The 68,896-nt window shown below is 43.0% G+C and overlaps 2 protein-coding genes and 1 long non-coding RNA gene across 3 annotated transcripts in view; all 3 read left to right on the top strand.

The window, feature by feature from the left end:
- Positions 1 to 9,783: 9,783 nt before the first annotated feature.
- On the top strand, positions 9,784 to 11,762 carry LOC123946812. Its single transcript, XR_006819663.1, has 2 exons — positions 9,784 to 9,816; positions 11,562 to 11,762. It is a non-coding gene; the product is annotated as an uncharacterized LOC123946812 (long non-coding RNA).
- A 501-nt stretch (positions 11,763 to 12,263) lies between these two features.
- LOC123946811 (phytanoyl-CoA dioxygenase, peroxisomal-like) lies at positions 12,264 to 28,074 on the top strand. The gene is made up of 6 exons (XM_046012579.1): positions 12,264 to 12,472; positions 16,139 to 16,220; positions 17,625 to 17,806; positions 20,343 to 20,492; positions 23,763 to 23,897; positions 27,811 to 28,074. The coding sequence occupies exons 1-6, from the start codon at positions 12,359 to 12,361 to the stop codon at positions 27,862 to 27,864; spliced, it is 717 nt and encodes a 238-aa protein (XP_045868535.1). The 5' UTR covers positions 12,264 to 12,358; the 3' UTR covers positions 27,865 to 28,074.
- Positions 28,075 to 49,831: 21,757 nt separating this feature from the next.
- LOC123947438 (phytanoyl-CoA dioxygenase, peroxisomal-like) overlaps positions 49,832 to 68,896 on the top strand; it is a 21,231-nt gene continuing 2,166 nt past the window's right edge. Inside the window, exons 1-8 of the mRNA XM_046013649.1 lie at positions 49,832 to 50,013; positions 53,378 to 53,436; positions 55,386 to 55,496; positions 56,125 to 56,293; positions 59,308 to 59,389; positions 60,769 to 60,950; positions 63,736 to 63,885; positions 67,151 to 67,285. Of these exons, the coding sequence (XP_045869605.1) occupies positions 49,876 to 50,013; positions 53,378 to 53,436; positions 55,386 to 55,496; positions 56,125 to 56,293; positions 59,308 to 59,389; positions 60,769 to 60,950; positions 63,736 to 63,885; positions 67,151 to 67,285 (1,026 nt within the window). The 5' untranslated portion in view covers positions 49,832 to 49,875. The remainder of the gene's footprint in view (positions 50,014 to 53,377; positions 53,437 to 55,385; positions 55,497 to 56,124; positions 56,294 to 59,307; positions 59,390 to 60,768; positions 60,951 to 63,735; positions 63,886 to 67,150; positions 67,286 to 68,896) is intronic.

The following is a 68,896-nucleotide window of genomic DNA, read 5'->3' as shown; positions in this document are numbered from 1 at the left end:
CTTGGGCAATTTGGCATCAGGACCGTTAACCCTGCTTCCCCCAGCAGAGTCTCCTGGTGCCTGTCTCCCTCTCCTCTGGCCACACACATGCCCAGGGAAGAAGTTCCAACTGCAGCATGCCTGCCCTTGCGAGAGTCTTACTGTCTTTCTCCCCAGCTAGGGCATGAACGCTCTGCTCACAGGAAGGGTGGCTGTCCACTCTTTTCATCTTCTTTGCAGACAGCCCTGCACAAGTGAGGTGCTCAAGGAGTGTGAGAAGGTTTGTGGGTTGATTTTTCTTCACTTCATGCTAGGTAATTTACCCCAGGCCTCTTGATATTTCTCAACCTGAACAATTCTGTAAGTGGTAATTTTATCCTTTCATCTTCTGCTGGATTGATACGTATGTATCTTTGAGGTTCGAGGTCATTCTGAAAGATCACAAATCTGGGCAGCGCACACCCTGTCAGTCTCTCAGACTAGTTTTAATTATGGCTGATACCGGAAACAGGCTTGGAGAAAATACACTTGCGTCTCTTTGTGTGGAAATGATTTATAGAAAGCTTGTCTTATAGCTACAACACTTAGCTAAATTATATTTGTGCTCCTAGAATTAGATTTATCCTGTTTCTCTTAAATTTTTTTCATGTGAGAAGACCAAGATCTTTATGGGACAGATTCTGAAATTGTATTTCAGGTCTAAAGGAATGGAAATGAGTGGAGTGTTTGCTTGGGTACGTGTGTATGTGTATGTGTGTGTGTGTGTGTGTGTTTCTTCCTTACCTCCAATGTTTTTGCTTCTTTCCTCCCTCTCTGTTTCATCACAAAATATGAGAGATCAGCGGTACTCAGCAGAAAGGGAGTGGGGATGGTCAGATGTCGTCACCTGGAGAGATTTTTTCCTTGGGTTTGAGGGCTCACCCAAATAATCCAGGATGATCTCATCTTGAGATCCTTAATCATACCCGCAAAGACACTTTTTCCAAAGAAGGTCACTTTCACCTTTTGGGGGGTTAGGACATAAACATACTTTTTTTTGTGGGTGAGCGTGACTGTTGAGGGGAGAAGTTCGGGAATTCTGTTTTGAGATGTCTGTTAGACGATGTGGAAGCAGGGTCTGGAATCCTCTGGAGAGTTCAGGCCAAAGATATAACTTTGGGGATCATCAGGTTACAAAAGGAAATTAAAGTCACAAGATGGAGATTACTGGGAAAGCGGTGTGTGTAGAAAAGAATTGTCAAAGGAGCCTGGGTGTGAGGGAGACCCAGTGAAGGAGGCTGAGAAGGAACAGGGAGGGAAGTTGTGTGTGTGTTTTGCTGAGTCCTGTGATGCTTGGGGTCTAATAAGCTCCAAAATGAGAATCGACCTTTGGGAGCACCACATGATAATCGCTGGTCCACTTTGACCGGCACTTTGGGCAGAATGGGAGATGGATGGGCTTCCAAAGAAAAGGAGAGGAGAGAAACTGGAGACAGGGAATGTACACAATTTTTTCAAACTTTGCTGCAGAAAGAATGCAGAAATGTATGAGTGAGAGATGGAGGAAATGTCATCTTGAAGGCAGGGAGCCTCGAAGAGATGGGAACCTGACAGCAAGCTTCTATGCTAATGGTGGAAGAGGGGATCCAACAGGGTGGAAAAGAAAAGGAGAATCGCTTGCACAAGGTTCTGGACTAGTCAAGACAGGAGATAGGTGTCACTGCCCAAGGGGAGGGCTGGCCTTCGCTGGGAGCGCTGAACTGCCCCCGTAGCTGAGACAGTCCAGGATGGGGAGAGCTGCAGGTAATGGCCAAGATGCTGGCTTCTGTTTGATGCATGAATGAATCTGACCAACTTTAAACCTTGGTCCTGAATTACTGGAATATGATCATCTCTTCTTCTCAGGGAAGAATGGCATATTTGAATCTGAGATTGATTGCAATTTCTCCTTCATATAATGAAAGAGTTTGGGGGCACCTGGCTGGCTCAGTTGGTGGAGCGTGAAACGCTTGGTCTCCAGGATGTGAGCTCTGGCCTGAGCTGGGTACAGAGATTACTTAAAAATAAAATCTTTAAAAAATGGTCGTAAGTGTGCACAACTCTTAAACAACTTAATTGAAGAGTCTTTGGTTATGTTAATCTTTTTAACTGCTCAAATATGGCTATTGTTAAAATACCATTTTCTTTAACTTCTTACACATCTGGGAGAAGTATTCCTCATATGGTTTTGAAAACCGTTGTGTTTCAATATTTGTCTTCAAGGACACTTTCAGTGCTTCGGGAAATGAAGCACATTGCTTGAATAGGATGGGAAAAGGTGATTATGAAGTGATCTTCAAAATTCCAACTTTAATAACAATAAATGCCAAATGCTGAAGGAGAAAGAAATGATCATTCTTGTGATAATGTTGGTTTCATTAATGTTCGATTTCAAAAGTTCTCAAATATTTTTATTTTAATGGCACAGTTATTAAAGATGTGAATTTAAGGAATTTCCACATAATCCAAATCACTGTTTTTAAAACTGGGAACATTCATCAAATTACCTATGGAGAAATTATTGTTCTAATTCCCCCGTGGGATCTTCAATGAGACATTTTAAACCCATCCTCCTTTCATTTAAAAGAGGCAGACAGGGGTGCCTGGGTGGCTCTGTGGGTTAGCCTCTGCCTTCTGCTCAGGTCATGATCTCAGGGTCCTGGGATCGAGCCCTGCATTGGGCTCTCTCCTCAGCGGGGAGACTGCTTCCCCTTCTTTCTCTGCCTGCCTCTCTGCCTACTTGTGATCTCTCTATGTCAAATAAATAAATAAAATCTTAAAAAAATAAAAATAAAGGGACAGACAATAATTGGAAGCATTCAAAGATTTCCTTCGTCTCTGAACAACCAACCATCCTGTTAAACCAGCTCACAGTAGAGTGACAGGGATATTCACACACTTGTAAATCGAGGTATTTGCGGGGGGTAAGACATTAAAACTACAGGTGTAGGTAGTCTCATCTCACTGTCTTTCCCATTGGTCAGGGAAGTCAATAACTTTCAGGGCCTGTGTGGGTCAGTGCCTTGACCTTTAAATAATCTGGATTGGCCTGAATTTAATATACATTTGCAGTGCCTACATTCCACCAGGCGAGGGCAGTAAGGACTCACAGATTAACCCATGCCCTGTCTAGGAGCCCTTTTTCTCAGAAGCAGAAAGATGGAGAATCCCTTTCCTTTACCTACCAAAGGCCAGATACTTCACCTTAATGAACTGTGATAAACATAAGCGCCTCTCCTGAAGACACCTGGCAATCCAGTCAACGAGTTCAGGATCAGGTTCCAGCCCTGGGATGATCAATTTGTGGGCGATGAGGTGGAGCACTAATGAGGGAAGGCCCAGGACATTTCTGTCAACCTAAACAAATCTGAGAGTCTGGGTGGGGAGGAATCATGGAAAAAGGAGAGAGAACCCAAAGATGAAGGTCAAAGGGCTAGCCTTGCTCTGGGTGTTGACGATTGTCCACCCTGCCTCAGAGGAAAAAGGCAGCAGCTAAGAAACTCTTTTCTGAGTCCTGGCCTGCTTTTCTCCTTGAGTATGGCAGTTTCACCACATTCCATAAAGACATGCCTTAAGAAACTCTAACATGTTTAGGGGCATCCAGGTGGCTCAATCCGTGAACTGGCTGACTCTTGATTTCAGCTCAGGTGGTGGTCTTAGGGTCTGGAGATTGAGCCTGGCCTCTGACTCAGCACTCGGCACGGAGTCTGCTGGTTCCTCTCCCTCTGCTCCTCCCCCTGCTTTCTCTCTCTCCCAAATGAACAAATAAATATATAAAATCTTAAAAAGAAAGAAATAACATGTTTATAAGGTGAGACATTCTGGAAGTTACTCTTTAAGACAAAGAAATAATGAGAAAAATGAGGGAGAGCAAAGAAACAGTGACATGCCGTGTCAGTCACCTGCAGACACTAGATGGGAAAGATATTCCAGAAAGAATTTCTAGTTCTTATAGCCATTATAGACAATAATACAGAAGGTCCTCAAAAAATTAAAAATAGAACTATCACATGATCCAGGAATCTCACTGGATTCCAGTTCCAAAGGAACTGAAATTAGATTTCAAAGAGATATCTGCACTCCTACGTTCATTGCAACATTTTCACAAGAGCCAAGGTATGGCAACAACCTCAGCATCTGTCATCAAGTGAAAGGATAAAGAAAATACGGTAGGCACACACAAATGGAATATGACTCAACTCTAATTAGGGAAGAGATCCTGCCCTTTGTGACTACAAATGACATTGTGACAACATGGATTTAGCTTGAGGGCACAATGCTAAGCAAAATAAGCCAATCACAGGATTAATACTACCCGCTACACTTATAGGAGGACTTTAAGAGCCAAACTCCTAGAAGCAGAGAAAATGGTGGTTACCAGGGGAGGTAAGGGAGGGGAGAATGGAGAGGGGATGGTTTTAGGCTACCTCGTTTCAGGTATGCTAGGTACATAGTTCTGGAGATCTACAATACAGTATAGTGTCCCTAGCTCTCAATGCTGCATTATCTACTGAAAATTTGCTAAGAGAGTAGATCTTATGGTTGTGTCCTTACCACATACACACAAAATAATGAGGGCAAGAGTGTGGGAGGGAGCTTTGAGAGGTGATGGATGTGTATGACCTTGATGATGGTGGCCGGAATCCTGGTTACTTGTCCCTGAAGTATTTAAACTGTTGGAAAAAGAAGAAAAAGAGATAGAGAAATAGAAAGAAAGAAGAGAAAAGAAAAAAGAAAGAGAGAAAAGAGAAAAAATGAGAGAAAGAAGGAAGAAGGGGTAGGGAAGGGAGGGAAGATGGAAGAAAGGAAAGGAAGAAGGGAGGGAGAGGAGAGAGAGAAAGGAAGGGAGGGAGAAAGGAAGGGAAGAAGGAAGGAGTGTCTGGCTGGCTTGGTTGGTGGAACCTTATTTCCTCAGGCTGGGGTCATGAATTCGACCAACATGTTGGGTGTAGAGATTATTCAAATAAACTTAGAAAAAAAGAAAGAAAGAAAAAGAACTTGTAGTTCCTTTTCCCCCCTTTTTTTAAGATTTTATTTATTGGACAGAGATCACAAGTAGGCAGAGAGGCAGGAAGAGAGAGAGTGGAGGAAGCAGGCTCCCTGCAGAGCAGAGAGCCTGATGCAGGGCTCTATCCCAGGACCTTGGGATCATGACCAAGGGGAAGGCAGAGGCTTTAACCCACTGAGCCACCCAGGCGCCCCTAGAACTTGTAGTTCTTAAGGAAATTTAAAATAATACTAGAGTATGCGGAGCAGACACGTTTCACAGTCATTTATTTCATGTACCCTTTTTCCTTTTTCAATGAAAGCCAATATGTTTCTGATATTTCACACTGGATTCCCAACAAATTAAACGCATTTTCTGAACAGCACATTACTTATAGAGCTGAACATCTGAATTGCTACTTCAGCAGCAGAGAGACAGACACGTGGGGTAAACTAGACTGAAGAGTTTGGAAATGTGGGTCATGTTTTGGCTCATTTCTCATTGGGCGACCTTAACTCTGTTTGTAAACCCTTCAAAACCAGTTTCCCTGCTTTGTGCAGCAGGATCTCTGTGATCGCGGAGGAGCTGGACGCGCGGACACGAAGTCCGCTCTGGACTGTGGGCCAGTGCGTGGACCGTGGAGGCTCCGTGCATCCCCGCACAAGGCGGAATCCCCGCAGTTCCGAGCGCTGGGCCAGGCCCCTTCGGCTCTCGTCCCGCCCGCTGCCCCTAGTGAAGACTGAGGTCAGGCTGACTCGTCTCCTCCCCGGAGCCATGAATCAGTCCCACGCAGGCACCCGACTGCGCATCCTGCTGGGACACCTCAGCCAGCGCTCCGCCGGCGTCGGCGTATCCTTTGGGCTTCGCGGATCTCGGTCTGCAAGCGCGATGGCTCCAGGGCTCATGGCACAGCCGCCCAGCGACTCTTCCCCTTCCTCCTCGCCCGCGTCCCGGTATTGGTGTCAGCTGTTCCGGCCGCCCGGTGAGGGGGAGGCAGGAGGTTCCTGGCGCGGGGAGCCCCAAGCTCCCAGCCAGGGGGCCGGCGTGCCGCTTGGCAGCCCCGTGACAATGCCGGCCTCAGGGGCTGATGTGGCGCCACCACAGCCTCCCGGGCCCTCCTAGGGCTCCTAGGGCTCCCGCCTTGCCCCGGGGAGAGTGGAAGTTCTTCCCGAGGGCCTGCTCTCAGCTAGTGAGGCGTTTTCTGCACTTGGCCGCGCGTGATCCGACCGCCCAGAGCCCGAGGCACGCGAAGCACAGTCACAGCCGCTCGGTTTGTAAACCTGAGCGCAGGGCAGCCTGGAGCGCCGCGGGCAGGCGGGCGGGAGGACCCTAAGGCAGCAGCGCGCTCTGGCGGGGGTTGGGAAGGAGGCGCGGGCCGGCACCCTCTGGCTCTTCCTTGAGGAGAGCTGTGCGTGCTGCTCCGCTGGGTGTCCGTGAACACCGCATGAGTGGATACGATCTCTCCCGGTTGGCCTTTCGGAGTTACTCTCGGAGGCGATGTGTGCGCCATCCGTGTCGGATCCCGGAAAATGTCACTAGGGTACGCGGACATCAGATGCTTTATGAATTGTTTCTCCTTCTCCGATTAAGTGTTCTATTTCAGGGAGTACTTTGGGGGTGAGGAGGACACTGCGTGGGATTTCCCCGTAAGTGATGGGAAAAGGCTCTATGTTGCTGAGTGCAGGATCCTGACGTCCTTCCTAAAAATGATTCTACGAATGTCTCTTGTTACTTTTATTTCACTTTTACCACCAGCCAGGATGTAGCAGAACCACTGGCAACCTGGAATCTGTCGCGGATCAAGGTGATTATATAATCTCATTTGACCAGTGGAAACGCAGAAACCCAGGCCAGGAGACATTAAAACTTTTGACCAAAGACATTTAATTAACGAAACCAGTGGTTGACAAAGTGTGTTCCTAGGACCAGCAACAATAACATCCCCTGGAAACTGGTTAGACATGCGGATTCCCAGGCTCATGTGGACTCCACATACCCGGGAGTGGGGCCCAGCAATCTGTTCTCACTTGATTCTGATACATGCCCACCCTTGAGAACCACCAACGCATGGGGACTGGGGGTATCTGGAACGAGAATGAAGATTTCCAGGTCCAGTCTGGGACTACTATGAAAATTCTGGGGTGCCTGGGTGGCTCAGTCCCAGAGACCTCTCTTGATTCTGGCTCAGCTATTGATCTCAGGGTTGTGACTTCAAGCCTGGCACTGGGCTCCATGCTGGGCAGTGAGCCTACTTAAAAAATAATGATAATTAAAAAAAAATTCAGATCCTGCTGGTGCTTCTCTATTAGTGTTGAGGTTAGAGCTTCTTTTTCATCTGTGTTTCCTAGAAGAGCACTATCCTATCAACCTTCTGCCATGGTGGAGATGTTCTACACCAGCACTATCCAGATCCATTGCTGCCAGCCCCATGTGGCCATTGAGCACTTGAGATATGGCTAGGGGCATTTTCCTTTTCATTCTCCTTTTTCTTTTTAAAGATTTCATTTATTTATTTGACAGACAGAGATCAGAAGTAGGCAGGGAGGCAGGCAGAGAGAGAGGGGAAAGCAGACTCTCCACGGAGCAGAGAACCCGATGCAAAGCTCTATCCCAGGGCCCCGGGATCATGACCCGAGCTGAAGGCAGAGGATTTAACCCACTGAGCCACCCAGGCGCTCCTTCATTCTCTTCAGTTTAAAAAGATAGACGAGGTCAGGGACTCTGGCATTGGACAACTCTGCAGAAACAGTCAGTGAATGCACGTGTGGTTGGGGCTTAAAAACAATCCTGGAAACCATGTAGCTGTCTCTTCCCAGCCTTACCTGGTTCTAAAGAGATGTGGGTTCTGGCATAAGGCAGGGGTTCTAAAGCATAAAACACAATGCATTTTCTTTTCTTTTCTTTTTTTTTATTTCTTTATTTTCAGCATAACAGTGTTCATTGTTTTTGTACCACACCCAGTGCTCCATGCAGTACGTGCTCTCCCTATTACCCACCACCTGGTTCCTCAACCTCCCACCCCCCTGCCCCTTCAAAACCATCTGGTTGTTTTTCAGAGTCCACAGTCTCTCATGGTTCATCTCCCCTTCCAGTTTCCCTCAACTCCCTCTCCTCTCCATCTCCCCATGTCCTCTGTGTTCTTTGTTATGCTCCACAAATAAGTGAGACCATATGATACTTGACTCTCTCTGCTTGACTTATTTCCCTCAGCATAATCTCTTCCAGCCCCGTCCATGTTGCTACAAAAGTTGGGTATTCATCCTTTCTGATGGAGGCATAATAGTTCATTGTGTACATGGACCACATCTTCCTTATCCATTCATCCGTTGAAGGGCATCTTGGTTCTTTCCACAGTTTGGCGACCATTCGCAAATCAATCAATGTGATAGAACAAATCAATAAGAGAAGAGAGAAGAACCACATGGTCCTCTCAATTGATGCAGAAAAAGCATTGACAAAATTCAGCATCCGTTCACAATGCATTTTCTAAGTGCAGAGATGTATCGAGAAGAAACCAAATATGACCTATAATTCCAACACTCATGGACCATTATCAGTCAATGTTTTGGTGTGTTTCTTTTCTGTGCATTTACATAATTACAGCCATCCTGTAGAGATAGCTTTGTGCACCCATTTTTTCATGTTTACTAATATTATATAGTAAGGACATGAAACATTTCCACATCATTAAACAAACTCTCCAAGGAAAGCAGTCACCGCCACCAGAACCCACAATGGTAAGAAGAATTATGGACTGAAATGTTGCCTTCTGGCCACCACATCTTGCTAGTAGCTGACAAATGTCCTTAACTCTTTGCCTAGGAAAACAGGATTATACTGTCCCCAGTTACATAAAGACATGATAAAGATAACATGTTTATGAGTAATGACATTCTTTTTTTTTTAAAGATTTTATTTATTTTTTGACAGACAGAGATGACAAGTAGGCAGAGAGGCAGGCAGAGAGAGAGAGGAGGAAGCAGGCTCTCTGCAGAGAGCCCGATGTGGGGCTCGATCCCAGAACCCTGGGATCATGACCTGAGCCAAAGGCAGAGGCTTTAACCCACTGAGCGACCCAGGCGCCCCTGAGTAATGCCATTCTTACACTCACTCCTAAGCTAAAGAAACAATGAAAAAAATTGAGAAGAAGCTAAGTAAATTTTCTGTCGTTCTCTGGATAGAAAACTAGAAAGAATTTCTAGCTCTTTAAGATAGTTAAAATTATACTAAACTATGTGGATACTTTCCCTCGAGCCTACTCACTGTTTATTAAATAGAATTTTTTTTTTTTTTGGAAGAGTAACAAGCCAAATGGTTTCTTGTATTTCAGAATGGATTCCCACTAAATTCAATTTCTCTTTGGAAGAGCACATTTCTTCTTACTGTTAGATTTGAACCTTACAATTTTTATTTGTTTGGCAGTTTAGTGGAAGGAATAGTATGTGGAAGAAACTGGTGAAAGCTATGAAGTAAAGAGTATGGGTCGAGTCTGGCCTGAGGCATTTTCTGCTGGATGATCTTGGACCCAGTTACTGAGCCCTGTGAGTCTCATTCTCCTGCTCTGGGCAGCAGGAAAGGTGAGGAAGGTCTTGGGACTTCCAGCCCCTGCTCTGGGCTCTGTGAAATGAGATGATGTAAGCAACTGTGCGTACCTGTCCGCAGCTGTGTGTGCAACCCAGTCTTCCCTGATGAGAGCTAATTCAGGGCCGACTGTTGTTTCTAGAAAAGGTTGACTCGTAAATTTCATTTTATTTACCTTAATTTACTACCTAGGTAGCCCACTCCCCTTCAGGGGCTGCTTCTCCTAACAGTTTCCATCCTCCACAATTCCAGTAAGTAGATCTATTGTCATTCTTAACCATACAATGTGTATAAAGTATTTCCTAGTGGTAATTAAGATATAAAATACATCTCATGCTGTCTGGTGAAAATTCATTACACAGGGGCACCTGGGTGGCTACTGGGTTAAGCATCCAACTCAATTTTTGGCTCAGGTCGTGAATCTCATGGGTTGTGGGATCAGTCATGGGTCAGACTCTGTGCTCAGCACGAAATCTGCTTCACCCTCTCCCTCTGCTCCTGCCTCTGCCCCTGCCCCCCCCTCTCTATTTCCACAAAGAATAAATAAATTCTTTAAAAAAATTCATTATACAAATCATGTGTTGCCAGGACAAGGTGTAATTAGAACAAGGAAAAAATTTGAAGACGACTGTAATTTTATATGTATTTTAAAGTTCAGAAAGAGGAATAATATCAGAGGTGTATAATCTGATTTTGTTCAAATTCAGACATGTTATGCCTCATTCAAGTTAGCCAATGGCTGTGGTCCTATTGCTATCTTAGCTAGTGTCTTTGGTTTATCTTAAATTACCTTTGTGAGGGAAGACATCAATCTCCATGGAGTATTCTCATAGAGCCACATTTCCAATTGAGAAGAATGGACTGGGTGATCTGAGTTTGTGCATATGCTATGTACTTACTTGGATTTTGTCCCTTTGATTTCTTCTGAGAGCATATGATTTAGACAATTTAAAGTATAAAATCTATTGAATTTGTCTCCTACCCGAACAACCATACATATTCATTATCAAACAAATTTGAAAGAGAAGAAAAGGAATTAAGAAAAATCATTCACAATTCCATTACATAAAAGTAATCACTCAAAATGTGTTTTTAAAATTTATTTCCATTTTTTTCAAGTACCCTTTTTAAGATCTTATTTATTTATTTGAGAGAGAGAGAGACCACGTGAGCGTGAGAGATCTGGAACAGGGGGGAGGGGCAGAGGGAAAAGCAGATACCCTGCTGAGTAGGGAGTCTGATGTGGGACTCGATCCCAAGACCCTGGGATCATGACCTGAGCCAAAGGCAGAGGATCTATCAGTTGAGCCACCCAGGTACCCTGTGTCTTGGTTTTACACAAATCTAAGTGTATTTTATTATAATAAGTACTGTACATGCTATTATATGTTCTTCATTTTCTTAAAAGATTCTTTTATTTAAGAGAGAAAGTGCACACATTGCAAGTTGGGGGAGAGGCTGAGGGAGAGAATCTCAAGCAGTCTCCCCACTGAGCCCACAGACCATTTGGGGGCTCGATCTCAGACCTATGAGGTCATGACCTGAGCTGAAATCACCAGCCCATGCTTAACTGACTGAGTCACCCAGGGGTCCCAAGCTCTTCATTTCTAAGGCCGGAGTCCTATCCCATTGAGTGGATACAATTAATGATTCTTCTACTTTTTGGTAACAGTACTAGTTAACATTTTAGATTTAAACGTTTTAAGAAATGTTCAGATTAGGGGCCTGGCTGGCTCAATGGGAAGAGCATGTGACCCTTGACCTCTGGTTTGTGAGTTCGAGCCCCACATTGGATATAGAGATTACTTAAAAAAAATGGGTAAACCCTCCCCCCAGACTTGTTTAAAAAAAAAAAAAGTTCAGACTATTTTCTTAGAGTAAATAAAAAGTAAAAATGCTGGGTGGAAGAGTAGGAGCGTTTCTCAGGCTCATGATACATGTTGTTGGGTTATGATTTTTCAGTTACACTTATTTGTAATTCCTTTTTCTCCTTTAGGTATACTCGGGATAATAATGTTCTAAGCCTAGAACAGAGAAAGTTTTATGAAGAAAATGGGTTTCTTGTCATTAAGAATTTGGTGTCTGATGCTGATATTGAACACTTTCGGTACAGTAACCCTTGGTTGTTTTACAAAAAAATGTTGTGTTTGCAGTGGGAATGGGAGTAAGATTAGCGTGTGTGTTCAGATATTTTTCAGTGACTGGTTCATCGGGAAGCAGTTAGGAACATGAGCTCTGGAGCCAGACTGGCTGGTTTTAATGTTAGCCAGACATCTTCTGTTGTGTGTCCTGGAGCAATGTACTTTCTACTCCTCTGTTTTCACACCTGTAAAATGGGGATGATAATCATATTTACACCCTAGTGTTGTTGTGAGGATTGGATACGGTGAAGTACACACAGATGCCTTTGAACCCCGGGGCTTGGCCCATGGTAAGCGTGAGAGAATTTATTTGCCATTGTTACTCAGGTACACCACATCACAGACGGTTCCTCACTGTTCTGCTAGGCTAAGGAATAGGTGAGTCCCCGCAGTGAGCTCCGGCCTCACAGTGAGGAGATGGGCTGCTGCGCTGGTCATTTTCTCCTCTCCACCCTCAGAACTACTCAGCCTGACCTGGAGGTCAGTCTGGAGCAGAGACACCACCCTCCTCAATCTCTGAAACTCTTTCCCCAGAACTGGCCAGACAGGTGCCTGGAGCCTGCAGTAATGACATCATCTGCCAATTTAATTCTCTAGGAACGAGTTTGAAAGGATCTGCAAAGGGGAGGTGAAACCAAAGGGAGTGAAGATAATGAGAGATGTAACCATTGCAAAGTCAGAATTTACTCCAACGGAAAAGATGGTTTCAAAGATCCAGGATGTCCAAGAAGATAAGGAACTCTTCAGATACTGCACTCTCCCTGAGGTTTGAGAACTTTCCTGTGTTTTCTTTTTCTTTAAGTGAATAACACACCTACATGCTTGCCTCTAGAATTGCTTACACTTTATCTGGCCCCTCTGTTATGTGGCTCGTGAGCTGTGGTTTTCAAATGGAGGTGGACATTTGGCAGTGCCTGGACCCGTGTTGGGTTGGCGCACAGTGGGGACCGTGTGCTTCTCTCGGGGTAGAGGTGGGCATGGTGGGTGGGTGAGCTGCTCATGGAGCCCAGGGATCCTATAGTGTGCAGAATCGTCCCCTTCCCCAAATGATGACTTATCCAGCTCCAAATGTCAGTAGTGGGCAGATGGAGAACCCTCCTCTGGAGTCTGGCCGTTATTCTTGGTTGCGAAGGGCAGGAATTCTGCCTTAGAGACAGATCCTCTCTCACTGTGGTTATGGGCAAATCAACAGGAGGGACATTGCAGATCCTATTGACTGGACATCCATTTATTGTTTCTTTTGTCTTATGAACTGGTCCGTAGGGGTTAAGGTTTGTGTTCAGATTTTAACTCATTTTTAAAAAAATCAATATTCTTGAAGAGTAGTTCAGATTTCTGAAGACATCCACATAGTCCAGAAGGGCATGAGATGAAAAGGAAAGTCTCCCACTCCAGCCCCACGCACCGCCGAGCTTTCTGGTGTATTCACCTAGAAGTCTTTCGTGGCTATGCAGGTGCATCTGTCTACTCCCACCTTTCATGTCACGTGGGAACATACTGGTTGTCCACTTTACAAGTGTAGTTTCTACACTTATAGTAGATCTGACACACCTTTCTATATCACGTATACATTAATCTATATCATACTTTTAAACTATTATGTAACATCGTGGTGCATAAATGTATCACAGTTTATGAACAATTTATTTAGAATGGTTTTAAAGGACACATTGCATACAGTACATGCTAGAAATTATATCCCCAAGTGCAATAGAGAATTTGCCCATGGGGGCACCTGGCTGGCTCCATTGGTAGAGGATACCCCTTTTTTCTTCTTTAAGGTTTATGTGTTTATTTTAGTGAGCAGGAGGATGGGAAGGGGGAGGGTCAGAGGGAGAGGGAAAGAGAAAATCTCAAGCAGACTCCCTGCTGAGCACAGAATCTGACATAGGGCTGGATCTCTGGACCCTGAAATCATGGCCTGAGCTGAAACCAAGACTCAGTTGCTTAGCTGACTGAGCCACCCATGTGGCTCTTGATTTCTGGGTTGTGAGTTTGAACCCCAGGCTGGTTGTGGAGGTTACTTATAACTTAAAAAAATTTTTTTTTCAATGGGACACCTGGATGACTTATTTGGTTAAGCACCTGCCTTAGGCTCAGATCATGATCCAGGGTCCTGGGATGGAGTCCTACATCAGGCTCCTTGCTCAGTAGGGAGCCCTCTTCTCCCTCTACCTACTGCTTCCTTTCTTGTTCTCCCTGACAAATAAATAAAATCTTTAAAAGAAACTCATTAAAAATAATTTTAAAAAATAAAGAAAATTTCCCTCATAAAAAAGACTGTGTACAGGTAAGCCATCTATGATGTCCAGCCCCTTGGGCTGGGGACAGGAGGGGATATGACTTCCCAACCTCAAGTCCTGCTCTGGAAATGGAAGTTGTGTGCCTCCATCAAGGAGGAAAATCTTGAAGTTAGAGGCAGCACAGGGCAGATTAAGCACGACCGGGACATCCAGGTTTCCCACCCCTCTAAAATCTGAACCATGCACCTGCTGGTTCATGCAATGATTTTTAGGAGGTAGGTCATGCTTTTAGTGTTAGGTATTTATTTTCATGTGTATTGGAAAAAATAACCAGCACATCCAACCTATGTCCTCAGGAATATTATTAATCAGGAAAGTAATTTTGGAAAAATTATTGACTAACTATATTGGGTAGCTCTGTAAAGTATGATAGAAAAGGTAGGGGCGCCTGGGTGGCTCAGTGGGTTAATGCCTCTGCCTTTGGCTCAGGTCATGATCCCAGGGTCCTGGGGTCGAGCCCCGCATTGGGCTATCTGCTCCGCAGGGAGCCTGCTTTGTCCTCTCTCTCTGCCTGTCTCTCCAAGGCATTATTGTGATTTCTATCTGTCAAATAAATAAAAGTATTAAAAAAAAAAGAAATGGTAAAATGGCTCTTGAGTGTCACTGAGGCTTCGGAAATACTGGTCAGATTCACCTGGCTGGCTTAGTTGCGGGACCATGAGACCTTTGATCTCAAGATCCTGAGTTCGAGCCCCATGGTGGGATTAGGGATTATTTAAAAAAGAAGGAAAGAAAATACTGGTCTAAGGAAATTGCAAATTTAGTTTACACATTATAAACTAACCAGTAGGAGGTCTGACTTCTAGGATTTTGGTTTCATTTCAAGCATTTCCTGCTCAAGTTGCCAATATTCCTTCTACACAGGATCAAACAATGAGAAAGCAGTAGAATATGCTTCATTTTTTTGGAGTCAGACAGAATTGGAGATTCAATACCATCTTTTTCATTGAATTGGCCCCGCAAACTTGGGCAGTTTATTAGCTTTGGGCTTTTTTGTGTGGGGTGTTCACTTTAAAGGATTATTCATGCATGGGGGCATTACTTTTCAGGGATCGCTGTGTGGTTTAGGGGGGCTGATGCATAAAGCCCCTTGCAGGTAGTCGACATCCACTGGGGACTCCTTTCTGCATGTACCCCTCCCGCGGTGCTTAGATGTAAAGAGGTAGGACCCCAGTTGCCCTTCTCTTTTCCTCTGGGCTATGCATGGCCATTGCACATGTTGAGGCCTCTCATGGTCCCTTCTTTTTTTCTTAAGTAGGCTCTATGCTCAGCGTGGGGCTTGAACTCACAACCCCAGCTCAAGAATAAGAGTTGCATGCTCTACCTACTGAGCCAGCCAGGCGCCCCTCATGGTCCCTCCTTATGAAGAGTCTTGGTGGGGGGAAGAGGAAGCTGCCTGCTTGCTGGGCAACTATGGACAGTTCCAGCTGAAAGAAGGTTTATCTCTGCCCTTCCCAGTTGATTTCTCAGAGAAACACGTGCCCCCCCTCTTTTTTTTTAGATTTTTTTCATTTATTTACTTATTTATTTATTTGAGAGACAGAGATCACAAGTAGGCAGAGAAGCAGGCAGAGAGAGGAAGAGAAGCAGGCTTCCCACTGAGCATAGTGTCTGATGCGGGGCTCAATCCAAGGACCCTGGGATCATGACCTGATCCACCCAGGCACCCGCACATGCCTCTATTGTAGAAAAAGTGGTTAGGGTTCCAACTGGCTTGGAAAAGCCTGTTTAATTCAGAGTGTTACACACTTGCTGTTACAACTTTTTCCTGCTTTCAAGCTTTGTTTGCAATGTTCTGAAATACTAAGTGGTTTTCAAATATATATATATATATATATATATATATATATATATATATATATTTGTTTGTTTGGAAGGGAGGGACAGAGGGAGAAAATCTCAAGTCGATTCCCCACTGAACAAAGGGCCCAGTGCAGGGCTTGATCCTGTGACTGTGCGATCATGACCTGAGCAGAAATCAAGAGTTGGAAGCTTCACTGACTGAGCGACCCAGGCGCTCCTAGCAGGTGTTGAATAAAGGCATCTTGGCTCTTGTACAGATAATTGTACTTTGTGCCACTTTTGTGCATTGGATTTCTCGTCAAACTTTTTTTCCTCTTTTCCCTTAGATTCTGAAATATGTGGAGTGCTTCACTGGACCTGATATTGTGGCCCTGCATACAATGCTGATAAACAAACCTCCAGATTCTGGTAAAGGGCTCTTATTTGTTATGGAGAAGCCTCCCCCCCCCAAAAAAAAAAGAGAGGAAAAGAGAGAGTTTAAGGTGTTCTAACTCTAGCTGTGTGTGTAACTGCTCAATTTGGATAACTAAATATATATGACCTTTTATTTATCTTAAAATAGCATACATCATAACAATAGTGAGGTAGAATAGCGATTTCAGATGTTAACTGTAAGGTTATTGTTGGATTTTCAGATGACTGACTGGCTTGCTGCTCAAAAGTTTGGTTTAATAAACATGACTGTTCATATACTATAGGCTCCTATTATTATAATTATCATCCCTAAGCTTTGTTAACTATTCTCATCAATGATGGTGTGAAATCTGTTTTCCTGATTGAAGATATTATTATTATCAAAATTAAAGCTTTCTTATAAATCACATAAATCACTTGACTTAAAATGTCTTGTGCTTGCTAAAATGTAGCTCCTAAGATCTCACTCCCAGAGAAACTGATTTGGAAGCTAAAACCCAGGAATCTGCACTAAAAACAATTTTTTTTTTTAGGTAGGCAACATGCCCAGCGTGGAGCCCAACACGGGACTTGAACTCATAACCCTGAGATCAAGACCTGAGTTGAAATCAAGAGATGCTTAACTGACTGAGCTACCCAGGCACCCCCAAGATTCTGCATTTTTAAAGCCAACAGCTTTTGGTCTACGATGAGAAATTCTACTCTAGTAGTAGTAATAAATTGGTCCTTCAGAATTCTTTATTGTTTTCCACTTTTTCTGGAGAAAAAGAGGCCAGGAGAGCTTTATGTGACTAGCCTATAGTGTAGCACCATGAAATCTCTCCTACCCTGGATGTCTTGCTTAGAGACGTCGGGGTTGGGCGTAGGGGAACAGTACCAAGTTCAGGGTGCAAAAGAGGGAACCACGTAAATGTGGTTCTGTGATCTCTGATTCTACACAGTGACTGTCCACCAAGTGCTCTTAGTTCTGGGAAGAACTTCTTGGTAGCCTTTTATTAATTTCTTCACTTGATAGTGTTTGTATCAGCCACTTAGAGGGCTAAGAGGGCACCTCAAATTTGGTTACTCTCTTCAGTTGACCAAACTTTTCTTTGAGTACTAGGCTCGTGCACAAACCAGAGTTACAAAGGAATAAGGCCCAATAGAGATCACAACATGTTATGAGTTGCTAGAGAATGGTGTGAATCCCTGGCTGTCAGAAATCCAGAAAAAAAGGGTAGGATCTAGAGTCACCCTGTTGATTTGATATTCCGATTTGGTGCTTATCTCTCCAGGCTGATTGTCTGTAGTGTGGTTTCACGTCTTTGAGTTTTGGAGAGATAGTCACTGATCTGGTTTTCAGGCAGAGGAGATGAATTATGAGGTTTAAGTGTGGTTTAACAGCAGGTTCTGTTTCAGGCAAGAAGACATCCCACCACTCCTTGCATCAGGATCTGTACTATGTCCCCATCAGGCCCAGCAATAACATAGTTGGTGTTTGGACAGCCATGGAGCACATCGACCGGAACAATGGCTGCCTGTGTGTGCTCCCAGGCAGTCACAAAGGTGACCTGAAGCCACATGCTTATCCCAAGTGGGAGGTATAAATCCCTTCCTTCCTTTCCTTTCTTTTTCCTTGCTTCCTTCTTTCCTTCTTTCCCTCCCTTCGTTCTTCCCTTTCTTTCCTCCTTTGTTTTTTAGGATTTTATTCATTTATTTATTTGAGTCAATCACAGAGAGAGACAGGGATCAAGGGAGACAACTCGTGATATTTGGTCGTGATACTTATGAGAGGTGGCATGGGCCAAGAGAGGCAGACGGGGAAGAACACAGACATGTAGACTCTGGTGAGGAATAGCTCAACATGCAGCTTGATTTTGTGGCCCTGAAATCATATCCTGATCCCAAAATCCAGAATCTGATACCCGACTCCCTGAGACACAGAGGTGCCCCTAGAAGATAAATTGCAACCAGAATATTTATTGTTTTGATTTTCAATCAAATTAAGTACAGAACTTTAACAATGAGATGGCGTTTCCTTTCTTAGCAAAACAGTGTTTTAGGTTTTCGAACCAGGATCAGGGAAAATTCAAAGACGTCAGGTAGAATAATTATTTTTCTTTCAACAAGTTTTGGAAAGCTGACCACTGTGGGGATCTCTGGTAGGCACTGTATAGGATCTAAAATCATCAAGCTTCATTGCAGAGGTCAGACATAAACACCCACAACACCAGATAGCTGTATCAGCTGCCAAGTAAATCTTACCCACTGGTTGCTAGATCTTAGGATAAAGACGACGGAGGAATCATCTCCTCCCTGCTAGAGAGACCAGCAAAGACTCTGGGAAAGGATGAGTAGCATTCCATTGCCTGCCTGTTGCATGGTTTATTGATTGAACTATTGAATGCTTTTGAACCCATGAATGGTGAGATCAAATCGGCTCTTCAAGAATGATCATCTTGAGATCTAGAGCAGGAGGTACTGGAGGTGAGGAGTCCAGAGGCAGAGAAACCAGAGAGGAGATGATGAGTGTTGTAGGCTCAGACAATAAAGTCTCAGGGTGCCTTCATGGCTCAGTAGGTTAAAGTCTCTGCCTTTGGCTCAGGTCATGGTCCTGGGGTCCTGGGACCGAGCCCTGCATCGGACTCTCTGCTTAGCGGAGCCTGCTTCTTCCTCACTCTCTGCCTGAATCTCTGCCTACTTGTGATCTCTGTCTGTCAAATAAATAAATAAAATCTTAAAAAAAAAAGCTAATAAAGTCTGAAAACCCCAGAAGAGCATGTGTTCTTCAGGTGGGAAGAATGCATGTGGGTTTTTTGTAGGAAGTAAAGAATATGGCTTTCAGTACTTCTGTCTCAATTAGTTAGAATTCTTACACTGAGGATTAGTGCCAATTGAAAATCTTTTGAGTCTGGATTCTGATACAAAATCTGAAATTGTGAGATTCATAAACTATTGAGGTTTATGGAAAAACTGAGTTGAGGTTTAGGGAAAGTTTGTTGCAGGCAGTGGAAGTGGGCTGTGGCTGACTTAAGCCAAGGAGTGTGTCTTGGAGGGTCAGAGGCACACGCTGAGTCTATGGAAAGGCTGGCTGACTCTGGTAAGAAGGAAAGTGGGAGTGTGTCAGTGGGAAGTCAGGATGGGGCACTTGGTAGGGGCAGTTGAACCTTGACCATGACCAATGCCTTTGATCGATCCTCTGTTCAGATACACAGTGATGACAGTGGGAGGTCAGATTGACTTAGCATAGGTTACATATCCACCTAGCCAGGAGAGAAATACACTGGATGAAAGTCCCAACACAGTCCAGCAGGAAAGAATCCTTCCCTCAGAAGAATTTGGGACAGTCTTATGAAGGGGACTGGGATATTTTGGTGCCCCTGTAACCATTACTTAAAGCAATAACTGACATTGGAAGTAGTTCTAAAAAAGCACAGTGTTGTAATTTACTATTCTTTCTTTACTCTCTTTACTACTCTTTCTTTTTTTTAAATATTTTATTTATTTATTTGACAGAGAGAGATCACAAGTAGGCAGAGAGGCAGGCAGAGAGAGAGAGGGAGAAACGGACTCCCCACTGAGCAGAGAGCCCGACGCGGGGCTCGATCCCAGGACCCTGAGATCATGACCTGAGCCGAAGGCAGAGGCTTAAACCACCGAGCCACCCAGGCGCCCCATTTACTACTCTTTCTTTATTCTTTCTTTACTCATGAGTGCTTTCTGAGCTGAGGAAACTTGAACATTTTCTCTCTTCTGGCTTGAGAAAATAGTTTGCTTCCCAGAGGTACTCCTGAATAATAGAAGAATGATTTAGGCAAAGTTCCGGGGGAGAAGAATATCATGTTGGGAAAGTGTGATTACAGATTCATGCTGGAAAGGGGATCTCCCATGTTAACTGCAAAATGCAAAGTTGGTCTAGATCTTCATTTATAATTTGGTAATGAAGTATAAGTAGAAATTTCATATTTTTCATTTGGTCCCCCAAATCCATGATTTTTACAACCAGGTGTCTGAGAAGTTTTTGTGTCTTTCTCTTGGCAGAATTTAGGAAACCTTTGCTTTTCCTAATGAGTCATTGATAAAATTCTTAATCATTGGGCTCCTCAAATATAGTCTTGGTTCTCTTATGTGTTCTAGGGAGGAGTTAACATAATGTTCTACGGGATTCAGGACTATGATGAAAACTGCCCCCGAGTGCATCTTGTGATGGAGAAGGGAGACACTGTTTTCTTTCATCCTTTGCTCATCCATGGATCTGGTCGGAACAGAACTCAAGGATACCGGAAGGTATGCATTCATATCACTGTAGTTTCCAACGATGAATACATTAGAAACAAAAATGTCAAGATATGTGAAACTTTATGAGATTTGTGACATTGAACGAAACTGGCATTTAGTCTGGTTTATTTAGCAGGAAATCTATTTGCTACCTCATGCTTTTTTGCTCATATCAGTTAGAAGCCAGGTGAGCTCAGGATCGTAATCCTGCTGATAATGAATTATGAACATTCATAGAATTGCTTCAGGGGAAGAACATACTTGGGAGCCCATAGCCTGTGTTTTTGGAGGCTGAAACAATGACTGGCATATACAAATCATAAAATTTGGAATGTGTATAACTCATAGTAAGCACATAAGAGGAAAGTTTATAAGAGCTTTGTTATTTGGAAAACCATTATCAACTCTATGCAAACGTTCTGAATTGACTGCCCAGACCTCATATTTCACAGGCAGCCATATATTTCATGCCTGAGAACCACAATTTGTTTTTAGCTTCTGAATGTTTTAAACACCTAATGATTTAAAACTGACAAAATTTCTCATAGTCCCAGGTTTCTAATGTCTCAAAAATTCAACAGATCTGACAGTACTGTGGACTTACATTTCCGCATATAACATGGCTCTCCATACTCAATATTGGGGGGTTTTGGGGGGCTGAGTGAAACCTTCTAGTTTTTCACACCAACTACCACTGTCTCCCTGAGGTCAAGGGTTAGTTTCCAGGTTTCATCTTCTATTCCTTCATATTTCTATCAGGTTGACAGGGCCATGATGAAGTTGAGGCAAGAAGACACTCTTCTGGATCAAAATGTAATGGGGGTGGGAGAAAGGTGCAAGAAAACAAAACAAAACAAAACCAACCCGTCAGCATTCAAGTTCAATGAAATTTTAGGGCAGTATTTAGAAAATCAAAATTAATTGAAAAAATACCCATGATGTAAGGTGGTATCTCTGAATCCTCCAGAATCTTACACCATTTAGAATGGCAAAAACCGACAAGGCAAGAAACAACAAATGTTGGAGAAGTTGTGGAGAAAGGGGAACACTCATACTCTGTTGGTGGGAATGCACATGGGTGCAACCACTTTGGAAAACAGTGTGGAGTTTCCTCAAAAAATTAACGATAGAGCTACCCTATGACTCAGCAATTGCACTACTGTATATTTACCCGAATGATACAGATGTAGTGAAAATAAGGGCCACATGCACCCCAATGTTCATAGCAGCAATGTCCACAACTCCCAAAATGTAGAAAGGGCCAAGATGGCTTCCAACAGACGAATGGATAAAGAAGATGGGGTCCATATACACAATGGAATATCACTCAGCCTTGAGAAAGGATGAATACCCACCATTTGCATCAACATGGACGGGACTGGAGGAGATTATGTTGAGTGAAATAAGTCAAACAGAGAAAGTCAATTATCATATCGTTTCACTTATTTATGGAACATAAGGAATAACATGGAGACATTAGGAGAAGGGAAAAATGAAGGGAGAGAAATCAGAGAGGGAGATGAATCATGAGAGACTAGGGACTCCAGGAAACAAACTGAGCGTTTTAGAAGGGCAGGGGGTGGGGTGGGGGATTGGGTGGGCCTGGTGATGGGTATTAAGGAGGGCACAGATTGCCTGGAGCACTGGGTGTTATATGCAAACAATGAATCATGGCACAATACATCAAAAACTAATGATGTACATGATGGTGACCAACATAACAATTAAAAAAAGCAAAGGAAAGAAAAAATATCCATGATGGGCACAATGCCAGGGTTGTAAATAAAAACTAGATCGGACTCTCCACCAGCATGGCCCTCAGAAGTGTGTAAGCAGGGGGTATAGCCACAGTGACATAAATAATATGAGTGTTCCTGAGTTTCACTAATTTGGGCCTTTTTTAAAAAAAGATTTTATTTATTTATGACACAGAGAGAGAGAGAGCAAGAGAGGGAACACAAGCAAGGGGGGAGCTGGAGAGGGAGAGGCAGGCTCCTCACTGAGCTGGGAGCCCGATATGGGGCTCAATCCCAGGACCCTGGGATCACGACCTGAGCTGAAGGCAGACACTTAACGAACTGAGCCACACAGATGCCCCTAATTTGTGCCTTTTACCATGTATCCTTAGCCTGAAAATTCAACATGGAATGAAAAATGGAAATTTATCTGTATGTGTGTGTATAAAAAGAGGAAGCTGAGACAATAATCTGAGAGTTTACATGAGTCAGAACGTTATAACACGTGCTACATGATCAGGATCATAAACTGAGATAAGATAACTACATATTGAAGGATTCCATGTTAAAAAGTTGAGTATGAAATGATTATTGTATGAAAATAAACTTATATAATGTAAAACACCCCAAGTATTTTGAATGATAATACCCCAACTTTGCAATTTTTCAATAGTGTTTCAACTAGTTAAATATTTGGGAAACTATGAACCCTAAAAGAAATACAAAAAACACTTGTATATGGGTGTGCCCTTTCCCTCTTTGTCCTCTGGTGTCATTCCTCCTTGGCATGGCGTGGGGGCTAATGTGGGAAATGGAGTTTCTGACTCCACTGCATGGAAATTCAATGTTCTGGGTAAAGCAGGCAGTCCAGTAGGCAGTCACCTCAAGAGAACTAACCTGAAACTTGGACAATGAGTTTTAAGTTTAGATTAGCTTGTAACTTTTTCAAGAATGGGGAGAACCAAGTAACCTCCATCTTACCTTCAGACAGAAACAAGATGGGGATCGTATGTGATGCTATTGGACTCAAAGTGTCCATTTTATTTCAAAGGGGGTAGTGTGTATATTATTGTCCTTTGCAAGGTATTTTTGTGGGTGGTTGTTTGTTTGTTTTCATGATCCGTAGCCATTGAAAGGACAACCCACCACAAACTCAACTGAGTAACTAACTTCCCTGACTAAGAAAATAGTGAAGAACCCTGGAACACATGCCTGTTTAGGACTTGAGGACATCCACACACTAGAAAAATCACATGTTAAAAAGTTACAAAGTCCTCTTACTCATGTCATTATGTTCCCCGCCCCTTTTACAAACAAGTATCGCAGGGAGCTAAAAACCTCTTGTATTTCTCAGTCAGATTTAAACTGTACCTGGGGAAAAAAAGATACTGAACCCTGAAGAGACTAATACAGGACAGCATGGAACATTCTAGAAATCAAACGCTGAGTGAAAGAGCTGAATTTCTAAAAGAAGTCTCCCTGTTCCCTTGCTGGTGTTAATGGAATGGGTTTTTTCCAGTATTAACCCTGTCACTCTGCACAGGCAATTTCCTGCCATTTCGCCAGTGCAGACTGCCACTACATTGATGTGAAAGGCACCAGTCAAGAAGTCATTGAGAGGGATATTTCAGAGATGGCAAAAAAATTATATGGAATTCCAGATGACACCAGGCTGCAGGTATGTTTTTCTGAGATGATAGGTTAAAACTTTTCTGTCTTCTTTTCTTCAGATGCTTAACAACTCTTATACCTGTTGTAATTTAGAAGGATAATGTGCTTTGTTTAGGGCGCCTTGCAGAAGCACTGCTGAGACTTACTAAGAATGACAGTGAATTTCAGCTTGCACGTGCTTCCCCAGCTGGGGCATCTGGGCACCCCGTGCTTTTTTATGTCTTTGGCCACCCTGTGGTATGCGGGCTGTTCCGTTCCAGGATGGACAGGTAGAAACAGAAAACAGATCTGGAGGAGAGCAAGTGAAGGACAAAGGCTACCTTCTGAATGCACAGAGGAAAGTTAGAGGCTTAGGCTGTCAACCATAGGCCTCCTTTATTCGTATAGGGCAGAGTATTTACATATCTACAAATGCAAGGAGACTCCCAGAAAGCCATTCCTAAGCATGTTTCATTTCGGTCAGTTGACATCTGGAGTTTCATGGAGCAGACTTCAGAAACCTCTGATGCTTATCAATGGGGATAGATGCATTCCCCTTTCTACTTAATACACATCAATTTTAAATTCTTTGGAACTAGAACATTCAAAGCTGATGAAGATGGTCACCAAACAAACTGTAGTCAAAGCAAAAATAAGCATTTGACTTTGTAAATGAGTCCATTTTAGCTGCTGAACCAAGAACCTGATCCTATGATTTAATTTGCATTAATCATAAATGCATTCATTTCCTATAGGGGAAAACCCAAGGAGACCAAGTATCATGATAACTTCAGAGCCTTCCAGTACTCTGAAGAGTACCATACACCAGCACTAAGCTACTGTGCCATGAGGAGTCATCTTCTGAAACTCCATCCCAGCTTAAGAATCTGACTTCTCCCTTGCCCCTTCTCCCTTTAGCATCTATGACTCTATCCCATATCTGCAAAGGCTCTCATTTCACACTGTAGTTGGTAGACCATCTTGTCCTTCTCCCTTGGTCCAGTGCTTAAAATGCATCATATTTTGTCAAGTGGGGCTTCCGTGCAACACTCTGAATTTTAAAGCAGGATAGAAATGAATATATTATGTTTGTGGTTTGTCAGGTTGTGGTAAGTGATTGCCTTCTGTATTTATTTCATTTATTTGAGAGAGAGAGAGCGAGAGGGTGAGCAGGAAGGATGGCAGGCAAAGGGAGAGGGAGAAGCAGACTCCCTGCTGAGTGGGGAATGTAATGAGGGGCTGGATCCCAGAACCTTGAGATCATGACCTGAGCCAAATAACGATGCTTAATGGACTGAGCCACCCTAGTGCCCCACCTGTATTTATTTGAAAATGTTAGTCTTGCAGATATAGTTCCTCAGCTTTACTTAGAATAATGATATTAATTTCTGCTACGTAGTTCTTTGTGAGTAATGAGAGCTCTTTCATATCTCTAGTCTCACTTTCTTCACCAAATCCCAACGCATCAGTCATTCTCACTTTTTTTTAATGTTCAACCATAATAGAAATTTATTGTTTGCTCAAAGTCCTAAAAAAGTATTTTTTAAACATATATCACTTTATTTTTTTTCTTTTCAGCATAACAGTGTTCATTGTTTTTGCACCACACCCAGTGCTCCATGCAACATGTGCCCTCACTAATACCCACCACCTTGTTCCCCCAACCTCCCACCCCCCATCCCCTTCTAGACACTCAGGTTATTTTTCAGAGTCCATAGTCTCTCATGGTTCACCTCCCCTTCCAACTTCCCTCAACTCCCTTCTCCTCTCCATCTCCCCATGTCCTCCATGTTCTTTGTTATGCTCCACAAATAAGTGAAACCATATGATACTTGACTCTCTCGGTTTGACTTATTTCACTCAGCATAATCTCTTGCAGTCCCGTCCATGTTCCTACAAAGGTTGGGTATTCATATTTTCTTTTTTTTTTTCCATGCTTTTTATCTTTGGGTTTTATTAGACAAATTGAATACTATTAATTATTAATTTATTTTTTATTTTTTATTTTTTATTTTTATTTGTTTATTTACAGCATAACAGTGTTCATTGTTTTGGCATCACACCCAGTGCTCCATGCAGTACGTGCCCTCCCTATTACCCACCACCTGGTTCATCAACCTCCCACCGCCCCGCCCCTTTAAAACCCTCTGGTTGTTTTTCAGAGTCCATAGTCTCTCATGGTTCATCTCCCCTTCCAGTTTCCCTCAACTCCCTCTCCTCTCCATCTCCCCATGTCCTCCATGTTATTTGTTATGTTCCACAAATAAGTGAGACCATATGATACTTGACTCTCTCTGCTTGACTTATTTCGCTCAGCATAATTTCTTCCAGTCCCGTCCATGTTCCTACAAAGGTTGGGTATTCATATTTTCTGATAGAGGCATAATACACCATCAGGTATATGGACCACCTCTTCCTTATGCATTCATCTGTCGAAGGGCATCTTAATTCTTTCCACAGTTTGGCGACCGTGGCCATTGCTGCTATAAATATTGGGGTACAGATGGCCTTTCTTTTCACTCCATCTGTATCCTTGGGGTAAATACCCAGTAGTGCAATTGTAGGGTCATAGGGAAACTCTATTTTGAATTTCTTGAGGAATCGCCACACTGTTCTCCAAAGCGGCTGCACCAACTTGCATTCCCACCAACAGTGTAAGGGGGTTCCCCTTTCTCCACATCCTCTCCAACACATGTTGTTTCCTGTCTTGCTAATTTTGGCCATTCTAACTGGTGTGAGGTGGTATCTCAATGTGGTTTTAATTTGAGTCTCCCTGATGGCTAGTGATGATGAACATTTTTTCATGTGTCTGATAGCCATTTGTATGTCTTCATTGGAAAAGTGTCTATTCATATATTCTCCCCATTTTTTGATATGATTATCTGTTTGTGTGTGTTGAGTTTGAGGAGTTCTTTATAGATCCAGGATATCAACCTTTTGTCTGTACTTTCACTTGCAAATATCTTCAACCATTCCGTGGGATTTTGTTGACTGTTTCCTTTGCTGTGCAGAAGCTTTTGATCTTGAAGAAGTCCCAAAAGTTTATTTTCACTTTTGTTTCCTTTGCTTTTGGAGACAAACTTGGAAGTAGTTGCTGTGGCTGATATCGAAGAGGTTACTGCCTATGTTCTCCTCTAGGATTCTGATGGATTCCACTCTCACTTTTTTATAAAAGATCTCTTTATTTATTTGGGAGAGAGAGAGAGAGAGTGCACCCAAGTGGGGGAAGAAAGGAGGGAAAGGGAGGGAATCTCCAGCAGACTCCTCATAGAGCGAGGAGCCTGAGACAGGGCTCGAACCCAGCACCCTGAGATCATGACCCGAGTCGGACACTTAACTTACTGAGCCACCCAGGAATCCCTCACTCCACCCTCTTAGGGAGAATGTGAAAAGTCCAAGAGGCTGGCCTGAGTGATGTAAGTGACAGAGCTACATTTTGGAGTCAGGTCCAATTCCAAAACCATTTCTTCCACCTTCTCTAGCTATTGGCTAAAAATGAACAAGAAAAAAAAAGTCTGAATTGTTTTATTAAGAACAAAGGGGGAAAAAAAAACAAATCAAGCCATGACTGATGCCATCATTTGCACTTAGGAGTAGATCACTCTAAATGGGGCAGTGTCTAAAGGAATGCAGGACAAGGGGCAGTGCGGACTGTTGTGACCAAACACTGTGCTCAGCCAGTTGAAGACACCTGTGGGCAACAGCAGCACCAAATAACACAGGCTGACCTTCTGGGGACTTGCTCTCTTAGGTTGGTCAACACTATTCTAGATGTGGGCAAGTACATTATTTGGAGTCTTAGAATATGGTTGATTTACCCGCTGAGAGGACTACTGTGCAGAGTTTTTTCCATTTAACTGTTGGTAGATGCTAGAAATCTACTTTGCCTCGTGCTGAACAGATCCCTGTGTTCAACTGACTGTGCTTGGTTTTATTTCCAGGATGTGCTTAGATTTAGAGTGCGGCTGGTGAAAGGAAAGAGGATCAACCTATGACGTAGCCGTCCGCTGAGCTCTTTGAGAGAAAACCAGAACAAATCAAGGTGCCTGGGGAAAATGTTTTCTTAACAAGCTATCCTAATCTTTTCTATCGCTTGTTCTCCAAATCATGACTTGCTGGTATGTGGTTAGTTCTGCGTGCAGAGCTGTTGCTTCCATGGAGGAAGATATGTAACAGTGGCTGATTACTGTTTTAAGGAAAACTGAGGGTTGCAGCTAATAAATGTGTTTCATGTCTAATTTAAGTGTGTTCCATCAGTTTCTTTCATTCGGTTAGCTCTTTGCGCAAGCAGAAACGTATCCTTTGAAACTCAGGGTATGTAGACTCTTGCATCCCTCTTCTGGAAAACCCACCACTCCCTGACTTCATGGCATGAGAGACTTCTCAGATCTAGAACACCATCTAACACAGGCATGTGTAACGAAGGACATTGTGGAGTGGAAATAAGGGGGATGCTTGTGCTCTGACACAGGATTCCTTGCATGACTTCTCCAACCCAGGCAGCCTCCTTAAAAAAAAAAAAAAAAAGACCGGATCATTCCAAGTTGTTTTTCTCTGTTCCTGAAGAAGGAAGTCTAAGGTGGCTTCATCTGGTATTTTTTATTGGGTAAGGCAGCTGAAAACCCTCAGTATTTATGTACAAATCATAAACTCTTCCAAACTATAGGGACAATTTTAGATAGTTTAGGTTTCTAATGGGCATGAACTGGGAGAATTTATTTTATTTTGAAGATTTTATTTGTTTTTTTTTTTTTTTTTTTGAGAGAGACCTACACACGCACGCACACACACACGCACATGCGCACACCCATGAGCAGTGGAGAGGGGCAGAGGCAGAGGCAGACAGCCCCATGAGCAGGGAACCCCACAAGGGGCTGAATACCAGGGCGGAGAAGTAGCAGGCTGAGACTACATCATGTAGCAGGAGATCAGCTAGATACCTTATCTAAACATTGCAAACACCTACAAATCCAACAGGAGATCGAAGAGAAGAAGAACAGCAATTTTAGAAATGGAAAATCAACCACTTTCTGAAAGGTAGAACTGGCGGAGATGAATCCAAAGCGACGGGAAATAGAATGCGGGGGTGGGGGGCGGGGAAGAGGCCGGCTCCCGACAAGCAGCAGAGCAATGGAGCATGAAATCAGGACTTTTAAAAGTCTGTTCAACTGAGGGACATCGCTCCAGAGGCTAAACCGGGGTGAAGCCCACACAGCATCAGTGTGGCCGCAGGTCCCACTGGGTCATAGAAGGATCGGGGTGTCTGAGTGTTGCAGAGCTTGCAGGTATTAGAATGGGGAAGCCAGCTACAGAGATCAAGCCAAGGAGTGAGTTCTCACCTTGGGGTTACCGTGAACCAGTCGCAGGCTGGATGAGCTCAGAGCGCGGCCAGAGGCCAGGGAGACGGTAGTGATTGGGCACTATTCTCTGAGGGCGTGCTGAGGAGTGGGGCTCCGAGCTCTTGGATCCTCTGGTCCGGAAACTGGGAGTCCGACATTTTCATTCCCGTCCTCCAGAACTCTACGGAAAGCGTTTAGGGAACAAAAGCTCCCAAAAGCGAACCCGAGCAGATTACTTAGCCCAGCCCCTGGTAAGGGTGGTGCAATTCTGCCGTGGACAAAGACACTTGAGAATCACTACAACAGGCCTCTCCCCCAGAAGATCAACAAGAAATCCAGCCAGGACCAACTTAACCTACCATGGAGAGCAGGTTCAATACCAAGGAAAGCAGCGGAATTCCACAGGAGGAGAAAGCAAAGCACAGAACTCATGGCTTTCTCCCCATGATACTTTAGTCTTGTGGTAAATTTAATTTTTTTTTCTTCTTCTGCTAAATTTTTTTTAAACTTTTACCCTTTTCTCTTTTAACGTTTTTTAACTAGTTTATCTAATATATATATATATTTTCATTTTCATATTTTTCTTTATTTGTTTTCTTTTTTAATTTTTTTTCTGAACCTCTTTTTATCCCCTTTCTCCCCTCCATGATTGCGTCTCTTCTGACTTGGTTAAGCGCATTTTCCCTGGGGTCTTTGCCACCCTTTTAGTATTTTACTTGCTCCTTCATATACTCTTATCTGGACAAAATGGCAAGGCAGAAAAATTCACCACAAAAAAAAGAACAAGGGGCAGTACCAAAGGCTAGGGACCTAATCAATACAGACATTGGTAATATGTTGGATCTAGAGTTCAGAATGACGATTTTCAAGGTTCTAGCCGGGCTCGAAAAGGCATGGAAGATATTAGAGAAACCCTCTCTGGAGATGTAAAAGCCCTTTCTGGAGAAATAAAAGAACTAAAATCTAACCAAGTTGAAATTAAAAAAGCTATTAATGAGGTGGTGCAATCAAAAATGGAGGCTCTCACTGCTCGGATAAATGAGGTAGAAGAAAGAATTAGTGATATAGGAGACCAAATGACAGAGAATAAAGAAGCTGAGCAAAAGAGGGACAAACAGCTACTGGACCACCAGGGGAGAATTCGAGAGATAAGTGACACCATCAGAGAAAACAACATTAGAATAATTGGGATTCCAGAAGAAGAATAAAGAGAGAGGGGAGCAGAAGTTCTATTGGAGAGAATCATTGGAGAGAATTTCCCTAATATGGCAAAGGGAACAAGCATCAAAATCCAGGAGGGGCAGAGAACCCCTCCTCAAAATCAACAAGAATAGGTCCACACCCTGTCACCTAATAAATTGTAAAATTTACAAGTCTTAGTGACACAGAGAAAATCCTGAAAGCAGCCTGTAACATACAATGGTAAAAATATTAGATTGGCAGCAGACTTATCCACAGAGACCTGGCAGGCCAGAAAGAGCTGGCATGATATATTCAGAGCATTCAATGAGAAAAACATGCAGCCAAGAATACTCTATCCAGCTAGGCTATCATTGAAAATAGAAGGAGAGATCAAAAGCTTCCAGGACAAACAAACACTGAAAGAATTTGCAAACACCAAACCAGCTCTACAGGAAATATTGAAAGGGGTCCTCTAAGCAAAGAGAGAGCCTAAAAGTAGTAGATCAGAAAGGAACAGAGACAATATACAGTAACAGTCACCTTAAAGGCAATACAATGGCACTAAATTCATATCTCTCAATCGTTACCCTGAATGTTATTGGGCTAAATACCGCAATCAAAGACACAGGGTATCAGAATGGATAAAAAAACAAAACCCATCTATATGTTGCCTACAAGAAACTCATTTTAGACGCAAAGAAACCTCCCGATTTAAAGTGAGGGGGTGGAAAACAATGTACCATGATAATGAGCATCAGAAGATAGCTGGGGTGGCAATCCTTACATCAGATCAATTAGATTTTAAGCCAAAGACTATAATAAGAGATGAGGAAGGACACTATATCATACTCCAAGGGTCTGTCCAACAAGAAGATCTAACAATTTTAAATATCTATGCCCCTAACGTGGGAGCAGCCAACTATATAAACCAATTAATAACAAAATCAAAAAAACACATCTACAATAATACAATAATAGAAGGGGACTTTAACACTCCCCTCACTGAAATGGACAGATCATCCAAGCAAAAGATCAACAAGGAAATGAAGGCCCTAAATGACACACTGGACCAGATGGACATCACAGATATATTCAGAACATTTCATCCCAAAGCAACAGAATACACATTCTTCTCTAGTGCACATGGAACCTTCTCCAGAATAGATCCCATCCTGGGTCCTAAATCAGGTCTCAAGTGGTATCAAAAGATTGGGATCATTCCCTGCATATTTTCAGACCACAATGCTCTGAAGCTAAAACTCAATCAAAAGAGGAAATTTGGAAAGAACCCAAATATATGGAGGCTAAACTGCATCCTTCTAACGAATGAATGGGCCATCCAGGAAATTAAAGAAGAATTGAAAAAATTCATGGAAAGAAATGATAATGAAAACACAAGGGTTCAAAATCTGTGGGACTCAGCAAAGGCAGTCCTGAGAGGAAAATATATAGCGGTACAAGCCATTCTCAAGAAACAAGAAAGGTCTCAAGTACACAACCCAACCCTACACCTAAAGGAGCTGGAGAAAGAACAAGAAAGAAACCCTAAACCCAGCAGGAGAAGAGAAATCATAAAGATCAGAGCAGAAATCAATGAAATAAAAACCAAAAAAAAAAAAACAACAACAAAAAACAAACAAAAAAAACCCAATAGAACAAATCAATGAAACTAGGAGCTGTTTCTTTGAATGAATTAATAAGATTGATAACCCCCTGGCCAGACTTATCATGAAGAAAAGAGAAAGGAATGAAATTAATAAAATCATGAATGAAAGAGTAGAGATCACAACTAACACCAAAGAAATACAGACAATTATAAGAACATACTATGAAGAACTCTAGTCAACTAATTTCACAATCTGGAAGAAATGGATGCATTCCTAGAGACATATAAACTACCACAACTGAACTACAAAGAAATAGAAAACTTGAACAGACCCATAACCAGTAAGGAGATGGAAACAACCATCAGGAATATCCAAACAAACAAAAGCCCAGGGCCAGATGGCTTCCCAGGGGAATTCTACCAAACATTTAAAGAAGAACTCATTCCTATTCTCCTGAAACTGTTCCAAAAAATAGACATGGAAGGAGAACTTCCAAACTCATTCTATGAGGCCAGCATCACCTTGATCCCAAAACCAGACAAGGATCCCACCAAAAAAGAGAACTACAGACCAATATCCTTGATGAACACAGACGCAAAAATTCTCGCCAAAATACTAGCCAATAGGATTCAACAGTACATTAAAAGGATTATTCACCACGATCAAGTGGGATTTATTCCAGGGCTGCAGGGTTGGTTCAACATCCACAAATCAATCAATGTGATAGAACACATTAATAAAAGAAAGGACAAGAACCATATGATACTCTCAATAGATGCTGAAAAAGCATTTGACAAAGTACAGCATCCCTTCCTGATCAAAACTCTTCAAAGTGTGGGGATAGAGGGCACATACCTCAATATTATCAAAGCATCTATGCAAAACTCACCGCAAACATCATTCTCAATGGAGAAAAACTGAAAGCTTTTCCGTTAAGGTCAGGAACACGGCAGGGATGTCCATTATCACCACTGCTATTCAACATAGTACTAGAAGTCCTAGCCTCAGCAATCAGACAACAAAAAGAAATTAAAGGCATCCAAATTGGTAAAGAAGAAGTCAAACTATCACTCTTCGCAGATGATATGATACTATATGTGGAAAACCCAAAAGACTCCACTCCAAAACTGCTAGAACTTGTCCAGGAATTCAGTCAAGTGTCAGGATATAAAATCAATGCACAGAAATCAGTTGCATTTCTGTACACCAACAACAAGACAGAAGAAAGAGAAATTAAGGAATCAATCCCATTTACAATTGTACCCAAAACTATAAGATACCTAGGAGTAAACCTAACCAAAGAGACTAAGAATCTATACACAGAAAATTATAAAGTACTCATGAAAGAAATTGAGGAAGACACAAAGAAATGGAAAAATGTTCCATGCTCCTGGATTGGAAGAATAAATATTGTGAAAATGTCTATGCTACCTAAAGCAATCTACACATTTAATGCAATCCCTATCAAAATACCATCCATTTTTTTCAAAGAAATGGAACAAATAATCCTAAAATTTATATGGAACCAGAAAAGACCTCGAATAGCCAAAGGAATATTGAAGAACAAAGCCAAAGTTGGTGGCATCACAATTCCGGACTTCAAGCTCTATTACAAAGCTGTCATCATCAAGACAGCATGGTACTGGCACAAAAACAGACACATAGATCAGTGGAACAGAATAGAGAGCCCAGAAATCGACCCTCAACTCTATGGTCAACTAATCTTCGACAAAGCAGGAAAGAATGTCCAATGGAAAAAAGACAGCCTCTTCAATAAATGGTGCTGGGAAAATTGGACAGCCACATGCAGAAAAATGAAATTGGACCACTTCCTTACACCACACACGAAAATAGACTCAAAATGGATGAAGGACCTCAATGTGAGAAAGGAATCCATCAAAATCCTTGAGGAGAATGCAGGCAGCAACCTCTTCGACCTCAGCCATAGCAACATCTTCCTAGGAACAACGGCAAAGGCAAGGGAAGCAAGGGCAAAAATGAACTATTGGGATTTCATCAAGATCAAAAGCTTTTGCACAGCAAAAGAAACAGTTAACAAAACCAAAAGACAACTGACAGAATGGGAGAAGATATTTGCAAACGACATATCAGATAAAGGGCTAGTATCCCAAATCTATAAGGAACTTAGCAAACTCAACACCCAAAGAACAAACAATCCAATCAAGAAATGGGCAGAGGACATGAACAGACATTTCTGCAAAGAAGACATCCAGATGGCCAACAGACACATGAAAAAGTGCTCCACGTCACTCGGCATCAGGGAAATACAAATCAAAACCACAATGAGATATCACCTCACACCAGTCAGGATGGCTAAAATTAACAAGTCAGGAAATGACAGATGCTGGAGAGGATGCGGAGAAAGGGGAACCCTCCTCCACTGTTGGTGGGAATGCAAGCTGGTGCAACCACTCTGGAAAACAGCATGGAGGTTCCTCAAAATGTTGAAAATAGAACTACCCTATGACCCAGCAATTGCACTACTGGGTATTTACCTTAAAGATACAAACATAGTGATCCGAAGGGGCACGTGTACCCGAATATTTATAGCAGCAATGTCTATAATAGCCAAACTATGGAAAGAACCTAGATGTCCATCAACAGATGAATGGATAAAGAAGATGTGGTGTATATACAGAATGGAATACTATGCAGCCATCAAAAGAAATGAAATCATGCCATTTGCGATGACGTGGATGGAACTAGAGCGTATCATGCTTAGTGAAATAAGTCAATCGGAGAAAAAGAACTATCATATGATCTCCCTGATATGAGGACATGGAGAAGCAACATGGGGGGGGGGGTAGGGGGATAGGAGAAGAATAAATGAAACAAGATGGGATTGGGAGGGAGACAAACCATAAATGACTCTTAATCTCACAAAACAAACTGGGGGTTGCTGGGGGGAGGTGGGATTGGGAGAGGGGGAGGGGGCTATGGACATTGGGGAGGGTAAGTGCAATCGTGAGTGCTGTAAAGTGTGTAAACCTGGCGATTCACAGACCTGTACCCCTGGGGATAAAAATACATTATATGTTTATTAAAAAAAAAAATTTGGAAGGGGAGGCGAACCATAAGAGACTATGGACTCTGAAAAACAACCTGAGGGTTTTGAAGGGTCAGGGGTGGGAGGTTGGGGGAACAGCTGGTGGGTAATGGGGAGGGCACGTTTTGCATGGAGCACTGGGTGTTGTGCAAAAAGAATGAATACTGTTGCGCTGAAAAAATAAATAAAATGGGAAAAAAAAAGAGAACTATAGACCAATATCGTTGATGAACACAGATGCGAAAATTCTCACCAAAATACTAGCCAATAGGATCCAACAGTACATTAAAAGGATTATTCACCACGACCAAGTGGGATTTATTCCAGGGCTGCAAGGTTGGTTCAACATCCATAAATCAATCAATGTGATACAACACTTTAATAAAAGAAAGAACAAGGACCGTATGATACTCTCAATAGATGCTGAAAAAACATTTGGCAAAGTACAGCATCCCTTCCTGATCAAAACTCTTCAAAGCATAGGGATAGAGGTCACATACCTCAATATTATCAAAGCCATCTATGCAAAACTCACCGCAAACATCATTCTCAATGGAGAAAAACTGAAAGCTTTTCCGCTAAGGTCAGGAACATGGCAGGGATGTCTGTTATCACCACTGCTATTCAACATAGTACTAGAAGTCCTAGCCTCAGCAATCAGACAACAAAAGGAAATTAAAGGCATCCAAATTGGTAAAGAAGAAGTCAAACTAGCACTCTTTGCAGATGATAGGATACTATATGTGGAAAACCCAAAAGACTCCACTCCCAAACTGCTAGAACTTGTACAGGAATTCAGTAATGTGTCAGGATATAAAATCAATGCACAGAAACCAGTTACATTTCTGTACACCAACAACAAGACAGAAGAAAGAGAAATTCAGGAGTCTATCCCATTTACAATTGCACCCAAAACCATAAGATACCTAGGAATAAACCTAACCAAAGAGGCTAAGAATCAATACTCAGAAAACTATAAAGTACTCATGGAAGAAATTGAGGAAGACACAAAGAAATGGAAAAATGTTCCATGCTCCTGGATTGGAAGAACAAATGTTGTGAAAATGTCTATGCTACCTAAAGCAGTCTACATATTTAATGCAATCCCTATCAAAATACCATCCATCTTTTTCAAAGAAATGCAACAAATAATCCTAAAATTTATATAGAACCAGAAAAGACCTCGAATAACCAAAGGAATATTGAAAAAGAAAGCCAACGTTGGTGGCATCACAATTCCGGACTTCAAGCTCTATTACAAAGCTGTCATCATCAAGACATCATGGTACTGGCACAAAAACAGACTCATAGATCAATGGAACAGAATAGAGAGCCCAGAAATAAACCCTCAACTCTATGGTCAACTAATCATCGACACTGCAGGAAAGAATGTCCAATATAAAAAAGACAGCCTCTTCAATAAATGGTGTTGGGAATATTGGATGGCCACACGCAGAAAAATGAAATTGGACCATTTCCTTACACCACACACAAAAATAGACTCAAAATGGATGAAGGACCTCAATGTGAGAAAGGAATCCATCAAAATCCTTGAGGAGAACACAGGCGGCAACCTCTTTGACCTCAGCCGCAGCAACGTCTTCCTAGGAACATCGCCAAAGGCAAGAGAAGCAAGGGCAAAAAATGAACTCTTGGGATTTCATCAAGATCAAAAGCTTCTGCACAGCAAAGGAAACAGTTAACAAAACCAAAAGACCACTGACAGAATGGGAGAAGATATTTGCAAATGAGATATCAGATAAAGGGCTAGTGTCCAAAATCTTTAAAGAAATTAGCAAACTCAACACCCAAAGAACCAATAATCCAATCAAGAAATGGGCAGAAGAGGGGCACCTGGTTGGCTCAGTGGATTAAAGCCTCTGCCTTTTGCTCAGGTCATGATCCCACGGTCCTGGGATCGAGCCCCGCATCGAGCTCTCTGCTCATTGGGGAGCCTGCTTCCTCCAATCACTCTCTCTGCCTACTTAAAATGTGATTTCTGTCTGTCAAATAAATAAAAAAGTGATCTTTAAAAAAATAAAAAGAAATGGGCCGAAGACATTAACAGACATTTCTGCAAAGAAGACATCCAGATGGCCAACAGACACATGAAAAAGTGCTCCACGTCACTCGGCATCAGGGAAATACAAACCAAACCACAATGAATTATCACCTCACACCAGTCAGAATGGCTAAAATTAACAAATCAGAAAATGACAGATGCAGGCGAGCTTGCGGAGAAAGGGGAACCCTCCTACACTGTTGGTGGGAATGCAAGCTGGTGCAACCACTCTGGAAAACAGCATAGAGGTTCCTCAAAAAGTTGAAAATAGAGCTACCCTATGACCCAGCAGTTGCACTACTGGGTATTTACCCTAAAGATATAAACGTAGTGTTCTGAAGGGGCACGTGCACCCGAATATTTATAGCAGCAATGTGTACAATAGCCAAACTTGAAGTCCATCAATAGATGAATGGCTAAAAAAGAGGTGGTATATATACACAATGGAATACTATGCAGTCATCAAAAGAAATGAAATCTTGCCATTTGCGACACTGTGGATGGAACTAGAGAGTATCATGCTTAGTGAAATAAGTCAATCGGAGAAAGACAACTATCATATGATCTCCCTGATATGAGGACGTGGAGATGCACCATGTGGGGGAGTAGGAGGTAGGAGAAGAATAAATGAAACAAGATGGGATTGGGCGGGAGACAAACCATAAGTGACTCTTAATCTCACAAAACAAACTGAGGGTTGCTGGGGGAATGGGGGTTGGGTTATGGACATTGGGGAGGGCATGTGCTATAGTGGGTGCTGTGAAGTGTGTAAACCTGGCGATTCACAGACCTGTACTCCTGTGGATAAAAATACATTATATATTTATAAAAAAATAAAAAAATAAAATTAAAAAATCCCGAAAGGTATCACCATCTCTGATTTCAAACTACATCACAAAGCTGTAGTTAAAGAGTATGTTACTGGCACTAACACAAACACACAGATGAATGGAACATACTGAGAGCCTAGATAAGACCCACACATATATGAACAATTTGCCTCTGATGACAAAGGAACCAAGAACATAGAATGGAAGTGTTAGGGTCTGTGATCAAAGGAACGAGACTGACACAAAGCGAAAATCAAGCAAAGCTTTATTTCACGTCATGCATCAGAAACCAAACTGACCAGTAGGTGCCCGAGCCTTGCTGGGGGCCACTGCCTCCCAGACCCTGCGGTCCCTCCTGGAGGCTCCCTGCCCCACCCTCACTGTACCACAGGCCACTCCCGGTGAGGCTGCTCCCCGGACGAGGCCACAGCCAATGAGGCTCCCAGCAATGCTGCTCCTGACAAGGCTGCACCGTCGGCTCCTGAGAGGCTGCTCCCGGAGTCGACACTGTCTGAGGTGGCAAGGCTGCTTGCGGCAGCGCTGCTTCTGTTGCTGCTGCTGCTGCTCCTGCTTGGGGCGACGCTACTGCTGTTGCTGCTGCTGCTCGAGGCGACGAGGCTGCTCCCAATGACACCCCTACCAGCTACTCTGACTCCTCCGGCTCCCCTCTGCACCCTCACAGACCAGCTTTTATAGAGGTGGTTGAGCCCGGCCCACACACAGGTGGCCAATTGAATTTCAATTTACCCTAGTAGATATCTGTGCTCCCCATGGATTGGATGTCTTCACCTGGCCTGAGCTGCCCTTGTATTTAGGCTTTGCTAGTAAGTTCCTCTGGGAGGGGTGGGGTCAATCTAAATTCACTACATAAACACAAAATGACTCCCTCTGGCCAATCAGGCCCTACAGGAAGAAAGATAGTTTCTTCAACAACTGGTGTTGGGAAAACTGGAGAGCCACATGCAAAAGAATGAAACTGGAACACTGTCTTGCACCACACACAAAAAGTAACTCAAAATGAATCAAGACTTGAATGTAAGTCCTGAAACCATAAAATTCCCAGGAGAAAACCAAGGCAGTAAACCCCTTGACATGTGCTTTAGTGACATCTTTGTGGGTATGACTCCAAAGGCAAGGGAAACAAAAGCAAAAATAAACAAATGGGACTCCATCAAACCAAAAATCTTCTGCCCAGCAAAGAAAACCATCATCGAAATGAAAAGGCAACCTACCAAATGGGAGACGACATTTGCAAACCGTGTATCTGATAATGGGTTAATATCCAAAATACATAAGGCACTCATACAACTCAACTACAAAAAGACAAACAACCTGATTAAAAAATGTGTAGGAAACCTAATAGACATTTCTCCAAAGGAGACAGATGGCCAAAGGCACTAGAAAAGATGCTCGACATCACTAAGTCATCGCCCTGTTCATATCTATGTATCTATATATCTATATCTATATATCTATATATATAGATATCTGTGTGTGTGTGTAAGGTCCAGATGTACAGCTCTGTAATTCAACATCCATATACACTACAGTGTGATCACCATTACAAGCATCACCATACAGTTGGCTTCCTTCACACCATTTACCCCCTTCTCCTCTGGTAACCACTAATCTATTCTGGTATCTTTGAGATTAATTTTGTTGGTTTGGGTTTCTTGGGTTCTTCTTCTTCTTATTTTTTTTTTAGATTTCAGATAGGAGAGAAATACAGTATTTGTCTTTATCCGCGTATTTTACTTAACATAATACTCTCACATTCCACCCATGTTGTTGCAAATGGTAAGATTTCATTCTTTTCTGTGGCTGAGTAATATTCCACGAAGCATCTGCCTTCAGCTCAGGTCATGATCTCAGGGTCCTGGGATCAAGTCCCTACGTCGTACTCCCTGCTCAGTGGGGAGTCTGCTTCTCCCTCTCTCTCTGCCCCTCCTCCAGCTTGTGCTCTCTGTCTCAAATAAAGAAATAAAATATTTTTAAAAAAATGAACAGGAAGAAACTGTGAACAACCTAGAAATGGACACTCAGAAATACAACCTTTCTCTTGGTTATTTTAGGGATTTCTGCCCTTGTTTGGGAGCTGGTGATCCTTTTCTGTGAAGGATCTGGCTCTTTACTATCAAGAGCCAGATAGTAAATATTTTCTGCTTCACAAGCTGTACTCTCTGTGTCCCAAGGACTCAGCTCTGCTTGTACAGCAGGAGGGCAGTCAGGGAGAACAGCTAAGTAAAGAGGTATGGCTAGGATCCAATAAAACTCTATTCACAGAAACAGGACATCTGCCAGATGAGTCTGTGTATTTAGGAAAGCAAGCAATTGTCATAGCCCTTGACAAAAAGCTCTACCTGGCAGTGAGGGAACAATGCTTCAGAGCACTTCCCTGTTTCTTTGAGATGAACAGGAAGGTGTTGTGAGCCTGGCCCTGCCCCATGCAAGGCACAGCTTGCTTCCTTATGTGATACACAACTGTTTTATTTTTCTTCCCTGATGTGGCCAATTGTTAATGTAGATTAACTTTGGGACACCCTGTGTAGAATTATCCCAAGTCCTCTGGTGTAACAGGTAGCCCAGAAGGAGGAGGCTCTGAGATGGGGTGGGTGATACACAGTACTCCAGGACACTGCTTGAATATGCACATTGGTATCCACCAGAAATCTTGGTGCAAACGACAGAAGCTGACCCTAAGTGTGGGAAACAGAAATCAGACCATGTTAGCAGGCTCTCTAGGACTTAGGGAAATGCTATGTGGCCAGGTGTGCTATGAACAGGAGCACAGCACAGTGGCTACAGTGATGGATGTCCTCCCCCACCATCCACCGCCCAATCCTCGGGGCCCCTGCTTTGGAGTCAAAGCCCTGGGCACAGAGTGTGAGCCACACGCCATGCCTGGCTGCCACAGAGGTGGAATCAGAGCATGGGCCTTCCTGGTTCTGTTTGCCACCTGCCCTAAGACCACACTTCATGGTGGGGTGGGATTGCCTCAAAGCAAGATCAGGTAGCAAAAAGAAAGAAGATGGACAAAATGTTTTCATCTGCTACAACAGCCACACATCTGGATTTCATAGTCTGCCTGCCAGGGAACAGTAAAACCCACTGTGAACTTGATGAAGGGAAGGGCTGTGTCTCTACTGGCTTTCTTAGGCCTGTCTTAGGTGACTGCCTCAGTCCTCGAGCGATACAGGCTCATCGCTGAACATCTGGGAAGCACACCATGGCCCCTGGGAGCTCTGGCCTGCTGCAGCATTCTTAGGGCTGCGGTGATGAATCAGTATGGAGTCACTGCCAATACTGCAGTAGGTCACACCCCCGGTTTTTTGGTTTTTCTTTCCTTTGAGAGGGAAAGAAAGCATAGGGAGGGGAGGGACAAGGAAAGAGAATGAAGCAGTTTCCATGCCCAGTGCAGAGCCCAGTGCTGGCTGGATCTCAGAACCATGAGACTGTGACCTGAGCTGAAATCAACAGTCAGACGCTGAACTGACTCCACCGCCCAGGTGCGCCATAACTTCAATTATTAAATAAAATTATAAAATAAAATAGAATGAGGGGAACCTGGGTGCCTCAGTGGGTTAAACCTCTGCTTTCGGGTCAGGTCATGATCCCAGGGTCCTGGGATCAAGCCCCACATCAGGCTCTCTGCTCAGCAGGGAGCCTGTTTCCCAACCCCTTTGCCTGCCTCTCTGCCTACTTGTGATCTCTGTCTGTCAAATAAATAAAAATAAAATCTTTAAAAAAAAGATGCTTGACATCACTTATCATCAGGGATATGCAAATCAAAACTACAATGAGACATCACCTCACACCCTTTCAGAATGGCTAATCTTAAAAAATGCATGGAAATGGGGTGCCTGGGTGGCTCAGTGGATTAGGCCCCTGCCTTCGGCTCAGGTCATGATCTCAGGGTTCTGGGATCGAGCCCCGCATCGGGCTCTCTGCTCTGCGGGGAGCCTGCTTCCTCCTCTCTCTCTGCCTGCCTCTCTGCCTACTTGTGATCTCTCTCTCTGTCAAATAAATAAATAAAATCTTTAAAAAAAAATGCATGGAAAAACAAGTATTTGCGAGAATGAAATCTGGTACAGCCACTCTGGAAAACAGTATGGAAGTTTCTCAAAACTTTAAAAATAGAACTAGGAGACAAACCATAAATGACTCTTAATCTCACAAAACAAACTGGGGGTTGCTGGGGGGAGGTGGGATTGGGAGAGGGGGAGCGGGCTATGGACATTGGGGAGGGGAGGCGAACCATAAGAGACTATGGACTCTGAAAAACAACCTGAGGGTTTTGAAGGGTCAGGGGTGGGAGGTTGGGGGAACAGGTGGTGGGTGATGGGGAGGGCACGTTTTGCATGGAGCACTGGGTGTTGTGCAAAAAGAATGAATACTGTTACGCTGAAAAAATTAATAAAAAGGGAAAAAAAAAAAAAGAACTACCCTAAGATCCAGCAATCACACTACTGGGGTATTTACCCCCCAAATACAGAAACACGGATTCAAAAGGGCTATGTGCACCCCTATTTATAGCAGCATTATTTACAGCAGCCAAAGGATGGAAAGAGCCCAAGTGTCCATCAATTGATCAAGGGATAAAGAAGAGGCGATATGTATACACAATGGAATACTAACCAACCATAAAAAAGAACGAAATCTTGCCATTTGCAATGACGTGGATGGAGCTAGAGAGTATAATGCTAAGGAAATCAGTCCATCAGGGAAAGACAAATACCATAGGTTCTCACTCAAATGTGGAATTCAAGAAGTGAAACAAATGCTCAAAGGAAAAAAAAGAGAGTCGAACCAAGAAACAGATTCTTAGCTATAGAAAACAAACTGCTGCTTACTGGGGGGTGGGGTGGGGATGAGAAAAATAGGTGAAGGGGATTAAGCTCATTGGGGAGCTTGTTTCCCCTTCTCTCTCTGCCTGGTTCTCTGCCTGCGTGTGATCTCTGTCTGTCAAATAAATAAATAAAATGTTTAAAAAAAATCACTGAGGTGAGCTAAACTAAGAGAAATATCAAATGAGAGGTGTAGCTTATAAAAAATTGGCATAGGGACACCTGGGTGGTTTAGTCGGTTGGGCATCTAAGAGTTCAGCTCGGCTCCTGATCTCAGGGTCATGAGATGGAGCCCTGAGTCTGGTCCGTGCTCAGTAGGAGGTCTGCTTTTCTCCTCCGTCTCCCTCTTCCCCTCCCCCACTCGGGTTCTCTGTCTCTCAAAAATAATCTTTTTAAAAAGATTGGCATATACTTACATATATATATAGACACATATATAATTAGTTTTACATAATATATACATATATATAGTGGTACAAAATGTATCTTCTCAGTTACTATATCCTAGACATAAATTCCTATCATTTTCTATCATAATTCCCAATCACAGATCACAGAAATATCCCCATTCATGTTAACCCTAATGTAGTTTTTTTTTTTGAAAAATTTATTTATTTATTTATTTGACAACAGACATCACAGGTAGTCAGAGAGGCAGGCAGAGAGAGAGGAAGGGAAACAGGCTCCATGCTGAGCAGAGAGCCCGATGCGGGGCTCGATCCCAGGACCCTGGGATCATGACCTAAGCGGAAGGCAGAGGCTTTAACCCAATCAGCCACCCCGACGCCCCTGTGGTTTTCCATTGTATGGCTGCAGGATACTCAGTTGCTGAAATATAGATGAATACTGAAGATATTCCCAAATGTCTCCAGTCCATTCACCTTAAGTTTTCTTCAGTGCTAACCCTTGGAATGTTGAAAACCTCGATATTGTACATCCATACCCTAGCTTGTAAGATTTGAGGATTTTTTTTTTTTTGAAGTTTATGTAAATAATCTCTACACCCCACGTGGGCTTGAACTCATGAGCCCAAGACAAAGAGTCACATGCTCCTTAGACTGAGCCAGCCAGGTGCCCCAAGATCTGAGGATTTTAAGAGTAGCTATTTAGGATGCCTGGGTGGCTCAGGCAGTTAAGCATCTACCTTCAGCTCAGGGCTTGATCCCAGTGTCTTGGGATCCAGTCCCTCGTCAGGCTCCTTGTTCCAACTATACATGAATGGAGAAAAATACACGGGATTTTAACACAAGTTTTCTCCCAGAGAGCAGGATCATGAGTGAATTTTAGTTTTGAAAAATTCTTTCTCTAGTTTCCATTTTTCTACAATGCATATGTTCTACATTTGATCACAAAACATCAGACCTTAAATATATATATATATATATATATATATATATACATATATATTTTTAAAAATATATATTTTTTAAAGTTTTATTTGTTCATTTGAGAGTGAGTGAGAGAAAATACAAGCGGGTGGAGGGGAAGAGGCAGAGGGAGAAGCCGACTCCCCACTGGGACCCCAGGATCCCGACCTGAGCCCAAGGCAGATGCTTAACTGACTGAGACACCCAGACACCCCTGAACATGTGTACATATATGAAAATTATAAATGCTGTGCTGGAATATACACAAGGGGCCATGGAAGGCTGAATGTTCCAGCAGGACTGACAGGTCTCTTCATTCTTGGGCAATTTGTCATCAGGACCGTTTACCCTGCTTCCCCCAGCAGAGTCTCCTGGTGCCTGTCTCCCTCTCCTCTGGCCACACACACATGCCCTGGGGAGAAGTTCGCCTGCAGCATGCCTGCCCTTGCGAGAGTCTTACTGTCTTTCTCCCCAGCTAGGGCGTGAATGCTCTGCTCATAGGAAGGGTGGCTGTCCACACTTTTCCTCTTCTTTGCAGACAGCCCTGCACAAGTGAGGTGCTCAAGGAGTGTGCGAAGACCACGATCTTTATGGGACAGATTCTAAATTTGTAATTCGAGTCCAAAGGAATGGAAATGAGTGGAGTGTTTGCTTTGGTACGTGTGTGTGTGTGTGTGTGTGTGTGTTTCTTCCTTTCCTCCAATTTTTTTGCTTCATTCCTCCCTCTCTGTTTCATCACAAAATATGAGAGATCAGCGGTGCTCAGCAGAAAGGGAGTGGGGATGGTCAGATGTCGTCACCTGGAGAGATTTTTTCCTTGGGTTTGAGGGCTCACCCAAATAATCCAGGATGATCTCATCTTGAGATCTTTAATCATACCCACAAAGACACTTTTTCCAAACAAGGTCACTTTCACCCTTTTTGGGGATTAGGACATAAACATACTTCTTTTTTTGTGGGTGAGCATGACTGTTGAGGGGAGAAGTTCGGGAATTCTGTTTTGAGATGTCTGTTAGACGATGTGGAAGCAGGGTCTGGAATCCTCTGGAGAGTTCAGGCCAAAGATATAACTTTGGGGATCATCAGGTTACAGAAGGAAATTAAAGTCACAAGATGGAGATTACTGGGAAAGCGGTGTGTATAGAAAAGAATTGTCAAAGGAGCCTGCGCGTGAGGGAGACCCAGCGAAGGAGGCTGAGAAGGAACAGGGAGGGAAGTCGCATGTGTGTTTTGCTTGGTCCTGTGATGCTTGGGGTCTAATAAGCTCCAAAATGAGAATCGCCCTTTGGGTGCAGCACATGGTAATCGCTGGTCCACTTTGACCGGCACTTTGGGCAGAATGGAGGATGGATGGGCTTCCAAAGAAAAGGAGAGGAGAGAAACTGGAGACAGGGAATGTACACAATTTTTTCAAACTTTGCTGCAGAAAGAATGCAGAAATGTATGAGTGAGAGATGGAGGAAATGTCATCTTGAAGGCAGGGAGCCTCGAAGAGATGGGAAGCTGACAGCAGGCTTCTATGCTAATGGTGAAAGAGGGGATCCAACAGGGTGGAAAAGAAAAGGAGAATCACTTGCACAAGGTTCTGGACTAGTCAAGACAGGAGATAGGTGTCACTGCCCAAGGGGAGGGCTGGCCTTCGCTGGGAGCGCTGAACTGCCCCCGTAGCTGAGACAGTCCAGGATGGGGAGAGCTGCAGGTAATGGCCAAGATGCTGGCTTCTGTTTGATGCATGAATGAATCTGACCAACTTTAAACCTTGCTCCTGAATTACTAGAATAAGATCATCTGTTCTTCTCAGGGAAGAATGTCATATTGGAATCTGGGATTGATTGCAATTTCTCCTTCATATAATGAAAGAGTTTGGGGGCACCTGGCTGGCTCAGTTGGTGGGGCATGAAATGCTTGGTCTCAGGATGTGAGCTTTGGCCTGAGCTGGGTACAGAGATTACTTAAAAATAAAATCTTTAAAAAATGGTCATAAGTGTGCACAACTCTTAAACAATTTAATTCAAGTTTCTTTGGTTTTGCTATTTTTTTAAACTGCTCAAAGAGTCTATTCTTTAAAAATCATCTTCTATAATTTCTTACACATGTGGGGAGAAGTATTCCTCATATGGTTTTGAAAGCCGTTGTGTTTCAATATTTGTCTTCAAGGATACTTTCGGTGCTTGGGGTAACGTAGCACATTGCTTGAAGAGGATGGGAAAAGGTGATTTTGCAGTGATCTTCAAAATTCCAACTTTTTTTTTTTTGACAGAGAGAGATCACAAGTAGGCAGAGAGGCAGGCAGAGAGGCAGGCAGAGAGAGAGGAAGGGAAGCAGGCTCCCTGCTGAGCAGAGAGCCGGATGCGGGACTCGATCCCAAGACCCTGAGATCATGACCTGAGCCGAAGGCAGCGGCTTAATCCACTGAGCCACCCAGGCGCCCCAAATTCCAACTTTAATAAAAATAAATACCAAATGCTGAAGGAGAAAGAAATGATCATTCTTGTGATAATGTTGGTTTCATTAGTGTTTCCATTTCAAATGTTCTCAGGTATTTTTATCTTAATAGCACAATGATTAAAGATGTGAACTTAAGGAATTTCCACATAATCCAAATCGCTGTTTTTAAAACTGGGAACATTCATCAAATTACCTACGGAGAAATTATTGTTTTAATTCCCCATGGGATCTTCAATGAGACATTTTAAACCCATCATCCTTGGGATCTTCAATGAGACATTTTAAACCCATCATCTTTTAATTTAAAAGAGGCAGACAGCAATTGGAAGCATTCGATTTCCCTCATCTCTCTTAAAAACCATCCACTTAAACCAGCTCACAGTAGAGTGGTAGGGATATACATACTTGTAAAACGAGGAATTTGGTGGGTGGGGGGCATTAAAACTACAGGTGTAGGTAGTCTCATCTCACTGTCTTTCCCATTGGTCAGGGAAGTCACTAACTTTCAGGGCCTGTGTGGGTAAAGGCCTTGACCTTTAAATAATCTGGGTTGGCCTGAATTTAATTTACATTTGCAGTGCCCACTTTCCACCAGGCGAGGGCGGTAAGGACTCACCGATTCACCCATGCCCTGTATAGGAGTCCTTTTTCTCAGAAGCAGAAAGATAGAGAATCCCTTTCCTTTACCTACCAAAGGCCAGATACTTCACTTTAAACTATGATAAACATAAGCGCCTCTCCTGAAGACCCCTGGCAGTCCAGTCAATGAGTTCAGGATCAGGTTCCAGCCCTGGGATGATCAGTTTGTGGGCGATGAGGTGAAGCACTAATGAGGGAAGGCCCAGGACATTTCTGTCAACCTAAACAAATCTGAGAGTCTGGGTGGGGAGGAATCATGGAAAAAGGAGAGAGAACCCAAAGATGAAGGCCAAAGGGCTAGCCTTACTCTGGGTGTTGACGATTGTCCACCCTGACTCAGAGGAAATAGGCAGCAGCTAAGAAAATCTCTTCTGAGTCCTGGCCTGCTTTTGTCCGTGAGTATGGCAGTTTCACCACATTCCATAAAGACATGCCTTAAGAAACTCTAACATGTTTAGGGGCATCCAGGTGGCTCAATGCGTGAACTGGCTGGCTCTTGATTTCACCTCAGGTGGTGTTCTTATGTTCTTGAGATAGAGCCTGGCCTCTGGCTCAGCACTCAGCAGGGAGTCTGCCAGTTCCTCTCCCTCTGCTCCTCCCCCTGCTTTCTCTCTCTCTCAAATGAATAAATAAATATATAAAATCTTTAAAAAAAGAAATAACATGTTTATAAGGTGAGACATTCTGGAAGTTACTCTTTAAGATGAAGAAATAATGAGAAAAATGAGGGAGAGCAAAGAAACAGTGACATGCCGTGTCAGTCACCTGCAGAGACTGGATGGGAAAGATATTGCAGAAAGAATTTCTAGTTCTTACAGCCATTATGGTCAACAATATGGAAGGTCCTCAAAAAGTTAAAAATAGATCTATCAAATGATCCAGGAATCCCACTGGATTCCAGTTCCAAAGGAACTGAAATTAGATTTCAAAGAGATATCTGCACGCCTATGTTCATTGCAACACTTTTCACAAGAGCCAAGATATGGCAACAACCTCAGCTTCTGTCATCAAGTGAAAGGATAAAGAAAATATGGTAGGCACACACAATGGAATGTGATCCAACCCTACTTAGGGAAGAGATCCTGCAGTTTGTGACAACAAATGACATTGTGACAACATGGATTTAGCTTGAGGGCACAATGCTAAGCAAAATAAGCCAATCACAGGATTAGTACTACCGACTACCACTTATAGGAGGACTTTAAGAGCCAAACTCCTAGAAGCAGAGAAAATGGTGGTTACTAGAGGTGAAGGGAGGGGAGAATAGAGAGGGGATGGTTTAAGGCTACCAAGTTTCAGGTATGCTAGGTACATAGTTCTGGAGATCTACAATACAGTATAGTGTCTGTAGCTTGCAATGCTGCATTATCTACTGAAAATTTGCTAACGGAGTAGATCTTATGGTTGTGTCCTTACCACATACACACAAAATAATGAGGGCAAGAGTGTGGGAGGGAACTTTGAGAGGTGATGGATGTGTATGACCTTGATGATGGTGGCCGGAATCCTGGCTACTTGTCCTTGAAGTATTTAAACTGTTGGAAAAAGAAGAAAAAGAGACAGAGAAAGAAAGAAGAGAAAAGAAAAAGAGGGACAAGAGAAAAAATGAGACAAAGAAGGAAGAAGGGGTAGGGAAAGGAGGGAAGATGGAGGAAAGGAAGGAAAGCAGCGAGGGAGGGGGAGAAGGAGAAAGGAAGGGAGGGAGAAAGGAAGGGAAGAAGGAAGGAGTTTCTGGCTGGCTTGGTTGTTGGAACGGGTACCTCCTCACGCTGGGATCATGAATTCCAACACCAAGTTGTGTGTAGAGATTATTCAAATAAACTTAGAAAAAAAGAAAGAAAGAAAAAGAACTTGTAGTTCTTTTTTATTCCCCCGTTTTTAAAAGATTTTATTTATTTGAGAGACAGAGGTCACAAGTAGGCAGAGAGGCAGGCAGAGAGAGAGGAAGCAGGCTCCCTGCAGAGCAGAGAGCCTGATGCAGGGCTCTATCCCAGGACCCTGGGATCACGACCAAGCCAAAGGCAGAGACTTTAACCCACTGAGCCACCCAGTCGTCCCTAGAACTTGTAATTCTTAAGGAAATTTAAAATAATACTAGACTATGTGGATCAGACGCGTTTCACAAAGTCATTTATTTCATGTACCTTTTTTCCTTTTTCAATGAAAGCCAATGTGTTTCTAATATTTCACACTGGATTCCCAACAAATTAAACGCCTTTTTTGAACAGCACCTTACAGGTTTCTGATATTTCACACTGGATTCCCAATACATTAAACGAATTTTCTGAACAGCACATTACTTATAGGGCTGAACATCTGAATTGCTACTTCAGCAGCAGAGAGACAGACAGGTGGGGTAAACTAGACTGAAGAGTTTGGAAATGTGGGTCATGTTTTGGCTCGTTTCTCATTGGGCGACCTTAACCCTGTTGCTAAACCCTCCAAAATCAGTTTCCCTGCTTTGTGCGGCAGGATCTCTGATATCGGGGAGGAGCTGGACGGGCGGTCACGAAGTCCGCTCTGGACGGTGGCCCAGTGCTTGGACCTTGGAGGCCCCTTGCATCCCCATACAAGGCGGAATCCCCAGAGTTCCGAGCGCTGGGCCAGGCCCCTTCGGTTCGATGCCCCGCCCTCCATTCCGAGTGAAGACTGAGGCCAGGCTGACTCCTATCCTCGCGGGAGCCATGAACCAGTCCCACGTAGGCACCCGCCTTCGCATGGTGCTACGACACCTGGGCCGGCGCTTGGCCGGCGTCGGGGTATCCTTTGGGCTGGGTGGGTCTCGGGCTGCAAGTGTGGTGGCTTCCAGGGCTCATGCACAGCCGCCAGAGGACTCTTCCCCCTTCGTTGGCGCCGGGGTCCTGTATTGGTGTCAGCAGTTCCGGGCGCCAGGGGGCGGGGAGGCAGGGGAGCCTGGGCTAGAGGGTTCCCAGGGCGGGGAGCCCCAAGTTCCCAGCGGGGGACCCGGCGTGCCCGGGGGGCTGCCGCGTGACAACGCCGGCCTCAGGGACTGACGTGGCGCTGCCCCAGGCTTCCCGGCCCTCCTAGGGCCTGTTTCCCTGCCTTGCCCAGGGAGAGTGGAAGTTCTTCCTGAGGGCCTGCTCTCAGCTAGTGTGGCGTTTTCTGCACTTGGCCGCGCATGATCTGACCGCCCAGAGCCCGAGGCACGCGAAGCACAGTCACAGCCGCTCGGTTTGTAAAGCCGAGCGCTGGGCTGCCTGGAGAGCCGCGGGCAGACGGGGTGGGGGGGGGGGGGAGGGGGAAGGGGAAGGGGGAAGGGGGGACACTCAGGCAGCAGCGCGCTCTGGCGAGGGTTGGGAGGAGGCGCAGGCAGGCACCCTCTGGCTGTTCCTTGAGGAGAGCTGTGCGTGCTGCTCCGCCAGGGTGTCCGTGAACACCGCATGAGTGGATAGATCTCTCCCCGTTGGTCTCGGAGTTACTCTCGGAGGCGATGTGTGCGCCATCTGTGTCGGATCCCGGAAAATGTCACTAGGGGACACGGATGTCAGATGATTTATGAATTGTTTCTCCTTCTCCGATTACGTGTTCTCTTTCAAGGGGTACTTTGGGGACGAGGAGGACACTGCGTGGGATTTCCCCGTAAGTGATGGGATTAGGCTCTATGTTGCTGTGTGCAGGATCCTGACGTCCTTCCTAAAAATGATTCTACGAATGTCTCTTGTTACTTTTATTTCACTTTTACTACCAGCCACGATGTAGCAGAACCACTGTCAACCTGGAATCTGTCCCAGATCAAGGTGAATATGTAATCTCATTTGACCAGTGGAAACGCAGAAACCCAGGCCAGGAGACATTAAAAGTTTTGACCAAAGACATTTAATTAACGAAACCAGTGATTGACAAAGTGTGCTCCTAGGACCAGCAACAATAACATCCCCTGGAAACTGGTTAGACATGCGGATTCCCAGGCTCATATGGACTCTACATACCCCGGAGTGGGGCCCAGCAATCTGTTCTCACTTGTTTCTGATACATGCCCACCGTTGAGAACCACCAACGCATGGGGACTGGGGGTATCTGGAACGAGAATGAAGATTTCCAGGTCCAGTCTGGGACTACTATGAAAATTCTGGGGTGCCTGGCTGGCTCAGTCCCAGAGACCTCTCTTGATTCTGGCTCAGCTATTGATCTCAGGGTTGTGACTTCAAGCCTGGCATTGGGCTCCATGCTGGGCAGTGAGCCTACTTAAAAAATAATAATAATTAAAAAAAAAATTCAGATCCTGCTGGTGCTTTTCTATTAGTGTTGAGGTTAGAGCTTCTTTTTCATCTGTGTTTCCTAGAAGAGCACTATCCTATCAACCTTCTGCCATGGTGGAGATGTTCTACACCAGCACTATCCAGATCCATTGCTGCCAGCCCCATGTGGCCATTGAGCACTTGAAATATGGCTTGGGGCATTTTCCTTTTCATTCTCCTTTTTTTTTTTTTTAGATTTCATTTAATTATTTGGGAGAGATCACAAGTATGCTGGGAGGCAGGCAGAGAGAGAGGAGGATTCAGGCTCCCTGCTGAGTAGAGAACCCAATGCAGGTCTTGATCCCAGAACCCCAGGATCATGACCTGAGCCAAAGCAGAGGCTTTAACCCACTGAGCCACCCAGGCGCTCCTTCATTCTCTTCAATTTAAAGAGACAGATGAGGCCAGGGACCCTGGTATTGGACAATCTGCTGAAACAGTCAGTGAACGTCCAGATGGTTGGGGCTTAAAAACAATCCTGGGGGTGCCTGGGTGGCTCAGTAGGTTAAAGCCTCTGTCTTCGGCTCAGGTCATGATCCCAGGGTCCTGGGATCGAGCCCCACATCGGGCTCTCTGCTCAGCAAGCAGCCTGCTTTCTTCTCTCTCTGCCTGCCTCTCTGCCTACTTGTGCTCTCTCTCTGGAATAAACATCTAAAAAAATAAATAAATAAATAAAAATCCTGGAAATCATGTGGCCTTCTCTTCCCAGCCTTACCTGGTTCTAAAGAGATGTGGGTTCTGGCATAAACCAGTGGTCTTAATGCATCAAACACAATGCATTTTTTAAATGCAGAGATGCATTGAGAAGAAAACAAATATGACCTGTAATTCAAACTCTCACGGACCATTATCAGTCAATGTTTTGGTGTGTTTCTTTTCTGTGCATTTACATAATTACAGCCATCCTGTAGAGATAATTTTTGCACCCATTTTTTCATTTTACTAATATTATGTAGTTAGGACGTGAAGCATTTCCACATCATTAAACAAACTCTCCGAGGAAAGCAGTCACCACCACCAGAACCCACAATGGTAAGGAGAAGAATTGTGGACTGAAATATTGCCTTCTGACCACCACATCTTGCTAGTAGCTGACAAAGGTCATTAACTCTTTGCCTAGGAAAACAGGATTATACTGTCCCCAGTTACATAAAGACATGACAAAAACATGAAAAAAATGAGTTATGACATTCTTATGCTCACTCCTAAGCTAAAGAAACAATGAAAACAATTGAGAAGAAGCTAAGTAAATTTTCTGTCATTCTCTGGATAGAAAACTAGAAAGAATTTCTAGCTCTTTAAGATAGTTAAAATTATACTAAACTATGTGGATCATAGTTTTCATAGAGCCTAGCCACTATTTAATAGACTTTTTTTTTTTTTTTTAAGAGTAACAAGCCTAATGGTTTCTTGTATTTCAGAATGGATTCCCACTAAATTCAATTTCTCTTTGGAAGATCACATTTCTTCTTACTGTTAGATTTGAACCTTACAATTTTTATTTGTTCAGCAGTTTAGTGGAAGGAATAGTATGTGGAAGAAACTGGTGAAAGCTATGAAGTAAAGAGTATGGGTCGAGTCTGGCCTGAGGCATTTTCTGCTGGATGATCTTGGACCCAGTTACTGAGCCATGTGAGTCTCATTCTCCTGCTCTGGGCAGCAGGAAAGGTGATGAAGGTCTTGGGACTTCCAGCCCCTGCTCTGGGCTCTGTGAAATGAGATGATGTAAACAACCGTGCATACCTGTCCGCCGCTGTGTGTGTAACCCAGTCTTCCCTGATGAGAGCTAATTCAGGGCAGACTGTTGTTTCTAGAAAAGGTTGACTCATAAATTTCATTTTATTTGCCTTAATTCACTACCTATGTATCCCACTCCTCTTCAGGGGCTGTTTCTCCTAACAGTTTCCATCCTCCACAATTCCAGTAAGTAGATCGAATTGTCATTCTTAACCATACAATGTGTATAAAGCATTTCCTAGTGGTAATTAAGATATGAAATACAACATCTTATGTTGTGTGATGAAAATTCATTATGCAGGGGCACCTGGGTGGCCACTGGGTTAAGCATCCAACTCTTGATTTTGGCTTAGGTCATGAATCTCATGGGCTGTGGGATCCATCATGGGTCAGGCTCTGTGCTCAGCATGAAATCTGCTTCACCCTCTCCTTCTGCTCCTGCCCCTGACCCTGCCCTCTCTCTCTCTCCCTATCTCTACAGAGAATAAATAAATTCTTACCAAAAATTCATTACACAAATCATGTGTTGCCAGGACAAATTCTAATTAGAAGTAGCAAAAAATCGGGTGCCTGGGTGGCTCGGTGGTTTAAGCTGCTGCCTTAGGCTCAGGTCATGATCTCAGGGTCCGGGATGGACCTGCTCTGCAGGGAGCCTGTTTCCCTCTCACTCTCTCTGCCTGCCTCTCTTTGCCTACTTATGACCTCTCTCTCTGTCAAATAAATAAATAAAATCTTAAAAAAAAAAGAAGTTGCAAAAATTTGAAGACGAGTTTAATTCTATATGTATTTTAAAGTTCAGAAAGAGGAATAATATCAGAGGTGTATAATCTGATTTCGTTCAAATTCAGACATGTTATACCTCATTCAAGTTAGCCTATGGCTTGTGGTCCTATTGCTATCTTAGCTAGTGTCTTTGGTTTATCTTAAATTACCTTTGTGAGGAAAGACATCAATCTCCATGGAGTATTCTCATAGAGCCACATTTCCAATCGAGAAGAATGGACTGGGTGATCTGAGTTTGTGCATATGCTATATACTTACTTGGATTGTGTCTCTTTGATTTCTTCTGAGGGCATATGATCTAGACAATTTAAAGTATAAAATCTATTGAATTTGTCTCCTACCTGAACTACCATACATAGTCATTAGCCAACAAATTTGAAAGAGAAGAAAAGGAATTAAAAAAATCATTCACAATTCCATGACATAAAAGTAATCACTTAAAAAATATGGTTTTTAAATTTATTTGCATTTTTTTCAAGTACCCTTTTTAAGATCTTATTTATTTATTTGAGAGAGAGAGAGAGACGGCATGCCTGTGAGAGATCTGGAACAGGGGGGAGGGGCAGAGGGAAAAGCAGATTCCCTGCTGAGCAAGGAGTCCGATGTGGGATCCCATGAACCTGGGATCATGACCTAACCCAAGGCAGATGCTCGACCCACTGAGCTACCCAGGTACCCTGTGTCTTGGTTTTACACAAATCTAGGTATATTTTAGTATAATAAGTACTATACATGCTATTATATGTGCTCCATTGTCTTAAAAGATTCATTTATTTAAGAGAGAAAGTGCACACATTGCAAGTTGGGGGAGAGGCTGAGGGAGAGAATCTCAAGCAGTCTCCCCACTGAGCCCACAGACCATTTGGGGGCTCGATCTCAGACCTATGAGGTCATGACCTGAGCTGAAATAACCAGCCCATGCTTAACTGAGTGAGCCACCCAGGGCCCCCAACCTCTTCATTTCTAAGGCCCGAGTCCTATCCCATTGAGTGGATACAATTAATGATTCTTCTATTTTTTGGTAACAGTACTAGTTAACATTTTAGTTTTAAACTTTTTAAAAAATGTTCAGATTAGGGGCCTGGCTGGCTCAATGGGAATAGTATGTGACTCTTGATCTCTGGTTTGTGAGTTCGAGCCCCACACTGGGAATAGAGATTACTTAAAAAAAAAATAGATAAACCCTCACCCCTAGACTTGTTTAAAGAAAAAAGTTCACACTATTTGCTGAGAGTAAATAAAAAATAGAAATTCTGGGTGGAAGAGTATGAACATTTCTCAGGCTCTTGATACATGTTGTTGGGTTATGATTTTTCAATTACACTTATTTGTAATTCCTTTTTCTCCTTTAGGTATACTCGGGATAATAATGTTCTAAGCCTAGAACAGAGAAAGTTTTATGAAGAAAATGGGTTTCTTGTCATTAAGAATTTGGTGTCTGATGCTGATATTGAACGCTTTCGGTACAGTAACCCTTGTTTTACAAAAAAATGTTGTGTCTGCAGTGGGAATGTGAGTAAGATTAGCGTGTGTGTTCAGATATTTTTCGGTGATTGGTTCATTGGGAAGCAGTTAGGAACATGAGCTCTGCAGCCAGACTGGCCGGCTTTAATGTTAGCCAGACTTCTTCTGTTGTGTGTCCTGGAGCAACGTACTTTCTACTCTTCTGTTTTCATACCTGTAAAATGGGGAAGATAAACGTATTTATGCCCTAGTGTTGTTGTGAGGACTGGATGAGGTGAAGTACACACAGATGCCTTTGAACCCCGGGCCTTGGCCCATGGTAAGCGTGAGAAAAGTTATTTGCCATTATTACTCAGGTACACCACATCACAGACGGTCCCTTACTGTTTTGCTAGGCTAAGGAATAGGTGAGTCCCCGCAGTGGGCTCCGGCCTCACAGTGAGGTGACAGGGGCTGCTGCGCTGGTCATTTTCTCCTCTCCATCCTCAGAACTCTCAGCCTGACCTGGAGGTCAGTCTGGTGCAGAGACACCACCCTCCTCAATCTCTGAGACTCTTTCCCCAGAACTGGCCAGACAGGTGCCTGGAACCTGCAGTAATGACATCATCTGCCAATTTAATTCTCTAGGAACGAGTTTGAAAGGATCTGCAAAGGGGAGGTGAAACCAGAGGGAATGATGATAATGAGAGATGTAACCATTGCCAAATCAGAATTTACTCCAACTGAAAAGACGGTTTCAAAGATCCAAGATTTCCAAGAAGATAAGGAACTCTTCAGATACTGCACTCTCCCTGAGGTTGGAGAACTTTCCTGCGTTTTCTTTTTAAGTGAATAATGCACCTGCATGCTTGCCTCTGGAATTGCTTACAGTTTATCTGGCCCCTCTGTTTTGTGGCTGGTGAGCCGTGGTTCTCAAATGGAGGTGGACATTTGGCAGTGCCTGGATCCGTGTTGGGTTGGTGCACAGTGGGGACCGTGTGCTTCTCTCGGGGTAGAGGTGGGCATGGTGGGTGGGTGAGCTGCTCATGGAGCCCAGGGATTCTATAGTGTGCAGAATAGTCCCCTCCCCCAAATGATGACTTATCCAGCTCCAAATACAGTAGTGGGCAGATGGAGAAGCCTCCTCTGGAGTCTGGTCCTTATTCTTGTTTGCGAAGGGCAGGAATTCTGCCTTAGAGACAGATCCTCTCTCACTGTGGCTATGGGGAAATCAACAGCAGGGACATTGCAGATCCTATTCACTAGACATTCATTTTTTATTTCTTTTTGTCTTTTGAACTGGTCCGTAGGGGTTAAGGTTTGTGTTCAGATTTTAACTCATTTTTTAAAAAATCAATATTCTTTAAGAGTAGTTCAATTTACAAAGACATCCAACTGTCCAGAAGGGCATGAGATGAAAAGGAAAGTCTCGCACTCCAGCCCCACTCACCGCCGAGCTTTCTGGTGTATTCACCTAGAAGTCTTTCGTGGCTATGCAGGTGCATCTGTCTACTCCCACCTTTCATGTCACGTGGGAACATACTGGTTGTCCACTTTACAAGTGTAGTTTCTACACTTATAGTAGATCTGACACACCTTTCTATATCACGTATACATTAATCTATATCATACTTACACACTATTATATAACATCGTGTTGCATCAATGTATCACAGTTTATGAACAACTTATTTAGAATGGTTTTAAAGGACACATTGCATATAGTACATGCTAGAAATTATATCCCCAAGTGGTATTAGAGAATTTGCCCATGGGGGGCACCTGGCTGACTCCATTGGTAGAGCATGCTACCTTTTTTTTCTTTAAGATTTATGTGTTTATTTTAGAGAGAGAGAGGTTGGGGGGAGGGGGAGGGTCAGAGGGAGAGGGAGAGAGAAAATCTCAAGTAGACTCCCTGCTGAGCACAAACCTGACATAGGGATGGATATCTGGACCTGAAATCATGGCCTGAGCTGAAACCAAGACTCAGTTGCTTAGCCGACTGAGCCACCCAAGTGGCCCAAGCATGTGGCTCTTGATCTCTGGGTTGTGAGTTTGTACCCCAGGCTGGTTGTGGAGGTTACTTATAACTTAAAAAAAAATTTTTTTTAGGGGCCCCTGGGTGGCTCAGAAGGTTAGGCCTCTGCCTTCACCTCAGGTCATGATCTCAAGGTCCTGGGATGGAGCCCCGCATTGAGCTCTCTGCTCAGCAGGGAGCCTGCTTCCTCTTTCTCTCTGCCTCCCTCTCTGCCTGCTTGAGATCGCTGTCTGTCAAATAAATAAATAAATAAATTTAAAAACAATTTTTTTTTTTTTTTTAAATGGGACACGTGGGTGGCTTGGTTGGTTAAGCATCTGCATTGGGCTCAGGTCAGGATCCCTGGGTCCTGGGATGGAGTCCTACATCAGGCTCCTTGATCAGCACAGAGCCCGCTTCTCCCTCTACCTATTGTTTTCTATCATCCTCTCTCTAACAAATAAATAAAATCTTAAAAATAAAACACATTTAAAATAATTTTAAAAAAAGAAAGAAAATTTGCCAGAAAAAAGACTGTGTACAGGTAAGCCAACTATGATGTCCAGCCTATTGGGCTGGGACAGGAGTGGATATGACTTCCCAACCTCTAGTCCTGCTCAGGAAATGGAAGTTGTGTGCATCCATCAAGGAGGAAAATCTTGAAGTTAGAGGCAGCACAGGGTAGATTAAGCACGACTGGGACATCCAGGTTTCCCACCCCTCTAAAATCTGAACCATGCACTTGCTGGTTCATGCAATGATTTTTAGGCAGTAGGTCATGCTTTTATTAGTTAGGTATATATTTTCATGTGTATTGGAAAAAGTAACCAGCACATCCAACCTATGACCTCAGGAATATTATTAATCAGGATAAGACGTAAGTTATTTTGGAAAAATTATTGACTAACTCTACTGGGCACCTCTGTAAAGTAGGATAGAAATGGTAAAATGGCTCAAGAGTGTCACTGAGGTTGAGAAAATACTGGTCAGAGGCACCTGGCTGGCTTAGCTGTGGGACCATGAGACCCTTGATCTCAAGGTCCTGAGTTCAAGCCCCATGGTGGGATTAGGGATTTAAAAAAGAAAGAAAGAAAATACTGCCAAAGAAAACTGCAAAAGTTAACACGCTTTATAAACAAATAAATAGGAGACCTGCCTTCTAGGATTTTGGTTTCATTTCAAGCATTTCCTGCTCAAGTTGCCAATATTCCTTCTACAGAGGATCAAACAATGAGAAAGCAGTAGAATATGCTTCATTTTTGGAGTCAGATAGAATTGGAGATTCAATACCATCTATTTCATTGAATTGGCTAGGATTCCAAAGAGGCTTGGAAAAGCCTGTTTATTTCAGGCTTCAAGCCTGCAGACTTGCTGTTACAACTTTTTCCTGCTTTCAAGCTTTGTTTGCAATGTTGTGAAATACTAAGTGGTTTTATATATATTATAAATATATTATAAATATATATTATAAATATATAAATATATATAATATATACGTATGTGATTATATATATATATATATATATATATATATATATAATATATATATATTTGTTTGGAGGGAAGGGGCAGAGGGAGAGAATCTCAGGTCGACTCCCCACTGAACAAAGGGCCCAGTGCAGTGCTTGATCCTGTGACTGTGCGACCATGACCTGAGCAGAAATCAAGTGTTGGAAGCTTCACTGACTGAGCGACCCAGGCACTCCTACCAGGTGTTGAATGAAGGCATCTTGGCTCTTGTACAGATAATTGTACTTTGTGCCACTTTTGTGCATTGGATTTCTCATCAAACATTTTTTCTTCTTTTCCCTTAGATTCTGAAATATGTGGAGTGCATCACTGGACCTGATATTGTGGCCCTGCATACAATGCTGATAAACAAACCTCCAGATTCTGGTAAGGGCTCTTATTTGTTACAAAAAAGCCCCCCCCCACCACAAAAAGAAAAAGAGGAAATGAGAGCGTTTAAGGTGTTCTAACTCTAGCTGTGTGTGTAACAGCTCAATTTGGATAACTAAATATATATGTCCTTTTGTCTCGAAATAGCATACATCATAACAATAGTGAGGTAGAATAGCGATTTCAGATGTTAACTGGAGGGTTATTGTTGGATTTCTGGACAACTGACTGGCTTGCTGCTCAAAAGTTTGGTTTTATAAACATGACTGCTCATATACCCTAGGCTCCTATTATTATAATTATCATCCCGAAGCTTTGTTAAGTATTCTCACCAATGATGGTGTGAATTCTATTTTCCTGATTGAAGATATTATTATTATCAAAATTAAAGCTTTCTTATAAATCACATACATCACTTGACTTAAAATGTCTTGTGCTTGCTAAAATGTAGCTCCTAAGATTTCACTCCCAGAGAAACTGATTTCGAAGCTAAAACCCAGATATGTGCACTAAAAAAATTTTTTTTAAATTGGCTACATGCATGGGACTTGAACTCATAACCTAGAGATCAAGACCTGAGCTGAAATCAAGAGATGCTTAACTGACTGAGCTAACCAGGCACCCCCAAGAATCTGCAATTTTAAAGCCAACAGCTCTTGGTCCATGCTGAGAAATTCTACTCTACTAGCAGTAATAAATCGGTCCTTCAGAATTCTTTATTGTTTTCCACTTTTTCTGGAGAAAAAGAGGCCAGGAGAGCTTTATGTGACTAGGCTATAGTGTAGCACCACGAAATCCCCCTACCCTGGATGTCTTGCTTAGAGAGGTTGGGGTTGGGCATAGGGGAACAGTACCAAGTTCAGAGTGCAAAACAGGGAACCACGTAAATGTGGTTCTATGATCTCTGATTCTACATAGTGACTGTCCGCCAAGTGCTCTTAGTTCCAGAAAGAATTTCTTGGAAGCCTTTTATTAATTTAGTTACTTGATAGTGTTTGGGTCAGCCACTTAGAGGGCTAATGGGGAACTTCAAATTTGGTGATTCTCTTCAGTTGACCAAACTTTTCTGGGAACATACTGGTTGTCCACCTACCAGAGTTACAAAGGAATAAAGCACAATAGAGATCGTAACATTTTATGAGTTGTCAGAGAATGGTGTGAATCCCTGGCTGTCAGAGACCCAGAAGAAAAAGTGTAGGATCTGGAGTCACCCTGTCGATTTGATATTCCAGTTTGGTGCTTATCTCTCCAGGCTGATTGTCTGTAGTGTGGTTTCACGTCTTTGAGTTTTAGAGGGATAGTCACTGATCTGGTTATCAGGCAGAGGAGATGAATTCTGAGGTTCAAGAGTGGTTTAACAGCAGGTTCTGTTTCAGGCAAGAAGACATCCCGCCACCCCTTGCATCAGGATCTGCACTACTTTCCCGTAAGGCCCAGCAATAACATAGTTGGTGTTTGGACAGCCATGGAGCAAATCAACCGGAACAATGGATGCCTGTGTGTGCTCCCGGGCAGTCACAAAGGCGACCTGAAGCCACATGCTTATCCCAAGTGGGAGGTATAAATCCCTTCCTTCCTTCCTTCATTCCTTATCTTTTTCTTTCCTTCCTTCCTTTCTTCTGTCCTCCCTCCCTTCCTCCCTCCTTTTCTTTTTTAGGATTTTATTTATTTATTTATTTATTTATTTGAGTCAAACACAGAGAGAGACAGGGATAAAGGGAGACAGCTCATGATATTTGGTCGTGATACTTGTGAGAGGTGGCGTGGGCGGAGAGAGGCAGACGGGGAGAAACACGGACATGGAGACTCTGGTGAGCACTAACTCAACATGCCGCTTGATTTTGTGACCCTGAGATCATAACCTGATCCCCAAATCCAGAGTCTGATATCTGACTCCCTGAGCCAACGAGGTGCCCCTAGAAGATAAATCTTTACCAGAATATTTATTGATTTGTTTTGATTTTTATTTATTTATTTTTAAAGATTTTATTTATTTATTTATTTGACAGAAAGAGAGAGGTAACAAGTAGGCAGAGAGGCAAGCAGAGAGAGAGAGAGGGAAGCAGGCTCCCCACTGAGCAGAGAGTCTAATGCGGGGCTTGATCCCAGGACCCTGAGATCATGACCTGAGCCGAAGGCAGAGGCTTAAGCCACTGAGCCACCCAGGTGCCCTTTTGTTTTAATTTTAGATTGGATTCCATACAGAACTTTAAAAATGAGATGGCATTTCCTTTCTTAGCAAAACATTGTTTTAGGTTTTGCAACCAGGATCAGGGAAAATTCAAAGATATCAGGTAGAATAATCATTTTTCTTTCAACAAGTTTTGGAAAGCTGACCAGTGTGGGGATCTCACACACTGAGATCCTAAAATCATCAATCCTCATTGCAGAGGTCAGACATAAACACCCACAACACCAGATGCATGTATCAGCTGCCAAGTAATTCTTACCCACTGATTGCTAGATGTCAGGATAAAGACGACGGAGGGAATATCTCCTCCCCTGTAGAGAGACCAGCGAAGGCTCTGGGGAAGGATGAGTAGTATGTTGCATGGTTTATTGATTGAGTTATTGAATGCATTTGAACCCATGAATGGTGAGATCAAATCGGCTCTTCAAGAATGATAATCTTGAGATCTAGAGCAGGAGGTACTGGAAGTGAGGTGTCCAGAGGCAGAGAAACCAGAGAGGAGATGATGAGTGTTTTAGGCCTCAGACAATAAAGTCTGAAACCCCCAGAAGAGCACGTGTTGTTCAGGTGGGAAGAATGCATCTGGGTTTTTTGTAGGAAGTAAAGAATATGGCTTTCAGGACTTCTGTATCAATTAGTTAGAATTCGTACTCTGAGGAATGGTGCCAACTGAAATTCTTTGAGTCTGGATTCTGATACAAAATCTGAAATTGTGAGATTCATAAACTGTTGAGGTTTATGGAAAAACTGAGTTGAGGTTTAGGGAAAGTTTGTTGCAGGCAACAGAAGTGGGCTGTGGCTGACTTAAGCCAAAGAGAGTGTCTTGGAGGGGCGCAGGCACATGCTGAGTCCATGGAAAGGCTGGCTGACTCTGGTAAGCAGGAAAGTGGGAGTGTGACAGTGGGAAGTCAAGATGGGGCACCTGGTGGGGGCAGTTGAACCTGGACCATGACCAATGCCTTTGATCGATCCTCTGTTCAGATACAAAGTGATGACAGTGGGAGGTCAGATTGACTTAGCAGAGGTTACATATCCACCTAGCCAGGAGAGAAGTACACTGGATGAAGTCCCAACTCAGTCGAGCAGGAAAGAATCCTTCCCCCAGAAGAATGTGGGACAGTCTTATGAAGGGGACTGGGATACTGTGGTCCCCACATAACCATTATTTAAAGCAATAACTAACATTGGAAGTAGTTCTAAAAAAGCACAGTGTTGTAATGTACTATTATTTCTTTACTCTGGTTGTGACATGAGTGCTTTCTGAGGTGAGGAAACTTGAACATTTTCTCTCTTCTGGCTTGAGAAAACAGTTTGCTTCCCAGAGGTACTCCTGAATAATAGAAGAATGATTTCGGCAAAGTTATGGGGGAGAAGAATATCATGTTGGGAAAGTGTGATTACAGATTCATGCTGGAAAGGGGATCTCCCATGTTAACTGCAAAATGCAATGTTGGTCTAGATCTTCATTTATGATTCAGTAATGATGGATAAGTAGAAATTTGAGATTCTTCATTTGGTCCTCCAAATCCATGATTTTTACAACCAGATGTCTGAGAAGTTTTGTATATATATATTTTTTAAGATTTTATTTATTTATTTGACAGACAGAGATCACAAGCAGGCAGAGAGGCATTAGAGGGAGAGGGAGAAGCAGGCTCCCTGCTGAGCGGAGAGCCAAACCTGAGGTTCGATCCCAGGATCCCGGGATCATGACCTGAGCGGAAGGCAGAGGGTTTAACCCACTGAGCCACCCAGGTGCCCCAACGGTTTGCATATTTACAGTTGCTTTTAAGAATCTTTTTATTAAAAAAAAATAATAATTTTTTATTTCGGGGCACCTGGGTAGCTCAGTGGGTTAAGCCTCTGTTTTCGGCTAATGTCAAGATCTCAGGGTCCTGGGATCAAGCCCCACATTGGGCTCTCTGCTCAGTAGGAAGCTTGCTCCCCTACCACCCACACCTACATCTCTGCCTACTTGTGATCTCTCTCTCTTTCAAATAAAAAAAATAAAATCTTAAAAAAAAAAAAGAGTCTTTTTATATCTTTCCCTTGGCAGAACTTAGGAACCCTTTGCTTTTCCTAATGAGTCATTGATAAAATTCTTAATCATTGGGTACCTCAAATATAGTTTTGGTTCTCTTATGTGATCTAGGGAGGAGTTAACATAATGTTCTACGGGATTCAGGACTATGATGAAAACTGCCCCCGAGTGCATCTTGTGATGGAGAAGGGAGACACTGTTTTCTTTCATCCTTTGCTCATCCATGGATCTGGTTGGAACAGAACTCAAGGATACCGGAAGGTATGCATTCACATCACTGTAGTTTCCAATGATGAATACATTAGAACGAAAAATGTCAAGATATGTGAAACTTCATGAGATTTTTGACATTGAACGAAACTGGCGTTTAGTCTGGTTTATTTACCAGGAAATCTATTTGCTACCTCATGCTTTTTTGCTCATATCAGTAAGAAGCCAGGTGAGCTCAGGATCCTCATCCTGCTGATAATGAATTATGAACATTCATAGAATTGCTTCAGAAGAAGAACATACTTGGGAGCCCATAGCCTGTGCTTTTGGAGGCAGAAACAAAGGCTGACATATAAAAATCATAAAATATGGAATGTATATGGCTCATAGTAACCACTAAGAGGAAGGTTTATAATAGCTTTATTTGGAAAACCATGATCAATTCTAAGCAAACATTTTAAATTGATTGCCCAGACGTCAAATTTCACAGGCAGCCATATTTTTCATCCCTGAGTCCCAGAAGTTGTTTTTAGCTTCAGAATGTTTGAAACACCTAATGATTTAAAACTGACAAAATTTCTCATAGTCCCAGACTTCTCGCTTCTCAAAAATTCAACAGATCTGACAGTACTGGGGACTTACATTTCCCCATAGAACATGGCTCTCCATACTACATATTGGGGAGTGTTGGGGGGCTGAATGAAACCTTCCTGTTTTCACACCAACTACCACTGTCTCCCTGAGGTCAAGGGTTAGTTTCCAGTTTTCATCTTCTATTTATTCATATTTCCATCAGGATGATGGGCCATGATGAAGATGAGGCAGGAAGACACTCATCTGGATCAAAATTTAATGAGGGTGGGGGAACGGTGCCAAAAAGCAAAAGAAAAAAAAACCAACCACCTCTCAGCATTCAAGTTCAATGAAATATAAGGGCAGTATTTAGAAAATCAAAACTAATTGTAAAAATATCCATGATGTGATGTGGTATCTCCGAATCCTCCAGAAGATTGCAGTTAGAATGCTAAAAATCGACAAGGCAAGAAACAACAAATGTTGGAGAAGTTGTAGAGAAAGGGGAACACTCGTACACTGTTAGTGGGAATGCAGATGAGTGCAACCACTTAGGAAAACAGTGTGGAGTTTCCTCAAAAAATTAAAAATAGAGCTGCCCTATGACTCAGCAATTGCACTACTAGGTATTTACCCCAAAGATACAGATGTAGTGAAAAGAAGGGCCACATGCACTCCAATGTTCATGGCAGTAATGTCCACAACTGCCAAAATGTGGGAAGGGCCAAGATGGCCTCCAACAGACGAATGGATAAAGAAGATGTGGCCCACATACACAATGGAATATTACTCCACCATCAGAAAGGATTTGCATCAACATGGATGGGACTGGAAGAGATTATGCTGAGTGAAATAAGTCAAACAGAGAAAGTCAATTATCATACGGTTTCACTTATTTATGGAACATAAGGAATAGCATGGAGACATTAGGAGAAGGAAGGGGAAAATGAAGGGAGAGACATCAGAGAGAGAGATGAACCATGAGAGTTTAGGGACTCCTGGAAACAAACTGAGGGTTTTAGAAGGGCAGAGGGTGGGGTGGGTGGACGGGTGTGCCTTTTGATGGGTATTAAGGAGGGCACAGACTGCCTGGAGCACTGGGTGTTATACGCAAACAATGAATCATGGAACATTACATCAAAAACTAATGATATACTCGATGGTGACCAACATAACAATAAAAAAAAAGAAAAGAAAGAAATATGCATGATGGGCACAATGCCAGCATTTTAAAGAAAGACTAGAATGGACACTCTAGCAACATGGCCCTCAGAAGTGTGCAAGCAGGAGGTATAGCCACAGTGACATAAATAATTTGAGTGTTCCTGAGTTTCACTAATTTGGGCCTTTTTAAAAAAAGATGTTATTTATTTATGACAAAGAGAGATAGTGAGAGAGGGAACACAAACAAGGGGAGACCTGGAGAGGGAGAAGCGGGCTCCCCACCTAGCAGGGAGCCTGATAAGGGGCTCAATCCCAGGACACTGGGATCACGACCTGAGCTGAGGGCAGACACTTAAACAACTGAGCCACCCAGGTGCCCCTTATTTGGGCCCTTTATCATGTATCCTTAGCTCCAAAATTCAACTTGGAATGAAAAATGGAAATTTATGTTTATGTGTGTGTATAAAAAACAGAAACCGAGACAATAATCTGAGAGTTTACATGCGTCAGAAAGTTATAACACGTGCTACATGATCAGGATCATAAACTGAGATAGGATAGCTACATATTAAAAGATTCCATGTTAAAAAGTTGAGTATGAAATGATTACTGTATGAAAATAAAAGTTATATAACATGAAACACCCCAAGTACTATGAATGCTAATACCCCAATGTTGCAAATTTTTCAATAGTTTTTCAACTAGTTAAATGTTTGGGAAACTATGAACCCTTAAAAAAAATACAAAAACAGTTGTATATGGGTGTGCCCTTTTCCTCTTTGGCCTCAGGTGTCACTCCTCCTTGGCATGATGTGGGGGCTTCTGTGGGAAATGGAGTTTGTGACTCCACTGCATAGAAATTCGATGTTCTGGGCAAAGCAGGCTGTCCCTTCAGTAGACAGTCACCTCAAGAGAACTCGGTACTCGAAACCTGAAACTCGGGAAGTGAGTTTTAAGTTTAGATTAGCTTGTAACTTTTTCAAGAAAGGGGAGAACCAAGTAACCTCCATCTTACCTTCAGACAGAAACAAGATGGGGATCGTATGTGATGCTATTGGACTCAAAGTGTCCATTTTATTTCAAAGGGAGTAGTGTGTATATTATTGTCCTTTGCAAGGTATTTTTGTGGGTGGTTGTTTGTTTGTTTTCATGATCTGTAGCCATTGAAATGACAACCCACCACAAACTCAACTGAGTAACTAACTTCCCTGACTAAGAAAATGGTGAAGAACCCTGGAACACATGCCTGTTTAGGACTTGAGGACATCCACACACTAGAAAAATCACATGTTAAAAAGTTACAAAGTCCTCTTACTCATGTCCTCATGTTCCCCACCCCTTTTGAAAACAAGTATTGCAGGGAGGTAAAAACCTCTTGTATATCTCAGTCAGACTTAAACTGTACGTGGGGAAAAAGAGATACTGAACCCTGAAGAGACTAATACAGGACAGCATGGAACATTCTAGAAATCAAACGCTGAGAGAAATATCTGACTTTCTAAAAGAAGTCTTCCAGTTCGGTTGCTGGTGTTAATGGAATGGGTTTTTTTTCCAGTATTAACCTTGTCACTCTGCACAGGCAATTTCCTGCCATTACGCCGGTGCGGACTGCCACTACATTGATGTGAAAGGCACCAGTCAAGAAGTCACTGAAAGGGATATTTTACGGATAGGAAAAACATTATATGGAATTCCAGATGACACCAGGCTGCAGGTATGTTTTCTGAGATGATAGGTTAAGACTTTTTGGTCTTCTTTTCTTCAGAGGCTTAACAACTCTCATACCTGTTGTAATTTAGAAGGATAATGTGCTTTGTTTAGGGCGCCTTGCAGAAGCATTACTGAAACCCAATAAGAATGACAGTGAATTTCAGCTTGCACATGCTTCCCTAGCTGGGGATCTGAGCACCCCGTGCTTTTTTATCTTTGGCCACCCTGTGGTATGCGGGCTGTTCTGTTCCAGGATGGACAGGTGGAAACAGAAAACAGATCTGGAGGAGAGCAAGTGAAGGACAAAGGCTACCTTCTGAACGCACAGAAGGAAAGTTAGTCTTGGGCTCTCACCCATAGGCCTCCTTTATTTGTAGAGGGCAGAGTATTTACATATCTACAAATCCAAGGAGACTCCCAGAAAGCCATTCCTAAGCAGGTTTCATTTTGGTCAGTTGGCATCTGGAGTCTCATGGAGCAGACTTCAGAAACCTCTGATGCTTATCAATGGGGATAGAGGCATTATTTCATACCCCTTTCTACTTAATACACATCACTTGTAAATTCTTTGTAACTGGAACATTCAAAGCTGATGATGATGGTCACCAGACAAGCGTAGTCAAAGCAAAAATAAGCATTTGACTTTGTAAATGAGTACATTTTACTGCTGAGCCAAGAAGCTGATCCTATGATTTAATTTGCATTAATCATAAATGCATGCATTTCCTATGGGGGAGACCCCCAAGGAGATTGAGTGTCATGATAACTTCAGAGCCTTCCAGTACTCTGAAGAGTACCATACACCAGCACTAAGCTACTGTGCCATCAGGAGTCATCTTCTGAAACTCCTTCCCAGCTTAAGAATCTGACTTCTCCCTTGCCCCTTCTCCCTTTAGCATCTATGACTCTATCCCATATCTGCAAAGGCTCTTATTTCACACTGTAGTTGGTAGACCATCTTGTCCTTCTCCCTTGGTCCAGTGCTTAAAATGCATCATATTTTGTCAAGTGGGGCTTCCGTGCCACACTCTGAATTTTAAAGCAGGAAAAAAATGCATATATTATGTTTGTGGTTTGTCAGGTTGTGGTAAGTGATTGCCTTCTGTATTTATTTAATTTAATTGAGAGACAGAGAGAGAGAGCAAGAGGGCGAGCAGGAAGGGCAGCAGGCAAAGGGAGAGGGAGAAGCAGACTCCCTGCTGAGTGGGGAAACTTAATGAGTGGCTAGATCCCAGAACTTTGAGATCATGACCTGAGCCAAAGAATGATGCTTAATGGACTGAGCCACCCTAGTGCCTCACCTGTGTTTATTTGAAAATCTTAGTCTTGCAGATAAAGTTCCTCAGCTTTACTTAGAATAATGATATTAATTTCTGCTACATAGTTCTTTGTGAGTAATGAGAGCTCTTTCATATCTCTAGTCTTACTTTCTTCACCAAATCCCAGCGCATCAGTCATTCTCATTTTCCTAATGTTGAACCATAATAGAAATTTATTGTTTGCTCAAAGTCCTAAAAAAGTATTTTTTTAAACATATATCACTTTATTTTTTTTTCTTTTCAGCATAACAGTGTTCATTGTTTTTGCACAACACCAAGTGCTCCATGCAACATGT

Source organism: Meles meles, chromosome 7 (assembly GCF_922984935.1).
Source record: "Meles meles chromosome 7, mMelMel3.1 paternal haplotype, whole genome shotgun sequence".
Taxonomy (NCBI): Eukaryota; Metazoa; Chordata; class Mammalia; order Carnivora; family Mustelidae; genus Meles; species Meles meles.
This window is presented reverse-complemented; position numbering and strand designations above follow the sequence as displayed.

Coding starts and splice junctions, on each gene's coding strand:
- LOC123946811 (XM_046012579.1), top strand. CDS start 12,359: ATGAGAGATGTAACCATTGCAAAGTCAGAATTTACTCCAACGGAAAAG. Junction 12,473..16,138: donor GATACTGCACTCTCCCTGAG/GTTTGAGAACTT, acceptor CTTTTCCCTTAG/ATTCTGAAATATGTGGAGTG. Junction 23,898..27,810: donor CAGATGACACCAGGCTGCAG/GTATGTTTTTCT, acceptor TTTTATTTCCAG/GATGTGCTTAGATTTAGAGT.